The 72,089-nt window shown below is 36.1% G+C and overlaps 1 pseudogene; it reads left to right on the top strand.

The window, feature by feature from the left end:
• The first annotated feature begins 28,341 nt into the window (after nucleotides 1-28,341).
• On the top strand, nucleotides 28,342-47,268 carry LOC149201865 (zinc finger transcription factor YY1-like; annotated as a pseudogene).
• Nucleotides 47,269-72,089: the final 24,821 nt, after the last annotated feature.

The following is a 72,089-nucleotide window of genomic DNA, read 5'->3' as shown; positions in this document are numbered from 1 at the left end:
CTCACCACTTAAAACAAACAAAAAATGGAAGAGATACATTGATGACACCAATGTAAAATGGCCCCATGGAAAATTGGAACTTGATAGTTTATGGAACATCTTAATAGAATTTATGAGGATATTAAATTTACCATGGAACCTGAAGACAATAATACCATTCCCTTTCTAGATGTTCCACTCACAAGGAAAGAAGATGGAAGCATAGGAGATCAATTATATATAATTAAAATACACATGGATATCCACTTCCATGTCGATTCTCACCATCATCCTACAAAAAAATGGGGATCTTAAATACAGTAATCACTAGAGCCTCAAGATTGTCTGATGAAGAGAATTTACAACAAGAAATTGACCACCTTACTAGAGTTTTTCTTGATATTAGCTACAATTACAATGACATTTGTAGGGCTATCAAGATATCTAGGAAGAAATCTCCTTCTCTAGGATGAAAGTTTTGCATTTGAAGATTGTATATTTTTACCAATTTTTTATTACAAGTGAAGGTTTGGATCAATTTAGATAAATATGCTCAAGCGAATGTAATATTGCATTTTTTTACATTATTTCGAATTATATTGATAGATCATTCATATTTGATGACATATAAATACGAGAATATGTTTATTATAATTTTCTAAATAACTATTTATTAGAAAATAATTGTATTTTTGTTTGTGCTTGATGTATTATTGAATGAGTAAACTATTTCCTTATATCCAATAATAAAGTATATTGTGTCAAATTCCAATATTATTAGCTCCTGGCTAAGATAGGTAGATTTAATATTTATTAGAGATAATATGATAATTTAATAGTTTACTTTAGTTTAATTTAGCTTATTTTAAAAATAAAATTATTTATTTGGATTATATTTTACTCAATTCGAACTTTTTTGGGTGGAAATCATGCCCACTTATCGGTGGAAACCACTACACCAAATGAGAGTGGGTCTAATTGGGACCTACCATCTGATGGTCCTCCCTTACATTGTTGGCAGAAGCTTTCTAGCCATCAACAATTTTGACACTAGAAGGAAGGATATTCAAGAAAATCCTCTCAATCCTACCTTATAATGCAACTGATTTATAATTCCTCCTATCTTTATATTGGAGTTGTCTTATGTTTCCTTAGCCTTATTAGAAGTATTTCCAAAAAGATAGTACATTGTTGGTTGAAATTGAATATTAACGAAAATGGTAAAGTGTTTTATTTTGAACATATTTCTAAAGTTTAATGTCATATGAAATTATTTATATATAAACCGTGATATTGATATTTGTAGATTATTTACTCTCACTATGTGTGGAGGAATTAATAGCTAGTTCTAGTTTTTGCTTGTGAAATATATTTACTCATGGAAGCAATTCATGGAGTTATTTATTCTTTCTCGTGAAAGTTGTGATTATGATGAGTTGTGTTTGGACCTGGGAAATCTTCGTAAATATTAAAGTAAGTTTGTTGAAGTCTTTTTCTTTTAGTTTTATGTCAATTTTCTAAATTTGTTTAAATTTTTAGAGAAAATTTGATGGAACGTTTTATTTATATATATTCTCTTCTTCGTATACAAAATAAAATATATAATGATGAACTGAAAATTGATGTTAATGCATTGCTTGATTCAGACTCTAGGTTTAATTATTTTAAACCCAATGATGATATTGATAAATTACATAGGGTAGGATGCTTTAACACATATTATAAAGAACGTGAGGATGTATTAGCAGATGTCAATCTTAGATATGAAGTTGATTTAATTCTTTTGAAATATTTTTTTCTCCTTTGTTGAAAGAAATTTAGTAGAAACAAATTTCAAAGTTTTTAACTCAAATGATATAGATTTATATTAAAATTGATGATGTTCATTAATCAATGAGTCATTAAAATGTTTATGTTTTGAAAACTTTTATTCATTATATTCTAATATATTTTCTGACAATATTAGTATTTATGATTTTGATGACAATATTTCTTGATATATGGATTTTATTTAGATTAAAATGGAAATTCTAAAAATTAGAGATATTATGAGATATATTTTAAACTAGATGAAGATTATGAAGCTGAAAATGATCTTCCTAGTGAAATTAATCATGAATCTCATGCTAGCCTCGAGGGTTAGCTCAATTCGTTGAGTCCCCATCATTAAAAAAAATCTTTTTTATTTATAGCCCACATGTTAAATTCTCTCAACACCTTCAGGGTCAGGCTCTATGGTTGAGCTGGATGGAAGTGATCCCTTTAAGTGCATCTTACTAGTACACATATTATGTTGATGTATCAATCACCAATATCCAAGGCCCATAGACAACATAGAAAAAAAACATGAGTTTCATGCATATTTATTTAATTCTTATTATAATATTAATAATTTTAATATTCTACCTGAGTAGAGGAAAACAAATTCATTTTTGATGGTTATTTTGGTGTTGATTATATAGTGATGATTATGTCAGGCTCTCATGTTATAAATTCTAAATTGGAATTTACAATGTGGGATGGAATATTTCAACTTATAAAGCCAGATGTAATAAGTTCTTATTTGTTTCCTTTCAATCTAAAATTGATTATTTTCCCCTAAAATAATTATCCTCAACCAATCATGATTAAGAACTCATAACGTATTATGATGATGAAATATGTATTCATCCTATGAACCCTTCTCAAATATTAAATGTTTTCCAATTAATTTGATTTATCATGTTCCATTTGATTTTGAATTTGAAGAAATATTTCTTGAATTTTTTATTTTTTTTGCAAACATTGAGCTAAGATAAGTAGAATTGATATTTATTAGGCATAATATGAATATTTTGATTACATATCAAAGTTTTTTTGTACCAGAGACCAGAGAAAAATGGATAAATTAAAAATAAAAAAGGTTCATAGTCAAATAAAATGCTGAACACATTCAATATCCTAAATCACGTGAAGACACATTTATAACAATTTTAAATTTGTTATTGAGCATTAAAAAAAGGTGAGAAAAATGTATAACAATTTTATTGGTCGAAACAATATTGTAGCTATTTTCATATATTAATCCAAATTGTTTTAGTAAAAGGTGATTGAATCATGATTTGGATGACAAAAGCAACTACAAACCGGGAGGAAACCAAACAAAATGAAGAATGAGATTGAATATAATGTACTAAATAATAGTTTAAAAGGAAGTGTTTTATATGAAAAAAGGGGTTGGATTTTATCCCAGAAGGTTAGTACTTCTGAGATTGGACGAGTATATTTGTATCAGGTAGGAAGAGTTTGAAATGGTTTATATTCTTCTTGCATATATATGAAGAGAAAACGAGGGTGTGGGAAGAGTTTTTACTATCAAGAATTCTTTCCAAAAGATAAAATCTTTGCATTTGAATGTTTTATATTTTTATTAGACTTTGAATGCAAGTCAAATATTGGATCATTTTGGAGAAATATGCTTAAGTAAAGGTATGACCATATTTTTGTGTATTATTTTGAATTATACATATAGATTATTCATGTTTTTATGTGAAACTATATTTTATGGTTCAATTAAATTCTTCAATTTGATCATATACAGAAATGAAAATGCATTTATTGCAATTTTCTAAATAACTATTTATTCAAAAAAGTAACTATATTTGTATTTGAGTTTGATGTATTATTGAATGAGTGAACTATTTCCGTGTATTAAATATTAAATTATATATGACCTTATTTATGATTCCAATATTCTTTTCTCTTAGCTGGCATAAGCAAATTAAATATTTATTAGAGATAATATGGATAGTTAAATTGTTTTATTTTAATTTTGAAATAATATTATTTAATTGGATCATATTTCAGTCAATTTCAACCCTTTATGGTTGTAACTATACCTTCATATTGGTGGATATTTCTACACCAAGTGAAAGTGGGTCTAATTGGGTTTTCATTGAGAAATCCTCCCTTGTTGTTGTTGGAAAAATTTTCCTAGTCGTCAATAGGTCAATCATGATAGTTCATGAAGATTATACGTTTAGTTCATTAGACATTTAGATATCTTCGATGCAATTATCAACACTTTTTCCTTTCCATGGCTAACAAACATGACACGTCATATTTTTACTAGTCTAATAAAAATATGATCCTTTGTTTTACTTCCTTTCTCTTTTGTTTTATTAATATTTATCTTTAGATTTCTATTCTATTATATTTTAGACTTTATTTCTATCTTTATTTTTATTTATTTAATTTCACTACCATTAGGGGCATTTTGAGGTCTAAAATGGGTCTCCTAAGGAAATTATAAAATAATAGTGAAAATAATAAAATAAGATTAGATTACATCATCAAATTTTAGAGGGAAAAAAGAAAAAACGACTTATTCAACTTGTATATTCAACTTATCTCCCTATAGGTTTACTCAAATTTTGAGCGGGAATACTCGTTGGATGAAAAATTTACTTCTCATTCAAAGAGTACCCATGTTGCATACTTTTGATGCACTTTTCTATACAAAAAATGAGAAATACATGAAAAAACATGATTCATACATGAAAAACGTGATTGCAATCATGTTTTTTCATGTATTTCTCATTTTTCGTGTAGCAAGGTCCATTGAAAGTATGGAACATGGGTACTCCTTGGATGAGGAATTAAATTTTGCATCAAACGAGTACTCCCGCTCAAAATTTGAGTAAAACCATAGAGAGATAAGTTGAAAATAGATGTTGAAAAGTAGTTTTATTTTTTTATTATTTTTTTACTTTTTTACCCTAAAAATGGTGAATAGTAGACATGGTTGATATCATCAACTTCAATCCTATTAGTTCTTATAAAGTTTATTTTGGTTGTACATTTTTGTTGGGAGGCCCATTTTAGACCTCAAAACTTCTCTAATGATTTTATTTCATTGTATTTTATAATCTTTATTTTATTCATTAATATATATATATATAATCTTTATATTATTCGTTAATAAAAAATTTTGTTTTATCTTTTTTAGTTTATTATTATTATTATTTTATTTTATTTTTATTTTTATTTTTTATTTTCTCTAATTATTTTATACATTTGTCTTGATAATGAATATAATTTATTATTACAAACTTAAGAGTTCATTAATTTTTAATTTTTAATAAACTTTAATTAAACGTTCAAGAAATTTCCATTCTCTTATACCACAAATGTTAATATAAGATTTTTTTATCAAACTCTTTAGTGAAACAACATTCCAATATGATTAACAAATGGAAACTAGAGTAAAAGTTTTAATTTATTTAACTCACTTCTGGATTAAAGTTTGAATTGATGTTTGTCTATATTATATTATTTATAATATTGAATTATAAAATTTAATAAAAAAAATTTATGTATTTTTACATATTTTACCCTAATTAAATTTTTATTAAAATAATAGTTTGTAGAGTTTAATTTGTATATCATAATATTAATCAAAACAGGGAATTTGGCGAGTAAATATAAACAAGAAAAAAAAAATGAAGTTCACTAATTCCTCAAACTATTAACAACAAACTACATCAAAACTAGAATACGAAAAAGTAAACACCTTTTAATATACTCCGAAATTTTAATAAATTTGTTTTAGAGAAAACAGAATCACTTTAAGCATCCACTTGAATTCAAAAATTCCTTCTCAACGCAAAAAGTTAGAATGTGTGGTATATTTTTGAGTAAGACAATATACATTGACTTAGCAAAACTTTAAAGACTTATTGTCTTTTCAAAATTCAACTAATATTCTCCAATGGGGTGATGAACGATGGGACAATCGGTCACCATGGGATATTAAATCCCCTGTCACGTAGCGATTGAATGAAGTGTATAGAGGAAGCTAGTTTGGGCATGATGCAGGGGAAGTTTTGCAAATAAATAGAGGTCATTTTGATAGTTTGGATCGTAATTGGATGTAATAATTGGTCTCTAGAAATGAGAGGAGCGCTGCTAGTGGAAATTTCTATTCTTGGAGCACAAGGTGGCTGCTTGTTTCAGCCACACCCTAACTTCCATTATGTAAGGGCATCAGTGAATTCTAATATAAAAGGTAGTTGGTTCAAGTTGGTAAACAAATTGGTGTTGGGTTGTATCGTTTGGGACCTTGGCCCGTATCGGTTAGTTGGGATGTGAGCGAAATTATGGAGAGGAGAAGTGGGTTATACCTTGTTTGGAAATGACACTTGAGCGTTGGTCACTAAGACTTCTTCTCCTCTCTAGGCTCGGGTATTACTTTCTTTCTTTTTGTGTTTCCATTTCACATTTCCAGGTTGTGTCTATGTTGTGGGATATTGTGTATGGTTTGGGTTGGCGTGGAATGTTTTTAAGGTCAATAACCTCCCATTTGTGGCTCGGGGCCTTGTGTGATTTTTCTCTTTGTTTTTGGTTGCTTGTAGGGAGGGTGTGTTTTTAGTATTTGGAGGGTTTGAGTCATCAATCCTAGGGTTGGACCACATAACCGTGATATGGAGGGGGTGTTTAGAAATTTGGGCTGGTGGTTCAGCAGGTGGCGTGTAGGCTCTGGACTGAGGTGGCGTATGCCTAGTTTAGTTGGGTGGTCAGACAATGGCTGACCTATTTTCGTGCGCATTATGAGAATCTGGTTGTCTTTAGGTGTAGTTGTCTTGGTAGTCGATGTGGAGAACTGGGTCTATTGGAAGCATTATTCACATAACTATGGTGTTCTGAGGTCAGTTTTGTGGAGTGTCTTGTGCGAAGTAACTGGGAATAATGTCATGCAACACTAGTGGGGAAGAGTTAGGAGGTGATCTAGCCCACGAGGCTAGGCAGTAGTTCAACATGAGTAGCAACAAGACTATGGAGAAGTGGTGGAATAGTGGCACACTCTTTCATTGAGGTGACTGGTTTTTCCTCTGCCTTTTGACTCCTTGGAGCTACATACTAACAAGATTAAAACACTAGTGGAGCAGCTGGCTCGAGATTGCCACAACGATAGAAATGAGGTCGTAGCTTTCATGAATGACCTCCGACACAATCAACAACATATATTAGATTTATTGTCTTCCCTTCATTGTGGAAAAAAAGGTTTCAAGACAGGTTGGAACACCTTGAAGGAAGAATGTCACACACAAAAGCGCATTTCCATGAGGCATTTTTCCAGCAACATGGCAACGGTCCAAACGACCAGGTTATAGGGAATGTTGTGGATTGAGAATGACATTTAGTTGTATTTTTATACTTGGGTACTTTTGGTCACTATGGGCAGTTTGTGTGTGGTATTACAATTTTCTATTGTTTTTGTCTGTATTTTTTTATCTTTACCACCTGGCCAACAAGTCTGGTAAGAATGCGGTCAATGGAATTTTGAATATAAGTGCTTTAGGATGTAACTATTTTATGAATTAATAGAACTTTTGGATTCACACAAAAAATAAAACTAAAAATCAACTAATATTTCTTAATTAGGTTACTCTCATTGAGTACATAGAAAATAATACTTTACTATAATTAATTTAAATTTTATTAAGTGTAATAATTTAAATAAAAACAACACATTTTAAGATACTAAGGTCATTTATCATAATTTGTATGGAAAATTTTTGAAATTGTATTAGGAAGAGATTTTTTCAATGTCATAATAAAAATTGGATTTTTTTATTTTTCTTAAAGAAAATGAAGTTTTTTTTTTTCTTTTTAGATAGGAGGTATTGGAGCATTTTATATTAATTGAAAAAGTTAAATTAGAGGTTCATAGGGTGAGTATAAACAGGCTATGAAACATATGAGTTTGACTAAAATGATACAGAGACTATCTATGTAACTATGATGGGAGACTATCTTTACTGGAGGGACGTTCGAAAAATAACTATTTTCTATATCCTCAAAAACATGTCATATGTATAGGGAATCTAGGAGGGATCTTTATATTTTGAAGAGGAAGAGTAATGTCCATTGCTATATGTTGTGCCAAAAAGTATCAAGACAATTTGTGGTTGAATTCCATCTTACTTCTTCAGAGGAAGTTATAGATCACGACTGCACTCTTGATGGTGTATCTAAAGTGATGACTTGAAATCAACAATTGTAGATCTTAGCTCATAGTTTCCAAACCATAGGTTTTAGCATATCCATATATTCTACTCTTTTTGTTGCCACAAAATCTCCAATAGTATCATTGTGTCAATTTGACCATTGGGTCTGTGCTTACTTTTTCCATTCATGCATGATTGCAAAGCATTCTTAAGGGAAATAATCACTAAATAATGTCGTTGAAAGGTAAGCATTTTCTCACAAAATTCTTGGAAGTCCATAATTTTGAGTTGCTTCAAATAGAGTAGAAGTGGAAAAATAGACGCCATAATGATTTTGAAATCAAGCTACTAAAGGTTTCAAGAGAAGAGGTCCTTAAAGGTGTAAGTCACCTAGATCAAGAGAGAGAATACCATTGCTATGCATGAAGAGAAAGGGTAGCCAACAACAAGAGACTAAGTTACAAAAGCAATAAGGTTTGAAACAATTATCAAGAGTCAAGGGACCGTCGATTTAGACTATCCACGGAAAATTAAACAATTCCAACTTGAAGCATGGAGCCATCACATTCCATTTAATAAAGTCAGTGGGGAAATTTACAATAATGAAAGATCATGAGGAGCTTACTTTAATGAATGATCATAAGAGTCGTATTGACCATATACTAATTGCATGCAATAATTGTTAGAAAAAATTTCACAGGGGCAGATGAAAGGAGTCTCACTCAGAATTCGGTTGCGATAAGGTAAGTCTTATGAGAATTCAGTTGCGTCCAGGTAAGTCTTATGTTGCGGCATGGAAATTGCAACTACAAAGAGGCCTAATAAAACACAGAACTCATTCACGGAAAAACAGAGTAAAACATAAAGGTTGCGTTAAATCTGCGTGTGAAATATTAATACCATAACGCAACAAGCCACACTTTATATTATATGTTAAAATATAAGGAAATAAATTCACGTGATAAATGGAGGTTGCAGCGCCAAGTGAAAAACACTAAAAACTTACTGCAATTTACGCATTACTGGGGTTGCAAAGTAAACTTCCGTAAAACTGGTTTTCATGCACCCACCAATATTTCCTCCACGATTTTCTCCTCACTACCTCACAGAGTCTTGCTCTCTAACTTGCCCCAACTTACAAAATTACTTTTACATCCATATTTATCTCAACATACAAATTTGACATTAATACATGTTAGAGCAAATAATTAATACGCAACATGGGCAATTTTACATAGTAAATGGTTTTCTAAACTTGTAGGTGTTGTGGAGTGTGGGAAACAATCACAGAGTGAATGCTTGCCCATGCTTATTTACTAAACTTCATTAAATGCCTTAACTTCTCTGTTGTGTTGCGGAATGGTCAGCATTGTACTTCTGCTCTAACTTCAGTCCTTTCACCTACAAACAAAATCGCAACCGTGCAGTGGTTGACTGGGCAAGAATGGTGTTTATCAATGTGTTTAAGGCGGTGGTTGGGATTATTGTTTCCAACACACCCCTTAATAACAACTACCACCATTGAGAATTCCCAAACATCCTCTAAGATAAACAAAACTTTCACGTGCCAATGGCTTTGTGAAAATATCAGCAAATTGTTCCTGTGACCTGCAGTGCTGCAACACAATCTCATCATTGTTAATCAACTCTCTGATAAAAAGATATTTAGAATCAATATGCTTGGTCCTCTTGTAAAAAACAGAATTCTTTGACAATGTAATTGTTGAGGTGTTGTCGCAAAAAATATTTTTCATTCCCTCTTGGTTTTGGTGAAGATCCCTTAACATCCTTCTCATCAAAACTACCTGACACGATGTTGTTGTTGCGACAACATATTCAACTTTTGTTGTTGACAATGAAACTATTCGCTTCTTCTTCGAGTTCCATGAAATGGATCCAAAACCCAAATGAAAAACATATCCTGAAGTGCTCTTCCTGTCATTGACACTTCTTGCAGAATCACTGTCAGTGTAACCAACCAGCCTGAAATCACTTGTTGCATTGTACAAAATACCATACTTTTTTGTCCCATTGACATACCTTAGAATCCTTTTCGATGCTTTCCAATGTGTTTCCTTGGGTGTCTCCATGGACCTCGACACCAAGGTCACTACATATATTATATCCGGCCTAGTGGCAGTCAAATACATCAAGGTGCCTATCATACTTTTGTATAATGTCGGATTGACATTGGTGCTGCAGTGTTCTTTGCTCAACTTCAACCCCATTTTAAACCTCTCCAAAATGTCTTCCACATTCTTTGCTTGAGAGGTAAAAATTCCATTTTCTGTTTGCTTCACTTCTATGCCCAAAAAATATCTTAACATCCCCAAGTCAGTCATTTCAAATTCGATCTTCATGAATTCTTTGAAATAAATGATGCATAAATCATCACCGCTTGTAAAAATCAAATCATCTACATATAAGATGACAATAATAATCTTACCATTGCTCTGTTTCATGTAGAGAGTAGGCTCACCGTCACATTTTTTGAAACCATTGTCCAACAAGTAGGCATCTATCCTATTGTACCATGCACGTGGTGCTTACTTTAGTCCATAAATAGATTTCCTCAGTCGATACACTTTGTCTTCTTTTCCTTTTACCCCATAACCAAGTGGTTGCACAAAATACACTTCCTCTTTCAGCACTCCATTCAAGTACATTGATTTTGCGTCGATTTGATACACTTTCCCTTTATGTTGCATGACAATCACCACAACTGTATGCACTGTCTCCATCCTCGCGACTTGCGCAAACGTCTCTGGATAATATCTTCCATGCTGCTGCTTGCATCCTTTGAAAACTAGCCTTGCTTTGTGCCTTTTAATCTTTCCCTCAATGTTGTTTTTGGTTTTATAGACCCACTTCACTCCAATGACTTGTTTTCCTTGTGGCAAGTCTGCTAAGTCCAATGTGTCATTCTTTTCTATTGCTTCTATTTCTTCCTCCATTGCCGCAACCCATTTTTCTTCTTTGACTACATCCTCAAAATGGATTGGGTCATCTACATGACAAAACAAAGAAAATATGGGATTTAGACCATTGTTACTATCAGGTTTACCTTGCTCATAAATTTCATTTAAATTTCTGAATTTTGGTCTTCTTATGCTTCTTGAAGATGGGCTTAACATGTCACTTGGTGCTGCGCTTTGCGGCATGCTTGGAGAAGACTCTCTTGACCGTGTGACATTGCCCTAATATTTGTTGATGGTGTTGATTGCTGCTTGCTTTGTTGCACTTGAATAGGAGTAGAGGGCCCATATTGTTACTATTATGCCCCATAGAAGCCCACTATTGTTATTATTGTGCCCTTACATTATTATTCTTGTGGCGGCTCTGATTATATTATGACACCTTAGACTCCTATATATAGAAAGGAGGTCTTTTCATTTGTATCATCAAGGAATCATTCATTTGTGTAATGTAAAGGAGGTTGCCCCCTCGAAGAGGCTGAATTCTAAGGTGTTGATCTATCTTTTTTATCTTTTTGTGAGTTGGTTTCATTAAACACTTTCGTGCTTACTATTGTAGAGCAGTTGATAAAGTAACTAAACTATGGACTCTGTCTCCCGGTTATGTGATTAAGCCTCGAGTTTAAATTTCCCTTAATATGCATCCCCTTAGACTTTAGATCTATCTCAGGGTAATAAGTTGCAAGAAAGATTTCAATGTGGCTCGATTACAATTGGGTGGGGAGTTGAAGTTTGTCCTTCATTTTCCAGTCATCATTAAACACACAGGTCGATAAATTTACATTTCTTATGTGTATTTCCTTATGGAGTGTGATGAATCTTGCTACAGTGTGAATGGTGTAATACCTTATGTGTTTGTAAATGTAAATGAACGTCTGATTTTTTACGCTCACTATGTCTTCATGATTAGAACAATGTCATGTATGCCCATGAATTTTAAGGTGTGCCTAAAATATGTTATTCTTTATCATGTGCATGGTGAATGTGCAATTATGTGTACATATTCAATCAGTTGATTTCAAAATTTATGGGTATACTTAGTTTAACCAATCCTTACGCTATTTATTCTATCAAAACTAAGAATTTAGGTATAGGAATTGGGCCATGAGTCTCCTTGAAACTATAGGAGGGTGGGTGCACAACAGTTGTAGTTCTACTTTATGAACCTAGCATAGGTTTCTTTTTAGTCCATAGATGCGATGTTTTCAAAGTCAAGAGGAAGTGGGAGAACATGACTTTGTTGACATGTTAGTAGGTCCAACACCCAGCGGGCACTGGTGAAACCACACCCTAGTGGAACCATGTTGTGTATATAGACTCCAACCATAATCCATCGACCCCTGTGATAAAATCTGAGGTAAGGGTAGGGTCTATACACTTGGCCAAATGTTGTTTTATTTTAAGTGAGAATCCTAGAGGCTAAGAGTGTGGCCCAAGCAGAACTGGGAGTGTTGGGAACATTTTTAGCTGCCCATCACTGAGATATTTGTTGTTAGGTCCCTATAATACTAGTGATGCCTCCACTAATATTGTACTTGTATCCCTTATTAATATTGTTGTGCCCCTATTGTCCCCATATTGTTATTACTGTGCCCCATAGAATCCCTCTATTGTTATTTTTGTGCCTTTATATTATTATTGTTAGGTTGGCTTGGTTATATTATTACCCCTTAGACTCCTATATATAGCAAGGAGGTTTTTTCATTTGAATCATCTAAGAATTGTTCATTTGTGTAATGTAAAGGAAGTTTCCCCCTCGAATAGGCTAAATTCTAAGACGTTTAACTATCTTTTCTATCTTTTTGTGAGCTGGTTTCATAAGATTTGGTATCAGAGCTTTGGATTCTAGGGTTTCGCTGCTCCAAATAGGTCATCGTGGAATTTTCGCTATAAATTTTTTCTGCAACGTTTCAGAAGCGAAACAAAAAACCCATTTGAGAAGAAATCGCACTGAACCTTGGGTCCGAATTTCAAAACTTTTCACACTAAATTTGCAGAGATATGATTTGAGAAATTTTTCCTTTTTGGAGACTCCTGAATTACATCCCAAACAGGTGACATTGGGAAAATCGTCATAACTTTTGTTTCGAGCATTAGATTGAAATTTTGTAAGAATTTACAGAAAGAGGATAGACTGTAGTTTCCTATATATATTTTTCAGATGCTAAGGTCAAAACAGTGACACGTGGCACTTCATACAAGTTCGCTCTTCTGGAAAGGTCTATAATATGGTCATCTTGGGAGATTGTGCATAACTCTACCTTGGAGAATCTAAATTCGATCAGACTGGTGGCATTGTAAAGAGGACACAAAGGGATACTACATTTCGCAATTTCAGAACTGGATGATCCGAAATTACAGAGATACATCAGAGTCAATATCAAGCTCCTACAAAGTGAAAAAAGGTGTGTAGTTTTTCTTTAAATTTTTGCATAAGCTTGGCTTGAAAATTTAGTTTGAAGGAATACAAAGGGCATAGTAAAGCATTATTATCGGTAATTGATTCCCCAAGGAAAGAAAATGCAAACACCTAGTAAGCAACCTAAAAGCTCTAGCATGACTCATGAAAAAGAGGAAGAAATGCAACATGATATATCAAAATTACAAGACCAAGTGCAACATGTGTCACTTGCACAAAAAGTAACTGAATCTAAGATGGATGGTTTAAAGAAAGATGTAGAAGCTAAGATGGATGGTTTAAATAAAGGTGTAGAAGCTAAGATGGATTGTTTAAAGAAAGGCGTACAGAAGTTAATATGGATGGCATGGAAGCTAAGATGAATGGCATGGATGCTAAAATGGATGACATGGATGATAAGATGGAAGAATTGAAGATAAATTTGAATAAGTTGCTATAAGAAATGGTAACTAATGGTGAAAGGGTAGTAAAGGAAACTCATAATGAGAACAAAAGAAATGTCAATCATGATTTCATATACTCTAATGTTGGATTGAAGGCCCACCATATTCCAAAAATCAATATGAAGAAGTTTGATGGCAAGGATCCCGCAACATGGATACTACAGATGGAGCAATTTTTTGATCTCAATAATGTGCAAAACACACAAAAGGTATGTATTGCAACTTTCTATTTGGAACCAAATCAGTTTGTATGATATCAATGGCTTTGCTCTCGTAAACAAATTATCACTTGGGCAATTTTTACAGAAGAAATGACAACACATTATGAGGATACAAAAAGCAACACTTTTTTAAGCCAATTGATAAGTCTCAAACAAAAGGGTTCAATAATGGAGCACATTGAGGAGTTCCAAAAATTGAACATAAGGATAGAAAATATTCTAGAGGAGCATAGGATTTATGTGTTTATAGGGACTTTAAAGGATAGTATCCAACATGATGTTCGCCTTTGGGAACCTGATTCATTAGAGAAGGCATTCAAGTTAGCAAGAAAAATGGAAAGCAAAATTATGGCAACCAGGAAGCATACCACTAACAACTATAAAGATGGAAGTGTTGTTGCCCATAGCCTTCCACAACCTATAAGGTTGACACCACAACAATTGGAAGAAAAAAGAGCAAAAGGGCTTTGTTACAGTTGTGATAGCAAATACACTAAAGGTCATAAGTGTGCTGAGAATAAATTATTCTACATAGATTGTGAAGAGGAAGAAGAAAAGGAACAAGAAAGATCAAAAGAATAGGATATACTCCAGGAACAAAGCCTAGATAAAGAAGAAATGAATCCGACCATATCTTGTAATGCATTGGCTGGAATTACCACTCCTCAAACCATCAAGATAGAAGGACAAATCAAGAAGAAAAAGGTAATAGTGTTGATTGAATCAGGAAGTACCCACAATTTTATTCATTATAAGATAGCAAAAGAATTGAATTGCTTCCTATATCCAACACTAGAGTGTCAAGTGATGGTTGCAAATAGAGGAACGATAAATTACTCTGGAAAGTGCCATAATATCAAGCTATCCATGGGAGAATATGTATTGAATAGCCCAATTCTTTCCGTTCCAATGGGAGGTGCTAATGTTGTACTAGGAATCCAATGGCTACAATCCTTGGGTACAATAGCTTTTAACTTTCAAGATCTTTTCATGAAATTTTATGCAGAAGGAAATGATGTTAAATTAAGGGGTATTTAAGGGAAACCGGGAAAGATAATAAGCTCTAACGGTATGACAAAGCTTCTAAAAAAGGAACAACGAGGTGTAATTGCACAATTATGTTCGCTAGATGTTTCCACACCGAAATCATCTATTTCTCCAGATCTAAAAAAAGTCTTGAACAATCATCCCAAGGTATTTGAGACTCCCAAAGGTCTCCCACCTATTCATGATCATGATCATGCTATTCATTTGATGCCAGGAATTGTTCTTCCAAACATCAGGATGTACAGATATCCCTATGCCCAAAAGAGTGAAATTGAATGTATGGTTGCAGAAATGCTTGAGGTTGGTATAATTCAACCTAGCTAAAGTTCTTTCTCTGCTCCAGTAGTATTGGTGCACAAGAAGGATGGATCATGGTGCATGTGTCTGGATTATAGGGAGCTCAACAAGCTCACTATTAAAGATAAGTTTCTCATTCCTGTCATTGATGAATTATTGGATGAATTACATGGATCAATTTACTTCACCAAGTTAGATCTTTGCTCAGGATATCATCAAATCAGAATGAAGACTCAAGGCATTCTGAAAACAGAATTTAGAACTCATGAGGGTCACTATGAGTTTTTGGTCATGCCTTTTGGCCTTACCAATGCACCTTCTACATTTCAAGGTTTGATGAATTCCATTTTCAAACCCTTAGAAAATTTGTGTTAGTATTTTTTGATGATATATTAATCTACAACAAGCCTTAGAAGGATCATGTTGAACACATTGACAGAGTGCTAGAACTATTGGAGGAGAAACAATTATATGCAAAAGGATCCAAATGTTTCTTTGGAGTAGAAGAGGTGGAATATTTGGGTCATATTGTATCTCATGAAGGAGTTAAGGTAGACCCTAGCAAAATTAAAGCCATTAAAGAATGGGAAATCCCCACATCCATAAAGCATTTGCAAGATTTTCTCAGGTTGACAGGGTATTATCGCAAGTTTGTTAAGAATTATGGGAAAATAGCAGCACCTCTAACAACATTGTTGAAGAAAGATGCATTTCCATGGACTCCAGAAGCAACAAAGGCCTTCGAATATCTTAAAGAGGAAATGTTCCAAGCATCGGTCTTAGCTACACCAGACTTCACAAAAACCTTTATTGTGGAATGTGATGCTTCCAAAAATGGAATTGGTGTTGTTTTAATGCAAGATGAAAGACCCATTGCTTTCGAAAGTTGTCCAATCAAGGAAACGTATTTACACAAAGCTATTTATGAGAAGGAAATGTTGGCAATACTACATGAACTTAAGAAATGTCGACCCTACCTAATGGGAAGACACTTCAAGGTAAAAACAGATCATGATAACCTTAAATATGTTTTTGAACAAAGATTATCCTTTGAAGAACAACAAAAATGGGTCACAAAGATGTTGGGTTACAACTTTGAAATCATATACAAAAAAGGGAAGCAAAATGTTGTGGCAGATGCACTCTCAAGAAAGGATGAGGATGTGGAAGCATTGTTGTGCACCATTTCTATTATCCAACCAGATTGGATAAACAAAGCAAGGGAGGAATGGATGAATGATGAAGAAGTTTGGGAACTTATTCAAAAGTTACAACAAGATTCCAGTACAGCTAATACATTTAGCTGGAAAAATGATTCGTTGTGGTACAAAGATCGCTTATACCTCTGTAAGAATTGCCAACTCAAACAAAAGATTCTTCTGGAATTGCACGCTTCTCCCTTAGGAGGGAATTCAAGATTTTTAAAAACTTACCATAGGGTTAAGAAGGAACTTTTTTGGGATGGCCTTAAATCAGATATTCAAAAGTTTGTGGCGGAATGTTTGGTATGCCAACAAAATAAAGCTAAAACAATTAAAACACCAGGTCTATTACAACTTTTATCCATTACAAGCCAACATTAGGAGGAGGTTTCAATGGATTTTATCACATGTTTACCCAAGTTTGAGAGAAAGAGTGTCATCATGGTGGTAGTTGACAGACTTACCAAGTATGCACACTTTTGTGCATTATCACATCCATTTAAAGCCAATATAGTTTCTATGACATTTATGGAAACAATTCAAAAGCTACATGGAAACCCAAAGATTATTGTATGTGACAGAGATCCCATTTTTACAGGAAATTTTTGGACATAATAATTTTCTTGTCTTGGTACTCAGTTAGCTCATAGCTCATCTTATCATCCTCAATCTAATGGGCAAACAGAGATAGTAAACAAATGTTTGGAAGGATATCTTCGTTGCTTTGTATCTGATAAAGAGACACAATGGGTCAAATGGTTGCCTCTGGCTGAATGGTGGTATAAAACTTCCTTCCATACTACAACAAAAATGACCCCATTTATGGCACTTTATGGATATCAGCCACCATCCATCACATTATATTTAAGAGAAAATTCTAAGGTTCAAGTAGTGAAACATCACATCGAACATCAACAACAAGTTCTCCAACTCTTAAATGATAACCTCATGTTGGCGCAGAATAGAATGAAACAACAGGAAGATCAACATCGTAGTGAAAGAAGTTTTGATGTAGGTGACTGGGTATTCCTACGGCTACAACCATATAAACAAATGTCCCTCAAGAAAGCTAATAAGGATAATAAATTGTCACCAAAGTATTATGGTTCGTACAAGGTGTTGCAAAAGATTGGTACTATGGCACACAAATCAGAGCTTCCTATAGCTTCTCGAGTTCACCTAGTTTTCCATGTTTCATTTTTAAAGAAGGTTATAGGCGACAAGCTCCCAGTTCAAACAATATTGCCAGAACTTGATGAGGAAGGAAAAATTATATTGGAACCAGAAGCAGTCATAAAAACATGAACTCGACAACTACGAAATCGATCCATTTTAGAGTATCTCATTAAGTTGAAGAACTTATCCTTTGAAGATTCCACATGGGAGGATGAGAATTTTATACAGAAGCATCCAGAACTACTCAATCGTTGAGGAAAACACTATTTTGAAGGAGTGGGGCATGTTAGGTCCCTATAATACTAGTGATGCCCCCATTAATATTGTAGTTGTATCTCTTATTAATATTGTTCTGCCCCTATTGTCCCCATATTGTTATTACTGTGCCCCATAGAATCCCTCTATTGTTATTTTTGTGTCGTTATATTATTATTGTTAGGTCGGCTTGGTTATATTGTGACCCCTTAGACTCCTATATATAGAAAGGAGGTTTTGTCATTTGAATCATCCAAGAATTGTTCATTTGTGTAATGTAAAGGAGGTTGCCTCCTCGAAGAGGCTGAATTCTAAGACGTTCAACTATCTTTTCTATCTTTTTGTGAGTTGGTTTCATAACATTTGTATCCTACAACACCTTAAGAGTGTAAAAATTAATATAGATTTGCTACTACTGATGTATTCGAACTGAAAACAAGAGATTAAAAATTTCATCTACTATTTTGCGAAATGGAAATCGCAATTTAGAAACACATGAAATGACATGAAACCATTAAAAAAAACACAAGAACAAAATTATTTATAGGGAAACCCAACAGGGAAAAACCCTTCCACTAATTTTCATTAATCATATGAGAATGAGAAACTATTACAACATATTGCTTCAATCCTAAAGCACACCCTGCACTATAAACATATTATCCTATTGATTGTCCTTCTCTGGCCAACCCCTAGTCAATTCAAGGCCCCATCTTTCTCTTATTTCCTTGCACGACTCCTGAGGAAATTAGCTCCTAAATAATAGGGGAATTCACTATTCCCTTGTGCAAATCCCAAGTAATTGATCACCTGCCTCAATGCTTAGCATGTACACTCAACTAGTGTACATTTTCATCCACTTTAGTTTGGAAATTCAAATTCCATGCATGTCTGGGTTATTTTTCGTTGATTGACTAGTTTAACTGAGAAATCATTGAGTTAACAACAATTCTACTATTCAACTGACCTTCAACTGACTCAACTAGTTGCTTGAGCTTAGTTAACTGAGTCAAATTGAAAATAACTGAATTAGATTGCTAAATTTTAGCAACATTGTATGCACAACTCTACTTCTAACCTATAACTAGAATTTACTGAGTAAACAAGTAGACAAGGCCATGTCACATAAGTTAACTTCCATCCAATTCATAATGTTGATTTAGAAAACCAAATTACTAAATTTGACTAAGGAACAAGTCAATTTTAGCCTTTCTTGCTACATTTTCTAACACTCCCTCTTAGCAAGAAAGGGATTTTGAACCAACCATATCCTGCACCTGTGGAATTTGAATTTTCCTCTTGACAATGCCTTTTTCAATATATCTACATCCTACTTCTCACTTGGAATGTACTGTAACATCATAATTCTCATCTGCACACAATTCCACAAGTGATGGTACTCAATATCAATGTGCTTGGACCTATCATGAAATACTGGATTCTCAAAGAGTTTGGTACAACTCTGATTATCACAATAAATCATTGTCAAATCCATTTGTTGACTGAAAATACCCACAAGTATTTTCCTCATCCATATGGCCTCACATGCTTCTTGACTTGTATCCATGTGTTCAACCTCTGTTGAGTTGAGTGCCACATACCTCTATTTCCTACTATACCAGGAAATGGCTGCAGACCCAATGCTAAAGATATCACTCGAAGTACTTTTCTTGTCTGATGGACTCCCTGCCTAATCTGCATTAGTGAAGCCTTAGAGCTTCACTCCCTTTGTCCTCCTCTACCATACCCCATTCTTAGTTGTACCTCTGAGGTACCTCAACACATGATTTGTCACCTTCCAATAAAGCTTGGTGGGCTTAACCATGGCTTGACTCAACTAATTAGCTGCATAATGTATGTTAGGCCTTGTGTTCACCAAATACATCACAGATCCCACAAGCTGTTTCTAGATGGTAGCATCTGCTAGCTCTCCTAAAGAAGCACTCTCCTTCCTCGAGTTTGTAGCTAGAGGTGTGTCCATAGGATTGTAGTTCTCCATGTAAAATGTCTAAAGTATTCGGAGGCGTACTTTCCTTGAATCACAAACATCTCACCATCACCTTGCCATACTTCCAACCCAAGGAAGTAATGTATCAATCCCATGTCCTTCATCTTTGAATCACTACTCATCTCCTCTAAGTATCAAGTCATCAACATACAATACCAAGATAAGAAACTTGACATATATCACAATGTGATAGAGGTTGGCATTTGCTTCACTTTTGGTGAATCCCAATCAACTGATATATGTATAAATTCGAGTGTACCATGCTCAGGGTGCTTGTTTGACACCATACAGGGCTCTTTTGAGTCTACACATGTCTCTTAGTCATATGTCTCAAATCCCTCTGGCTGCTCTATGTAAATTTCTTCCTCAATAACACCATCGAGAAAGGTGGTATTCACATCCATCTGGTGGATCTTCCACCCCATATGTGTAGCTAATGCTAGAATGGTTATGATCGAGGAATGTCTTTCCATTGGTGCAAATGTTTCCTCATAGTCCACTCCCTCTACCTCAGAGAAGCCTTTGGCCACAAATCTAGCCTTGTACTTCTCGATGCTCCCATGAGTTGCATGCTTCACTTTGTAGATATATATGGAACCAACTATTGACTTGTTCTCTAGCCTCAACACCACCTCCCATACAATGTTCTTCATGATGGATTCATACTCCTCCACCATGGCATCAACCCACACTGGTTGAGAAATTGCTTCCTCAAATGAAGAAGGCTCTGATTCAATGAGCTCTGTAATGAGAGCCATATACTCAATGTACCTATCTAGTGACATCCTCTTCCTATGCTAAGATTAAGGAGCTCCCACATGCTCCCGTGCATCTTGTACCAATCTGTCAGCTTCTCTGGTTCTCTTCCTCCCCTCAACGGAAGATTCTAGTTTTGTGGGTGCCTCCACTAGGCCTCTTGTCTACTCCTCTAAATGTGGCTGCTCCAAAACCTCCTAAATCTCTGCATGAGGCTCCTCCTTAGGAACTATAATCTCCTCCTATGATGGGATACCCAACTCTCACTCTAGATAGGGTCTCATAACCTTCTCCTCATTACTACCACGTTCGATGATGAAAAATACACCCTATATTTATGTGGTGTCTCTATGTATCATACAAAGACTCCCATCTTAGTTGCAGGCTCAAGTTTTTTCTTGTTATCCTTAGAGACATGGCAATACACAGTAGCTCCAAAAATTTTGAAATGAGATACAACTGGCTCCCTCCCATAGAAATCTTTGGGTGTGATCATGCCAAGTATTCTATGAGGACTCTGGTTCTACAAATAGACTGCTTTGTTGCATGCTTATGCCCATAGGTGTAATGGCAACCCCTGATCATGCAACATGGCTCTTTCTACTCCTGCTAGTCTTTTTTTCTTTCTTTAAACTACCCCATTTTGTTGTAGGTTATGGGGTGGTATCAATTCTCTTCTAATACCATATTTGGCACAAAAGTACTTAAAGGTGCTAGATACATATTCTCCTCCATTATCACTTCTCAGGGCTTTCAATTTCTGACCAGTATCCTTTTAAACCAATGCTTTGAATTCAACAAATTTTGAGAAAAATTCATCCTTCTTCTACATGAAGAAGATCCAACATTTTCTTGAAAAGTCATCAACAAAAATAACATAATGTTTTTGTTTTGTTGTAGAGGTTGTAGAAAATGGTCCACATACATTAGAGTGGACTCACTCCAAGATTACTCCAGCTATGTTATCTCGACCCTAGAAGGTGGATTTGACATACTTCCCCAATGTGCATCCCTTGCAGACATCATGTTGGTCAAGGGTGCATTTCGGGAGATCGGTGGTAATCTACTACATGATTTTTAAGACCCTATTGTGTAAGTCTCCCATGTGTCTGTGCCAGATTTTTCCAACATCCCAAGTCTACACTTCTCCTACCTTTCTACTTAGTGCAACGCAAGCTTCCACCTCAAGTTTGTATAGGTTGTTCACACAAAATCCAATTTGTTTCAATTTCCCAGTAGTTATATGTCTCAGAAAGGATTCCTCCTCACTGAACAACATCATAGCCATGATCCTCCAATACAGCTATAGATATCAACTTCTTCTTCATCCAAGTACATACATGACATCTTTCAAATGAATATGGGAGCCTGACTCCCTCTTAAAGGTTACAGTATTGTACCACCCATAATCCCCAATTTTTATGTGCATTTGGATATCCTTCTCCTCTTAGCTACTAAAGAATTCTTTACATCATGTCATATGGAACCAGGCACCTGAAGTCTAATTCGAATTTTGAGGCAAGTGCTTCACCTCCTACTCCTCTTGAAGGCTTCTTGTTATACTTCTTGTGCGAACACTTTGTTGCATAGTGCCCAAATTCATGGCAACAGAAACATTTTATCTTGCTCAAGTCCTTATTGCCATTGTTCTGGCTAGTCTATGGTTTTCTTTGGGCCTTCTTTCCCTTTCCCTTATTTCCCTTTCCAACCAAGACAAAATTCTCTTCCTCCTCAGATTTGGATGTTACTCCATCTCTAGTGTTCCGTTGAATTTCTTCTTGCACTAAATTAGATTGAAGTCTCTCCCAATTTGGTAATTTGTCCCTTCCATTTACAGAGTCCCAATAGTTGTGCTAGGATTTTAGAAGCCCTAGGAGGGCTAAGATCATTACTTCTGGAGAGGGAATATTTTCTCCAACTCCTCCAAGCTCATCTCGACACTAAGTGAACCCAAAGAGTAATGTGAAATGGTTTCTCCTTTCTGCAATAAGATATTTCTAAGCTTTCCCCTCGATGCTAATCCTATTGGTGTGTTAGGATTCAAAGTAACTTTTCCTTCCCCTAATATTACTTTTTAACTTGAGGAGGTGGAGGATTTTGACAATGACATATTATGTTCTTCTAAGCAATGTGAGTAGGCCTTTTACTTAGATGTTCTAGGTAAAAAAAAATGTTCATATGTTGTTAGATACAATCCAAGAGGAAGGTCTGTAAAGTATAAATAATTGTGGTTGGATTTGCAGCCATATTTTAGAGTGTCATATTTGGAGGAATCAACTTTATGCGTCATTTTTCCTACTTCTCCCACCTTGAAAATTTCAAGAGAAAAGTTTTAGTATTCATCTTGAGGCGTTAAATGACCACATTTTTTGGTCTCAACCTTATTATGACCTTGATTCCATAATTCACATACCTATTGATAGAAAAAATTCCCAACAATAGTTTGTGACTCTCTATGGTATGAAGTCCCAACTGGACCTCACAAAATTTGGTATGAGAGGACAATTCAAATTTTGGCTCATCTCCCATGCTTAGTTGTGTGTAAGTACTGTGAGATCTGTCTGATCATTACAATGATGGGTGCACCTATGGGGTTAGTAGTTATATTGAATGCACTAATGTAATAATTCTAACCTATTTACAGGGGGAAATTGATGAGAAAATTTGAGGTGATGAGTAGAAAACTACATATATCCACATTTAAGGATTGTTTATTATAAACCTGGAAGGCATTGCACACTTAGCTTATCAAAACAAGACATAGAATAGTCATTGACCAAAGCAATAAGTACCCAATGTAGAAGGCAACCAAATCGAAACCAAGTACAAGGAATGATACCTCCCAAGGATCAAATGTGTAATTCTTCTTCTCCAACAAGTCCTTATTAAGTACCTTTTGAATCTGAAATCCATTGCAGGCGGGTGTCAAATTTATTAGCTAGTAATTGAGGAGAACGTTAAAAGTATCTAGCCTATCCATTGGTTCTCGTAGTTTATTCTTTACCTCTTTAAACATGACAATTTCCTACTCAAGTATAAAGGATAGCTCATATGTCTTTTATTTCTTATTTTGCTATTATGGCTGCTCTACCTATTCTCTCATTTGGACATTTTCAGTAACAAGTTGATGAACTAGTTGTTGCATTGAGTCCAATTAGTCCTCACTTTTTCTTAGGAAAGATCGCTATAGTTTATCCATAATTAAACTTATGAAATTAGTTTAGTCAACTTCATTTTCTTTCTTTTTTCATAGCATGGTAATCTCCTTCCTCATTCTCTTCCACCTCATGGAAGTTTCTCTAGAGACAACATGAAATAGTTGAAATACCTAAATGCAATACATCTTTTGGATCATATGCTAGTTGAGTCGGTTTAAGTTATTTTGTTAAGGTAAAATGGTCCTTCATTTTCATTGATTTATAATTGTGTATTTTCTTACGTGTTCTTATGTTATCTTTTCAAAATATACATAGTTCAATTTATTTTTTTAGTTTCTAAGTTTAAAAACATAACAAATACATATCATCATACAATAAAAAACATGGGAAGTATACATTTTACTCATTTTTCATCGGATACAATGTATTGCCTTTGGGTAACAAATATCATATTGGGAAAAATATCATTTGGATGTAGAACTTTATACGGGGAAGAAACACTCTCCTTTGAAGGGTATTGGTCATTGCATTAATTCAAATACATAAATTTTCAATCTACTTAAAGCAAAATATGATCTCTAAAAAATGTTTCTTATACCCATAAGACATAGATTAAGTTCAAATAAAAAATGAAGTCATAAATGAAGGAAAATGGGCAGTAATTAGAAATGGAAAGCTATTACTAGGGATAGAGACCATAATGATACTAATGATTTGGAATTTAGGACATTATCAACCCATTTTAAGAAGTGGAAAATATTTATGTGGCATAAAATTTGATTGCTAAGTTTTCTAATTATGGAGCAAGCATTTTATGTTTCTTCAAAACATGAACTACATATTATGACCTAGTGATATAGGCTTATATGTCATTCGGAAAGGTAGATCTAACCTGTAATGTCAACCTTTTTAAAAGATAAGAGGGCATGTTTCCTCTTGTTGATATAAAAACCAAAACCTAAAATTTGTGCTACGTAGGCCAATGACAAGCTAAGAATTACAAAGAAATATTATGAAAGAATAAGATAAAAAGAGATTGGTAAGGGAAATTTTTATTTTTTAGATATAGTTCAACATTATTATTTGAGGGAACAATATTCAAAGGGCTTCCATGAGGATAATATTTGCAAATATGATGATACACTTACATGATTATCTAATTTATTTGTAATGTTATTTCCAGTTCTTCTGATGTGGGTTGGGATGATCATCAAAATTGAAGGAAGGAGATTTTCTATTCATATTAGTAGGATTTCATGTATCAAAATAGAAGACATTCTTATAGTTTAGGTGCATTCTACGATTCATTTGATTATGTTTATAACAAGTTGAGAATCTCCCATCCCATATGTTTGGTTTGGCCTTGAGTCTAGGAAATCAATAGTACATCTTGTAAGGCTTTCAATTTTACTACGTTATTAATATTATATATCACAAAACATATATAAATGTAGATATGGGATCGCAAATTATCCATGAATATACGCCCATATCTCACCTTGCTTGGGTTACCTTTTCAAGCACCGTAAAAAAATGAGTTGTCGAAAATTAAGGGGAGGAGGGATCTAAGAGGAGGGAATGTAAATTGTAGTAGAGAAGAGAAGGGGGAAGTAATAATTCCTAGAATAGATAACTAACTATGAAGCAACAAGACCTCCTCACATAAGGCTTCTAGTCTTTATGTATTGAGTTATGCATGACAATTGATTCCTTTACATTGTTTTGAACTATGATCCAATGAAAGTTGTGGAGGAAGAGATTCTTGAATATGTGATAATTCCTCTCTTTCCAAATATCTATAAGAGGACACTTAGAAGGGTGTTGCAAATGAGGCTCAAGTTAGAATTGTTAAAAACCTCCAATTGTTAAGAATACAAGGGAGACTAGATAAATCACCATTTTATCTCTTCATGCTAGCTTGTATATTTCTCAATAGATGATTGGAATAGGGAGAAATCTTGTAGAAGTGCTCCACATTTCAGCTTCATGAAGGCACAAAGAATAGCAAGAGATGTCCCAATTATTTCATTTTTGAATGTTAGTCCAAGTTAAGTTTTTCCATTTAACTAGGGGCCATCGGAAGATGGAAATTTTAAGTGATGGATTTCTTTGATAGATGCTACTCAAAATGGAATATTTTAGAAATTCTCTGAATCATAGTTCCAAGATATAGGCCTCATGGATGGAAGGGAATCCACCTCATTGGTAACCCCATTCTAGTTATCAACTAAGTTGGATATCAGGATGATTATTTACTATATCTTCCATCAAAAGTTTGACCAAGCCTCTTGAACCGTGACTTTATTCCATCCTTCACAACCATGCATGGAAATGAAACAACTACAACTCGAACTTCCGTCATTGGATGTTAAAGAAAATGTTTTCATTGAATTGTTCCTGTAGTTCTAAGGTCAATGTTCATAAAATTTATAATTGTAAACACAATTGCGCCTATGTCATCTCTACTTCGTATAATAATAAAAAATAGCTCCCTTCTTGGTCTTCAAATGGAGCACAATAGTAACTAGAAACTAGAATACCAACTAGTAACCATAAGGGAATTAATAAGATTTTATATCGAGAGCTCTGTGAAATCATTTGCAAGAGCATTTGCCAATTGAACTAATCGTTATTGCTACTATATCTTAACTAAACCTTTGACACTTTATTATTAAAAACAATTAAATAAAAAACATGTATAATTAATTGTTGATATAGTCCAATTTCTCAAATAACTTAACAATCGCAATATCAATTAGTTAACAAGGGAAAATTTTATCAATGGCATGAGGACAAATATTATTGAAGTAGCTTATTTATGTGGTGTGCATGGGAATTGTTTTATACCTCAATGAATTTTGTTTTTCCATTTATTCCAATAGGCTCCTTTCTTAGAGAAACATATGAAGCACTAACATTTATTAATGACTTCTAAATATAAAAATCTCCAAAGTGGAATGATATTTGTTTATATTGGAATTGTAGTCCACTAATTTTACCTATTAAGATTATTAAAGGCACTTCACTAAGTTTAATATATCAATTCAAATTACACAAGTGACACCATATAAAGAGAAAAAAATTAAATTCAGGTTGGTTATTATCATATTTGAATTGAAATTATACATTTGTTTTTTGGTTAAGTCGGGGGAAAGAAATCTATTTTCACTACGGAAAAGGGGCAAAAAAGAAGTTATTTTTTTTTGCAAAGAAATTCCAAATACATTATCACATTAGTTTAGTGGTTGTCATTTATTAATATAAGTATGCAATTGAGGAATGGAAATGGCATCCAAACGAGAGACCATGAAATTAACAAACCTTGAACTTTGTGTGATATCTCTACCTTATACCCTAATTTTCTTAGGAGTTTCTCCTAAAATATGGTAAAGCATGTATCCCAACATAGACTAAATTAAATTAACACCCAATCTTGCACTAGTGTAGATATTATATATTGTACCAAATGGAGGTAGTCCATAATCATGGCCCTCCATATCAACATTTTCTTCAATAAATATCTTAGGCCTGAAGGTCAATGGACTCTTCCATATAGTTAGGTATTTAAAAACAGATTGCATATTTACATGTATATTAGATATTTTAGACATATTATAACAATCGATTGTCAATATTTTATGCTTTTCTATGCGAAATCATTAGAGAAATGGGTGAACATGCAAAGAGCCTTTTTTGTGATATATTAATGAACTCTATATGATGGAAATCAATGTCACTCAGCACTTTATCTAATTTTTCTTCTGCTAAAAATATAAACACGCCATTCCATAAGTGAAGATATTAATAAGATCCCCTAAAAACACTATTAGTAAAAATGATCCCAAATAATAAGCACCACACCCTTTAAATCATACATTTATTAAATAAATAAATTAAATTTTTATGATTTTAAATCTGAATCATTATAAATCATTATTATTTAAATTTATTTTAATATAATATATATTTTAAGATTGTTTAAAAAAAATTGCAATTTATTAATAAAAACAAAACTACAAATGAAATTAATCTATTTATCATTTTTTATTTTATTTTGTAGTAAGTTTTAATTGAGTTTATGTTATGTTTATGTAATATACCCTTAAGAATTTTTCTTTTCCAATTATGTTATTGCTGTAATAAGCACCCTTATGTCATACCTTACCTTTAATAAATTACGTAATTTGTGATCTCAACTAATCGTTTAAGTTTCTCCTTTTGTAATTACGTTTTGTGATCTCAACTAATCATTTAAGTTTCTCCTTTTGTAAGTAAGGTTTATAGCGCCTCCTTTACTCATATATTCATCTCTCGTAAAATGCCTAGTTCACATTTATTTTGGGCATAAGTTCTATGATCATAGTCATATTATGAGCGAGCGAGAGAGATATTGTCAGGGTTTTAGACGTGAGGGGAGGTGGAGCGAAGAGGACAAGAGGTGATGAGTTCGAATCTCAGAATTCCATTTGAGAACAGCAAGGCAATGGAGGCACTAGAGCAGCAACATCCCTATCCCAATCCGCAGGAACACGAGGAGCAGGCCGGCCAAAACAAACCGAAGTCCATGAAATTTGTGGGTGTGAAATGGATCAAAGAATGGGTGCCTCAAGAGACTGTTCTCAATAATGGGAAGTGTTATTTTTTGAAATGGGTAACAGAGGATACCTTGAAAACCCTGAAAGAGAAACAGCAAGAGAAGGAACCGGAGCCCAAAACACTTCCTCCAAGGGTTTTTCTTTGCAGCTATGAAGGTTGTGGGAAGACTTTTACAGATGCTGGAGCTCTAAGGAAGCATTCACATGTGCACAGAGAGAAGCAACATGTTTGTCATTATGAAGGATGTGGCAGGAAATTTTTAGATAGCTCCAAGCTGAAGAAGCATTTTCTCATCCATACGGGAGAAAATCATTTTACATGTCCACATGAAGGTTGTGGTAAGGCATTTTCTTTGGATTTTAACTTGCGTGCACATATGCGAACACATTCACAGGAGAACTATCATATTTGTCCATTCGAAGAATGTGGAAAAAGATATGCACATGAATACAAGTTAAAATCTCACATAAATTATGTTAGTGTCAGTCTTTACAGCCTTCCTCCAGTGATCAAACGTGCTCTTACAAAGTGATTTTAAGATGTCAAGGTCATATTTTGTCATTTCAGTGAGTTTTCAAGCAAAATTTGGTCACTAGGCATTAGGTCTAGGGTTTGATTTCACTCCTTCCAAAGTCGTCCAAATGACAGTCTATGTCACTATTCAGCTGATTCTACCATCACTCAAAGGGTTTCCATAATCATGTCAGGTTCCAATGGGTCATTTTACCCCTTTTTCATGCTTCAGTAGCGCCTAGCTATGGTCATTTCCCTTTCCTAGGGTTTTGAGGGCAATTTTTCTTGGACGGTCAAATCATCGGCAAAACTTGTATCCTAATGTTCACACACCTTCCCTTATCCTTAAAGTACCTCATCAAACACTTCCCATCACTAAGATCCCCCAAATTCCTCATTTTCGCACAAACCCTAGTTTCTTGTTACAACCTGGCAATTTTCTAGGTTGGGTCTGTGTTTTGCCTCTTTGGACCCCTTCCGCTCACTCAACCTTTAAAATTCCACTTTCCCCTGCTTCCTAACATCCCTCCCTACTTCCCAAAATTTCCTCAAGAATTTAGAAGCTCCCTATCCCCTTCATTTCGCTTCATTTCGACAAATCCCTTGTTCCACACATCGGGATAGGTTCTACTCCAATGATGTTTCTGAGCAATAAAAGATGAATTTTTGAGAACTGAGAGAGGTTTTTGTCCAAAACATTCCAAGGAAGAAAAAAATATTTCACTTTTTACACAGGTGTCATGGTTTTGGAGAAATGTCAAAAATACAATCGCCTTGGGAAAATTGATGCACCTCTGAAGTGACCTTGGGAAAATCAAATTTTCTCCTATCTCAGTTGGCGAAATGACTTTTTTGATGAGACAAATGATAACTAGACACAAATATCTTTCCAATGAGCTTTCATGAGCTCAATTTTGAGTTGAGGAAGGCATTCAGAAGTTCACTGTAACATCACTCTTCCTTTAGGCAGCCTCATTTGGCACATTTTGACCAATCTTGGGAGATGTGATTTTTGGCAGCGAAAATGAACTCCAAATTAAAAAATTCTAGTTGGGTTGGAAATTAGACTCAGATACCTTTCCAACGAGCTATCCTGCACCCAAGTTGAACACCAGGAAGGCCTCCAAAAGTCTTCCGGTAAAAGTGCGACGCACAGGTGGAGGAGCGCGGTGCACATAGAGAGCGTGACGCACTGGGAGGAATTGCCCAGTGTTAATTTGAACGGGCGCGATGCACATGGAGAGCGAGGCACACTGGTTTTTGCGCACAACACACTGGTACAAAACACCCAGAACATGCCAAATAACTTCCAAATTTTGGTGAAGCCTATCAAATTGAGAGTTAAGCCTTGTGACATCACCTACTCATCAAGTTTTTTCAAGGATGTGCTGTTTGTGAAGAGGTTGAATCTCACCCAAAACGCATAATGTCACCCATGAGAAAAATCAATAAGAATATGAAGGCTAAGGTTGTAAATTTGCGTTGATATTGCTAAGGCCCCAATCCACTCACTTATTCCCCTCACCTATCATTTGTTCCCCATCCTTCCTTGTCATTTTTCCTAAACCCCTACCCTAAGTCACCACCAAACCCTCTCCCTTTTACTCCATTGTTTGGTTAATGCAAAATCACCATAGGGCCAGCTTATTGGGCAAGAAAATATTTGGGAGAGGTATGCATGGTCAAAAAGTCGAAGAGTTAAAGATTTGGGGAAACATTTGAGTGTTTTCATAGTGTGCGGCGCACACACCAAAGAGCGCGGTGCGACGCACTCATGGTGCGCGACGCACACAGGACCCGCCCACTATGTAAACATAAAACTGGCACGGCACATACCCGGCGCGTGGTGCACAGAGATTGAACAGAAAATCTCTACCTCTGCCCTATAAAAACTCGAATTCCTTGCTCCAAATAAATTTGTAAAGCTGTGAAACACTTTGGATAGTGTTGGTGCGGTTGGATAAGGAGAGTGTAGTGCATCAATGAAAGCAAGATCGCCACTGAGGACCATGGATGGAACTGTTGTTGTATAGTGTCTTTTGAGGCTGTGAATGTTTGTAAAGTTATAAAACTTGATATAGGCAGTAGTTCTGACTGTGGCATTTTGAAGCTATGGTAGAACATTTGGCTTCCATCTTTGGTACTGAAAAGATAGAGTAAATTTCCCATTCTACTTTAAAATTGGGGCTTGCAGGCATGGAAACCATTATTCCCGAGTGCACACAAGGCCTAGCATTAGCCCTACTCTTCTTCTATCTAACATGTATCAGAGGCCAGATATCATTACACCAGGGGTTGATCTTCAGGGTCATGCTCTGGATCCTCGAAGGGTCCAGGAACATTTTGAGGATTTCTATGAAGACTTATCTCAGGAGCTTGAAGGCGAAATTGGGCAAGGTGACAAAGAGACAAAAGAGGTGAAAAGAGAAAGATCGGCTTCGAATCTTGGATGAGGCTTCCTTGGCTCAGTATGGCACCACATAGAGGAGCTCCAACCCAAATTTCAAAAACAATTGGGTCAATTTTGTGTTTTTGGAAACTTTTGTGCAAAAAACAGGGTTTTTCTCCCTGTGTGTCGCGTAAGGCGTGCGACGCTAAAATTTTAAAGCTCCAAATGAGGAACGGCTTCCATATTTAGATCCAACATCGAAAAATAAGTCTACTGGTGTTCGGGAAAGAAATTTTGACAAGTTTTGGGTCTCCTAAAGGTCAAAAAAACACCCAAAAATGGCCTCTCTGCCACTTTTTGGACACACAGAAAGTAGTCTTGGGAGAATGAATTTTTGGAGGGTCAAATGAGCTTCAAATTTAGAAATTCCTATTGGGTTGGAAAGTAGACAGGCCAAGATTTCCAGCAAACCCACTGGGGCACATTTTGGACACCTGAAAGTGCCCCAAAAGAGGCCCCAAAGTAGCGCAACGCACAGAGGAGATTTTTCCCAGTTTGCTCTCGTTTCACTAAATTTCGGGTCGCGACTTCTCCAAGTGGGGCCGGTCATCCACTCTTCGGTTTTTTGGCACCAAAGGCAGCTTTTAAAGATTTTTCTCTCTAAGTGGGCATCTATCCAAGTGGCGAAAGAATGCAAAGGGTCACCCCGCCCAAATGTCATGCTTGAGAGCGTTGTACCTGTAGCTGATGGTTGGCTCTCCATCTCCATTTCGGAATGATTTGAGTAACTTCCCAACCCCTGGGCATTCCATCTCTTCTATACACTTTCTATATATTGTAAGAAAGTTATTTGCAAGGGGTTGGCTGGCTTGTAACTTCTGGGAGACTGTGGGAAAGAAACTTTGCTTCTGCACTGTGTATTTTTTACAGAGAGTCAATGAAAGGCAGTGGCTCTGTTTCATGAGATTCTTGTGGTTGTGAGTGTAGCAAATGTGTTCTTATGTTCCATATGTATCTTGTTATGTTTCATAATTCATTTCATGTTTCATTTCAGTGAAATTTTCTAAGTGAGATTAGGTAGAATTCAATTTATATTGCTCTCCCTATGGGAAAATTCCATGTGCAGTGTTATTCTTCTGTTGAAAAGGATTCATGCGTCCATGACCTTTTCACTATCTTCGGCGATCTTCCATTCCGCTTCACTGTAAGTTAAAATTGCTGCGCTTCTCGCCTACCTTGCTTCACGGAATAATCTATGCCTTCATTCTCATTTCTCTATTCTTTGCTAAGCGCCAGTCCCATATACATCTCAGAAGTTCAGTCACTTTCAAAAATCTTTTCCAAAATCCTTTTTCACTTACTAGCCTAAGGTAAACATCGTGTTGTAAGTCATCTCAGATAATTTTGTATATCCATTTATTGAGTGTCACTCAGAGAGAGCCCTCTTCTGCTCTTGTAGGGCTAGCTACGAGACTGAGCGTGGTTTGTGGTTACCCTAATTTTTTCCTTCCTTCAGCCTAGGGCAGATTTAGACGATAACATAGTGGCGACCATACTGGGGAGGAAAATGGTTTGCTTGAAGATTGTTTTTCCCCAGTACATCTATCAAGCTCAGATCTGATGGTTGATGGTGAACAACGATCAGACATAAGAAGACGGCTGAAATCATTCACCTGGCGACTCCATTCACTGAAGAATCCAACAATCGATGCTTCATGGTGACTCCACTGGAGGTCTAACTTCTTCTCTGCGAAAATGGAAGGATCTTACACAAAGTTCGGGTATCCAAAGTGGAATGGTATTCAGGTTCTACTCCGCTTTCTTGTAAATTACTTCTTCGTTGTTCTTGAAGCTGCCCTAAAAGTTTTTCAGAAACTGTTGTATGATAAAGGTGATCAAAATATTCACTCGATCTATTCAAAAAGTGTAAATAGTGAGTTTCCCTTGGATCCTGGCCTCCTTACTTTTCCTACATCTTATGATGATTCTCTGCAAAGTGATGAGCCTAAAGAAAACAAAACTGATCCCATAGCTCTTGTACATATCCCTACAGCTGTTATAATCCCAGATAGGTATAAACCTCTTGTTTTACCTTCTGTTCTTCATGTTTTCCCCAAAAATTATGATCTATACTTGCCAAGATTTGACAGTGGATGTAAGAATGTCAATGCTAAGAAACATGTGCAGAATGTTGAGAATTTTCTAGACCTTTTTGAAATTGATGAAGAAGATATTAGTATAAGGCTTTTTGCTCTTTCCTTGCAAGGCAAAGTCAAGAGTTGGTTCAAAGCCCTGCCAGATGTAAGCATCACAGATTCACAGCAGTTCATCAAAGTTTTTCTTGACAGGTGGAGGATCGGACAGAACCTTTTCCTTATCGTAGAAGAGTATAATCAGCTGAAAAGACTGCCAGGGGAGACAGTACAACAATTTTCAGCCAGATTTAATCAATTTTATTATTCAATGCTGGTTGATATAAGACCCCTCCTGGATCTGCTCTCTTGCACTACCCGGGTGCCCTTGATTCGGAAATGGAGTTTCAGCTGAGAGAAAAGAATGTCGCAACACTTGAAGAGATGCATAACAATGCAGTAAATGTAGAGGCTCATTTTCTGATCAGAAGGGCAAGGTTGAAAGAAGAAGAGATGAAAAACATGGATCTAGAGAAAACTACACCTTCAGAGGAAAAGCTTGACATTTTGGTGAGTGCAGTAGAAGAGACGGTGAGAAAAATGACTGCAAAAGATGAAAATGGCATTCATGAACAAGTGGCTGATCCAAATCATTTTGTTTCTTATCTCAGTAGTCATAAGGATTGTTTTGTAGATCATATTAGAGAAGAAAGAATTGTTGATATGACATGTATGCTTGATGACATGTTTTATACTGATGATTTTCCTCAGTTTGATCAGTATGATGATGATGATTATGCTCTCCAAACAAAAGCTAATCTTGTAGACAAATCATCAACCAGTTTATGGGATGAGGAAGTTCGCTTATAGCAGCTCGAGTACAATGATCAACTGAGGCATATCAGCTATGGAAACGATGAGGAAAGTGCAGTAGATTTTGAAGTAAGTGAAGGATCTTTGCTTTTGTGCTTTGATTCATGTCAATTCATCAGAGATAATTTTCATGCAATCAGACATCAGGTATTGACAAATATTCATTTGGATCCTCTTGAGGGAGATGAAAACTTTGTTCCATACTTCTTATATTCAGAGTTCCAGCCCCCAAATTCCATTAATAGTTAGGTTGCACATGAAGACGTAGAAGCTGGCATATATGATCAAACGATACAAGAAGATTCCTTACTTCTCTGTTTTGAATCATTTCAGTTTTTGCGGGGTAAATTGTATAGTAAATCTTCAAATGAAAAGCTTGTAGGAAATCAACAATCTCTCAGTTTTAATGTTGAAGATGAGACAGATGACAAAATTTTTGAGCAGGTCGTTAATAAGAAATCTTCCCTTGAAATGATTGATGAAATCATTTTGGATACAGAACCAGATTTGCAGCCACCAAACACAATTCAAGGTTAGATTACAGATGAAGGTGAGGCAGCCGAAATACACGATTTAATGATGCAAGAGGATTATGTACCCTTATGTTACGAAGCATTTCGGTTTATAAGGCAGCATCTTCGTAATATCTCTAAAGAAAAGGATGAAAGTCCGGTGAACTTCTTTATAGATCAGCAGGTTGAAGAATTCCATATGGCTGGAAATGATGAAAGAAGAAGTTTTGTTTCAGATCTGGTGGAAATAAAAGATGATATGCAAGAAAATGATGTTCCAATCTCAGAAAATGATGATGATAAACCCGATCGAGAAACAGATTATGATCGAGAAACATACCTAACTGCCCTCATCTCATCAAAACACAGCCTTCCTAACGAGGTAATTTAGTCAATTCATGAACAGCAAGAGGATATCTTTGTTCAAGTAGGTGAAAAAGTTTCTCTGGATGAATTTATGATAGAGGACAGAAAGGTCATGCTTGAGTTTCATGAAACATTTGAAGTTTCTTTTCTTATGATTAATGAATGTAACGAGAATCTGGTTATCATATCATATGAGGATAACCTACATGATGTTCAGACTACCGAAGATCTGACCATTCAGGATGCCATTTCAGATTCTTCTTCCTATGTTTCATGTTTTGAAGTGTTCTTTGAAGAGGAAATCTATTCATCCAATTGTTCAGAATTTTTTGAGGACCAGGAACATACTCTTATTGAAGTACAGTGTGAAGAAAGATCAGTATCAAAGGAGAAAGACACCTTTCTCTTTCAGCAGGAGGTCAATCTTCATGTTTTTCATGATCCAATGGCAAATCTGTTGCAGTTAGCCATGAAGGTGATTATTGCAGTATTCGGTGATGAAGGAGATCAGGGTCAATTAGTTTTTTGGATGCCCAGTTACAAGTATCTATTGTTGACTAGAAGATCTATTCAGGAGAATCAATCAAGGAGGCATCTACTTGATTGGTTACATTGGAAGACACATTACACATGGTTGTACATATTGCATTAGTACGCAGGTTGTTGTCATCTTGATTTGAAACCCTCGAATCTTGATGGACTGTTGCCATTGAACAAGCTTTGTAAATACTTTTTTTAGTTAAGTCAGTCATGAGTCATTTCCTTTTGCATAGAGTCAAGTTTTTCAGTCATTTCAGTTTCCATTGAGTCAATTTGAGTCAAGTTTCAGTCAATAAATTGATTCATGTTGGTTTGTCGGAATAATGGACCCCATAGCCCAATGGACGAAGGCATTGTCTGCTCACCCAAAGATCTGTAGTTCTTGGCACCTCCAAGGAGATGCCATCCCTATAGGAGCCAATTTTAGTGTCAGTCTTTGCAGCCTTCCTCCAGTGATCAAACATGCTCTTACAAAGTGATTTTAAGATGTCAAGGTCAAATTTTGTCATTTTAGTGAATTTTCAAGCAAAATTTGGTCACTAGGCATTAGGTCTAGGGTTTGATTTCACTAGATACAAAGAGATTAACAGTGAGCTATCATGAGCTCAATTTTGAGTTGAGGAACGCATTCAAAAGTTGACTGTAACAGCACTCTGCCTTTAGGCAGCCTCATTTGGCACATTTTTACCAGTCTTGGGAGATTTGATTTTTGACAAGGCAAATGAACTCCAAATTGAAAAATTCCAATTGTGTTGGAAAGTAGACTCAAAGACCTTTCCAACGATCTATCCTGCACCTAATTGGGACACCCAAAAAAACTCCAAAAGTCTTCCGGAAAAGGCACGACGCACAGGTGGAGGAGCGCGACGCACATAGAGAGCACAGCGCACTGGGAGGAATTGCCCAGTGTTAATTTGAATGGGCGCGACGCACATGGAGAGAGTGGCACATTGGGTTTTGTGCGTGGCATACAGGGAAAAAATCCACATAACGTGCCAAATCACTTCCAAATTTTGATGAAGCCTATCAAATTGAGAGGTAAGCCTTGTGACATCACCTGCTCATCAAGTTTTGTCAAGGATATGGTGTTTGTGAAGAGGTTGAATCTCACCCAAAACGCATAATGTCACCCATGAGAAAAATCAATAAGAATACGAAGGCTGAGGTTGTAAATTTGCGTTGATATTGCCAAGGCCCCACTCCACTCACTTATTCCCCTCACCTATCATTTGTTCCCCATCCTTCCTTGTCATTTTTCCTAAACCCCTGCCCTAAGTCACCACCAAACCCTCTCCCTTTTACTCCATTGTTTGGTTAATGAAAAATCACCATAGGGCCAGCTTATTGGGCAAGCAAAGATTTGGGAGAGGTATGCATGGTCAAAAAGTCGAAGAGTTAAAGATTTGGGGAAACATTTGAGTGTTTTCATAGTGCGCAGCACACACAGGACCCGCCCACTGTGTAAACATAACACTGGCGCGGCGCATACCCGGCGCGCGGCGCACTGGGCTGCCTGCGCGGCGCACAGAGCTGGAACAGAAAATCTCTGCCTCTGCCCTATAAAAACTCGAATTCCTTGCTCCAAATAAATTTGTAAAGCTGTGAAACACTTTGGACAGTGTTGGTGCGGTTGGATAAGGAGAGTGTAGTGCATTTTGTTGAGTTTATCAATGAAAGCAAAATCGCCACTGAGGACCGTGGATGGAACTGCTGCTGTACAGTGTCTTTTGAGGCTGTGAATGTTTGTAAAGTTATAAAACTTGATATAGGCAGCAGTTCTAACTGTGGCATTTTGAAGCTATGGTAGAACATTTGGCTTCCATCTTTGGTACTGAAAAAGATAGAGTAAATTGCCCATTCTACTTTAAAATTGGGGCTTGCAGGCATGGAAACCGTTATTCCCGAGTGCACACAAGGCCTAGCATCAGCCCTACTCTTCTTCTATCTAACATGTATCAGAGGCCAGATATCATTACACCAGGGGTTGATCTTCAGGGTCATGCTCTGGATCATTGAAGCGTCCAAGAACATTTTGAGGATTTCTATGAAGACTTATCTCAGGAGCTTGAAGGCGAAATTGGGCAAGCTGACAAAGAGACAAGAGAGGCGAAAAGAGAAAGATCAGCTTCGAATCTTGGTTGAGGCTTCCTTGGCTCGGCATGGAGCCCCATAGAGGACCTCCAGCCCAAATTTCAAAAAAATTTGGGACAATTTTGTGTTTTTGGAAATTTTTGTGTAAAAAACAGCGTTTTTCTCCCTGTGCGTCGCGCAAGGTGCGCGACGCTAAAATTCTAAAGCTCCAAATGAGGAACGGATTGCATATTTGGATTCAGCATCAAAAAATACGTCTACTGGTGTCTGGGAAAGAAATTTTGACAAGTTTTGGGTCTCCTAAAGGTCAAAAAACACCCGAAAATGGTCTCTTTGCCACTTTTTGGACACATAGAAAGCAGTCTTGGGAGAATAAATTCTAGTTGGGTTGGAAAGTAGACAAGCAAATATTTCCAACAAGCCCACGTGGGCACATTTTGGACACCTGAAAATACCCCAAAACAGGCCCCAAAGTAGCGCGATCCACAGAGAAAAGTGCGCAGCGCACAGAGGAGATTTTGCCCAGTTTGCTCCCGTTTTGCGAAATTTCGGGTTGCAACTTCTCCAAGTGGGCCGGGTAATCCAGTATTCGGTTTTTTGGCACCAAAGGCGGCTTTGAAAGATTTTTCTCTCCAGGTGGGCATCTATCCAAGTGTCGAAAGAATGAAAAGGGTCACCCCAGCCAAATGTCATGCTTGAGAGCACTGTACCTGTAGCTGATGGTTGTCTCTCCATCTCCATTTCAGAATGATTTGAGTAAGTTCCCAACCCCTGGGCATTACATCTCTTCTATACACTTTCTATATATTGTAAGCATGTTATTTGCAAAGGGTTAGCTGGCTTGTAACTTCTGGGAGACCGTGGGAAAGAAACTTTGTTTCTGCACTGTGTATTTTTGACAGAGAGTCAATGAAAGGCAACGGCTCTGTTTCATGAGATTCTTGTGGTTGTGAGTATAGCAAATGTGTTCTTATGTTCCATATGTATCCTGTTATGTTTCATAATTCATTTCATGTTTCATTTCAGTGAAATTTTCTAAGTGAGATTAGGTAGAATTCAATTTATATTGCTCTACCTGTGGGAAACCTTCATGTGCAGTGCTATTATTCTATTGAAAAGGATTCATGCGTCCATGCCCTTTTCACTATCTTCAGCGATCTTTCCATTCCGCATCACCTTAAGTTAAAATTTCTGCGCTTCCCACCTACCTTGCCTCACGAAATAATCTGTGCCTTCATTCTCATTTCTCTGTTCTTTGCTGAGCACCAGTCCCATATACATCTCAGAAGTTCAGTTAGTTTCAAAAATATTTTCCAAAATCCTTTTTCACTTACTAGCGTAAGGTAAACATTGTATTGTAAGTCATCTCAGACCATTTTGCATATCCATTTGCTGAGTGTGACTCGGAGAGAGCCCTCTCCTACCCTCGTAGGGCTAGCTACGAGACTGAGCATGGTTTGTGGTTACCCTAATTTTTTCCTTCCTTCAGCCTAGGGCAGATTTAGGTGATAACATAGTGGCGACCATATTGGGGAGTAAAATGGTTTTCTTGAAGATTGTTTTTCCCCGGTACATCTATCAAGCTCAGATCTGATGGTTGATGGTGAACAACGATCAGACATAAGAAGACGACTGAAATCATTCACCTGGTGACTCCATTCACTGAAGAATCCAACAATCGGTGCTTCATGGTGACTCCACTAGAGGTCTAACTTCTTCTCTGCGAAAATGGAAGGATCTTACACAAAGTTCGGGTATCCAAAGTGGAATGGTATTCAGGTTCTACTCTGCTTTCTTGTAAATTACTTCTTCGTTGTTCTTGAAGCTGCCCTAAAAGTTTTTCAGAACTTGTTGTATGATAAAGGTGATCAAAATATTCACTCGATCTATTCAAAAAGTGTAAATAGTGAGTTTCCCTTGGATCTTGGCCTCCGTACTTTTCCTACATATTATGATGATTCTCTGCAAAGTGATGAGCCTAAAGAAAACAAAACTGATCCCATAGCTCTTGTACATATCCCTACAGCTGTTATAATCCCAGATAGGTATAAACCTCTTGTTTTACCTTCTGTTCTTCATGTTCTCTCCAAAAATTATGATCTATACTTGCCAAGATTTGACGGTTAATGTAAGAATGTCAATGCTGAGCAACATGTGTAGAATGTTGAGACTTTTCTAGACCTTTTTGAAATTGATGAAGGAGATGTCAGTATAAGGCTTTTTGCTCTTTCTTTGCAAGGCAAAGGCAAGAGTTGGTTCAAAGCCCTGTCGGATGCAAGCATCACAGATTTACAACAGTTCATCAAAGTTTTTCTTGATAGGTGGAGGATCGCACAGAACCTTTTCCTTATCGTAGAAGAGTATAATCAGCTGAAAAGACTGCCAGGGGAGACAGTACAACAATTTTCAGCTAGATTTAATCAATTTTATTATTCAATGCCGATTGATATAAGACCCCCTCCTTGATCTGCTCTCTTGCACTACCCGGGTGCCTTTGATCTAGAAATGGAATTTCAGCTGAGAGAAAAGAATGTCACAACACATTAAGAGATGCAGAACAATGCAGTAAATGTAGAGGCTCATTTGCTGATCAGAAGGGCAAGGTTGAAAGAAGAAGAGATGAAAAACATGGATCTAGAGAAAACTACACCTTCAGAGGAAAGGCTTGACATTTTGGTGAGTGCAGTAGACGAGATGGTGAGAAAAATGACTGCAAAAGATAAAAGTGGCATTCATGAACAAGTGGCTGATCCAAAACATTTTGTTTCTTATCTCAGTAGTCATAAGGATTGTTTTGTAGATAATATTGGAGAAGAAAGACCTGTTGATACGACATGTATGCTTGATGACATGTTTTATACTGACGATTTGCATCAGTTTGATCAGTATGATGATGATGATTATGCTCTCCAAACAGAAGCTAATCTTGCAGACAAATCAACAGGCAGTTTATGGGATGAGGAAGTTCGCTTACAGTAGCTCGGGTACAGTGATCAACCGAGGCATATCAGCTACGGAAACGATGAGGAAAGTGCAATAGATTTTGAAGTAAGTGAAGGATCTTTTCCTTTGTGCTTTGATTCATGTCAGTTCATCAGAGATAATTTTCATGCAATCAGACATTAGCTATCAAAAAATATTGATTTGGATCCTCTTGAGGGAGATGAAAACTTTGTTCCAGACTTCTTATATTCAGAGTTCCAGCCCCCAAATGCCATTAATAGTTAAGTTGCACATGAAGACTTAGAAGCTGGCATATATGATCAAACGATACAAGAAGATTCCTTACTTCTCTGTTTTGAATCATTTCAGTTTTTGCAGGGTAAATTGCATAGTAAATCTTCAAATGAAAAGCCTGTAGGAAATCAAAAATCTCTCAGTTTTAATGTTGAAGATGAGACAGATGGCGAAATTTTTGAGGAGGTCGTTAATAAGAAATCTTCCCTTGAAATGATTGATGAAATAATTTTGGATACAGAACCAGATTTGCAACCACCAAACACAATTCAAGGTCAGATTACAGATGAAGGTGAGGTAGCCGAAATACATGATTTAATGATGCAAGAGGATTCTGTACCTTTTTGTTATGAAGCATTTCAGTTTATAAGGCAGAATCTTCATAATATGTCTAAAGAAAAGGATGACAGTCCAGTGAACTGCTTTATAGATCAGCAGGTTGAAGAATTCCATATGGTTGGAAATGATGAAAGAAGAAGTTTTGTTTTAGATCTGGTGGAAATAAAGGATGATATACATGAAAATGATGTTCCAATCTCAGAAAATGATGATGATAAACCAGATTGAGAAACAGATTGTGATGAGGAAAACCATGTTGTTCTGGATCTCATAGAAGAGAATTGCATTGTTGAGGCCGCCTCAAATGAAGAAGAAAGAGTTACAGACGTAACTGCCCTCATCTCATCAGAACACAACCTTCCTAACAAGGTAATTCAGTATATTCATGAACAACAAGAGGATATCTTTGTTCAAGTAAGTGAAAAAGTTTATCTGGATGAATTTATGATAGAGGACAGAAAGGTCATGCTTGAGTTTCACGAAGCATTTGAAGTTTATTTTCTTATGATTAATGAATGTAACGAGAATCTGGCTATCATACCATATGAAGATAACATGCAAGATGTTCAAACTACCGAAGATCCGACCATTCAGGATGCCATTTCAGATTCTTCTTCCTATGTTTCATGTTTTGAAGTGTTTTTTGAAGAGGAAATTTGCTCATCCAATTGTTCAGAATTTTTTGAGGACCAGGAACATACTCTTATTGAAGTACAGTGTGAAGAAAGATCAGTATCAAATAAGAAAGACACCTTGCTCTTTCAGCAGGAGGTCAATCTTCATGTTTTTCATGATCCAATGGCAAATCTGTTGCAGTCAGCCGTGAAGGTGATTATTGCAGCATTCGGTGATGAAGGAGATCAGGGTCAATTAGTTTTTTGGATGCCCAGTTACAAGTATCTATTGTTGACTAGAAGATCTGATCAGGAGAGTCAATCAAGGAGGCATCTACTTGATTGGTTACATTGGAAGACACATTACACATTATTGTACATATTGCATTAGTACGCAGGTGGTTGTCATCTTGATTTGAAACCCTCAAATCTTGATGGACTGCTGCCATTGAACAAGCTTTGTAAATACTTGTTTTAGTTAAGTCAGTCATGAGTCATTTCCTTTTGCATAGAGTCAAGTTTTTTAGTAATTTCAGTTCGCATTGAGTCAAGTTTCAGTCAATAAATTGAGTCATGTTGGCTTGTCGGAATAATGGACCCCATAGCCCAATGGACGAAGGCACTGTCTACTCACCCAAAGATCTGCAGTTCTTGGCACCTCCAAGGAGCTACCATCCCTATTGGAGCCAATGTTAGTTTCAGTCTTTACAACCTTCCTCCAGTGATCAAACATGCCCTTACAAAGTGATTTTAAGATGTCAAGGTCAAATTTTGTCATTTTAGTGAGTTTTCAAGCAAAATTTGGTCATTAGGCATTAGGTCTAGGGTTTGATTTCACTCCTTCCAAAGTCGTCCAAATGATGGTCTATGTCACTATTCAGCTGATTCTACCATCACTCAGAGGGTTTCCATCATCATGTGAGGTTCCAATGGGTCATTTTACCCCTTTTTCATGCTTCAGTAGCGCCTAGCTACGGTCGTTTCCCTCTCCTAGGGTTTTGACGGTAATTTTTCTTGGATGGTCAAATCATCGCCAAAACTTGTATCCTGATGTTCATACACCTTCCCTTATCCTTAAAGTACCTCATCAAACACTTCCCATCACTAAGATCCCCCAAATTCCTCATTTTCGCACAAACCCTAGTTTCTTGCTACAACGTGGCAGTTTTCAAGGTTGGGCCTATGTTTTTCCTTTTTGGACCCCTTCCCCTCACTCAACCTTTGAAATTCCACTTTCCCCTGCTTCCTAACATCCCTCCCTACTACCCAAAATTTCCTCAAGAATTTATAAGCTCCCTATCCCCTTCATTTCGCTTCATTTCGAAAAATCCCTTGTTCCACACATCGGGATAGGTTCTACTCCAATGATGCTTCTGAGAAATAAAAGATGAATTTTTCAAAACTGAGAGATTTTTTGTCCAAAACATGCCAAGGAAGAAAAACCTCTTTCACTTTTTACATAGGTTTCATGGTTTCGGAGAAATGTCAAAAATACAATCGCCTCGGGAAAATAGATGCACCTCCGAAGTGACTTTGGGAAAGTCAAATCTTCTCCTAGCTCAGCTGGCCAAATGACTTTTTTGATGTGCCAAATGATAACTAGACAGAAATATCTTTACAATGAGCTATCATGAGCTCAATTTGGAGTTGAGGAAGGCATTCAGAAGTTGACTGTAACAGCACTCTGCCTTTAGGCAGCCTCATTTGGCACATTTTGACCAGTCTTGGGAGATTTGACCTTTTATATGGAAAATGAACTCTAAATTGAAAAATTCTAGTTGGGTTGGAAGGTAGACTCCAAGAACTTTCCAACGAGCTATCCTGCACACAATTTGGACACCAGGAACGCCTCCAAACGTCTTCTAGAAAAAGCACAATGCACAGGTGGAGGAGGGCGACGCACTGGGAGGAATTGCCTAGTGTTAATTTGAACGGGCGCAACGCACATGGAGAGCGCGGCGCACTGGGTTTTGCGCGCGGCATACAGGGAAAAAATGCCCAGAACATGCCAAATCACTTCCAAATTTTGGTGAAGCCTATCAAATTGAGAGGTAAGCCTTCTGACATCACTTGCTCATCAAGTTTTGTCAAGGATATGGTGTTTGTGAAGAGGTTGAATCTCACCCAAAACGCATAATGTCACCCATGAGAAAAATCAATAAGAATACGAAGGCTGAGGTTGTAAATTTGCGTTGATATTTCCAAGGCCCCACTCCACTCACTTATTCCCCTCACCTATCATTTGTTCCCCATCCTTCCTTGTCATTTTTCCTAAACCCCTACCCTAAGTCACCACCAAACCCTCTCCCTTTTACTCCATTGTTTGGTTAATGCAAAATCACCATAGGGCCAGCTTATTGGGCAAGAAAAGATTTGGGAGAGGTATGCATAGTCAAAAAGTCGAAGAGTTAAAGATTTGGGGAAACATTTGAGTGTTTTCATAGTGCGCAGCGCACCCACCAAAGAGCGCGGCGCACACAGGACCCGCCCACTGTGTAAACATAACACTGGCACGGCGCACAGAGCTGGAACAGAAAATCTCTGCCTCTGTCCTATAAAAACTCTAATTCCTTGCTCCAAATAAATTTGTAAAGCTGTGAAACACTTTGGACAGTGTTGGTGCGGTTGGATAAGGAGAGTGTAGTGCATCAATGAAAGCAAAATCGCCACTGAGGACCGTGGATGGAACTGCTGTTGTACAGTGTCTTTTGAGGCTGTGAATGTTTGTAAAGTTATAAAACTTGATATAGGCAGCAGTTCTGACTGTGGCATTTTGAAGCTATGGTAGAACATTTGGCTTCCATCTTTGGTACTGAAAAAGATAGAGTAAATTGCCCATTCTACTTTAAAATTGGGGCTTGCAGGCATGGAAACCGTTATTCCCGAGTGCACACAAGGCCTAGCATCAGCCCTACTCTTCTTCTATCTAACATGTATCAAAGGCCAGATATCATTACACCAGGGGTTGATCTTCAGGGTCATGCTCTGGATCCTCGAAGGGTCCAGGAACATTTTGAGGATTTCTATGAAGACTTATCTCAAGAGCTTGAAGGCGAAATTGGGCAAGGTGACAAAGAGACAAAAGAGGCGAAAAGAGCAAGATCGGCTTCGAATCTTGGCTGAGGCTTCCTTGGCTCAACATGGCACCCCATAGAGGACCTCCAGCCCAAATTTCAAAAAAAATTGGGACAATTTTGTGTTTTTGGAAATTTTTGTGCAAAAAATAGGGTTTTTCTCCCTCTACGTCTCGCAAGGCACGCAACGGTAAAATTCTAAAGCTCCAAATGAGGAACAGATTGCATATTTGGATTCAACATTGAAAAATACGTCTACTGGTGTTCGGGAAAGAAATTTTGACAAGTTTTGGGTCTCCTAAAGGTCAAAAAACACACAAAAATGGCCTCTCTGCCACTTTTTGGAGACACAGAAAGCAGTCTTGGGAGAATGAAGTTTGGTAGGGGAAAATGAGCTTGAAATTTAGAAACTCCAGTTGGGTTGGAAAGTAGACAGGCCAAGCTTTCCAACAAGCCCACTTGGGCACATTTTGGACACCTTCAATTGCCCCAAAACGTGCCCCAAAGTAGTGCGACGCACAGTTTGCTCCCGTTTCGCGAAATTTTGCATCGCGACTTCTCCATGTGGGCCCGATCATCCACTCTTTGGTTTTTTGGCACCAAAGGTGGCTTTTAAATATTTTTCTCTCCAAGTGAGCATCTATCCAAGTGGCGAAAGAATGCAAAGGGTCACCCCACCCAAATGTCATGCTTGGGAGCGTTGTACCTGTAGCTGATGATTGGCTCTCCATCTCCATTTCGGAATGATTTGAGTAACTTCCCAACCCCTCGGTGTTCCATCTCTTCTGTACACTTTCTATATATTGTAAGCAGGTTATTTGCAAAGGGTTGGTTGGCTTGTAACTTCTGGGAGACTGTGGGAAAGAAACTTTGTTTCTGCACTGTGTATTTTTACAGAGAGTCAATGAAAGGCAACGGCTCTGTTTCATGAGATTGTGGTTGTGAGTGTAGAAAATGTGTTCTTATGTTCCATATGCATCTTGTTATGTTTCATAATTCATTTCATGTTTCATTTCAGTGAAATTTTCTAAGTGAGATTAGGTAGAATTCAATTTATATTGCTCTGCCTGTGGGAAAATTTCATGTGCAATGTTATTCTTTTGTTGAAAAGGATTCATGCATCCATGCCCTTTTCACTATCTTTGGCTATCTTTCCATTCCCCGTCACCTTAAGTTAAAATTTCTGCGCTTCCCGTCTACCTTGCCTCACGGAATAATCTGTGCCTTCATTCTCATTTCTCTGTTCTTTGCTAAGCGCCAGTCCCATATACATCTCAGAAGTTCAGTCACTTTCAAAAATCTTTTCCAAAATCCTTTTTCACTTAGTAGCCTAAGTTAAACATCGTATTGTAAGTCATCTCAGACCATTTTCCATATCCATTTGCTGAGTGTGACTCGGAGAGAGCCCTCTCTTGCTCTCGTAGGGCTAGCTACGAGACTGAGCATGGTTTGTGGTTACCCTAATTTTTGCCTTCCTTCAGCCTAGGGCAGATTTAGGCAATGACAAAGTCTACACATGAGAAGAATTTGGGAAATGCGATGAAGCTCCCCCCTCAGACAGAAAGGAAGTTTCCTCATCCAAAAGCTCCGACTTCACTGTATGGCTCTATCCCTTTGGATCGTTCATTTTCATGTCCTTGCGAGGGTTATTAAAAGTGCTACATACATGAGTATAAGTTATATCTTCATCATAGAAGAGAACATGCAGGTTATGCTATCGAAGAAAATGGAAGATATGGAAGTGATAGTGAAGACAAAATGGACCAAGGAAGTGACCGAGATGGAAATGGTAGGAATACTGGCATAATGACAGGTTTTGGGTGAGGGATACTTTGGGTTAATTCAAAGACATCTTCTGCAACAAATCTTCATAGAAAGTTTTTGAATGCAACAGTTGTTGCTTTAAATATGAAAACCAATTCCAGAGCAATTGTGGAACCAAAAGAGCCTCGGAAGGGACATCCTCGAGAAGATAGTGAAGAGATGGGGCCATGGGATAGAAACAAATGATGATGATGACAATGACGACGATGACGATGAAGAAGAAACAGAGGATGACATGGACTAGGTAATTAATGTAGGTGTAGATAATTGTTATAGGCAAGAATCAAGTCGTGTAAAACAAATTTTCTTTTGCAAGTGAATACACATTTTGAAATGTCATACAAGAAAGATGTGAGAAATAAGTATCTTGAAGGAATAGGTAATAATTAATGTGTCAACTTTTGTTGATCAAGGGGATCATCAAATAGGACAACTATGAAGAGAAGATCATTTATGCATTTTATCAGGTGTGCATGGATTTGACTGTTAAAAGTCGATCAGATTTTCTTATCTGGCATACTTAATAACATTAAATCCTGTACACAAGTTTCCCTCCACATAACAAATACTCTCGAATCCCTTGTGTATACAACTGTCAGGGTTCCTCGAGACCAGTGTGATGCTCGATCAAGGGCTTCCATGAGTTTCTCTGGAATCAACGGCTCACAAAAGATGTAGTAGTTAGAGGAACTACCCTCCTCCTCTATCGACACTACTCCCGAGCCAGTGTGCATTTTCCAATATGGAGGTTTAGCTCTGCAAATCAAGTTAGGGTTTCGGTGCTCAAGGGCTTTCCCCACTGTGCAGATAACCATGTAGGCTGTAATTTCACCAAAATACTCCGTTGTAAGTTTCCCTATTCTCAGATATTGTTCAACCCTCCAAATTTTCCTTTTATGCTATTGTTCATTGTTAATGTATTTACAAGCAGGTTGTAGGTATTTCCGTCGCTCAGACTTATTGGGGAATTTTCTTTTGAGATTCTTCTAATTTTCTTGCTAAAACCCCAGGTGATTTCCTTCCACTCGGGACAAACATTTCTACATTTTCTTTTGTTAAAGTCTGTGGTCAGGTTGAGGGTGCTCGCTCCTTGTCCATGTTGGAGATGTTGATGCAATCTCCACACAGGTAACCCTGCAACCTTACTCAGGTTTGACAGTATATTTGTTTTTCTCATTTCCTATATATTTTTGGGGAATTTTTGTTTGAGATTCTTCTAATTTTCTTGTTAAAACCCTAGGTGATTTCCTCCCACTCTGGACAAACATTTCTACGTTTTCTTTTGTTAAATTTTGTGGTAAAAAGGTTGAGGGTGCTCACTCCTTGTCCATGCTGGAGATGTTGATGCAATCTCCACACAGGTAACCCTCCAACCTTACTCAGGTTTGACAGTATATCTGTTTTTCTCATTTCCTATATATTTTCTGGAAATAATTCTAAGCAGAAGGTTGTGCAGGTGTGCAACCTCGTTAAGACAACAATGGGTTCCTTACAAGTGATTTGTATGCCACTATTTTTTTCGAAAATTATAACCTTACTTGGGCAACGAATCTAAATATTCTCCTTTGATTTCGAAGACACCTCTCGAGGGAAAGTTGGGGTTTATTTTCCTCTTGGCACCACGAGACAATGTCTATTTGGCTTATGGTTCGACTCCCAAGATTTCCAGGTGCAATCATCTTGCCCTGACTGGGGTTTCTCTTATTGGAAACTCGCAACATCCAGCTAGCTTGAGCTTAGCTTTATCACTTCCGTCAGCTACATTTACCCATTTGTTGCATGGGAAACTACATTTCAAGGAACCTAGAACTCCAGGTGTCCTCTGTTGTAGTAGAACATAAAATAAAACTGTAACCCATAACCACATCTTTATTTAATGTATTGAATGAAATTATGGTTTTTTTTCTTGCAATACTTGTCCTTCATAACAATGAAATTATGGTTTGGAGGTCTTATACATGCTTCTTATTACCTACTGATATCTGAAATAAGGTGACATTCTGTTTTAAAGTTAGCATTAGTCAAATTTCTTTGGATTTTGTGATATTTGGGTTTCATATCTAATTTTATAGATAATTCTTTGGTTGACCTTGCAGAACAGGCTTATATTTTACCCAAGATTTTCGACATGTCCCTTGAAATTTTAATTTGGGCCCCATGATCTGTTTTATGCCAGTGAGTCGAAGGCTTTAGATTGCTTTGCCACATATTCATTCATGATTAAACACTATACCACTAGTTCTAAGAATCTTGTGGTTACTATCACCACAATAAATGTATATTGTATTTTAGAGGAGACAAGAATTGTATATTTCCCATTGGGACACTCCAAAAAAAGTTTGATGCACCCTATTTTTCTAACACCTCTAGTCTACTTTATGACCTTAATTTCCATTCCATGTTCATCCATGTGGATGCACTTTATGATGTACTAGGACAACCTAATGTCCTTGTCAACTCCCTCTCATCTTCCTTATCATGTTTTCTATTTCTTGTTTATCCAACAAGAAATTGGGAGATGAATGCCATCAAGGTAGAAAATCAAGGGGTTTTCAAGTCATTTATTTAGGGTTCCCGCTAGCATAGTCCCACCATATGATCCACCCAATCCCTAAATTGGGGTCTAGTTCTATTTCAATTAATTATTAGATGATCATGGTGGGCCATAATTCCAAGTTAAATGTTATGACTCTTCATAAGATATTATTGGAAATACTTGAGGAGACACCTCTTTGGCTAAAGGGTTAAGGATTTTGACTACAATATCGAACCATTAGCCATATCCTCAACATATCGAACCAACAACAAAGAAGACAACTGAGGTGAAGCATGGACATCCTCTCTTGCCCACGTTGTTCAGGATATATATCCATCTATGAATGCCTCTACACTCCACCAAGATGGATACACGTTGCCTCACTGTCCAACAAGATGGATACACGTTGTCCCTGCACTATGCCTCTGATTGCCAAAATTGCAAAATTGGGATTTTCCATGTCTGAAAATGCAAAATTGGGAATTATAGCACTCAAGGGTAGCATTGTCTGTTGGATTATTTTAGACTTGCACCCAAATTACGCACAAACATCTTAAGGTAATCCTCATGAATAGAAAAATTTAATAGTAATCCTCATTAATTAATAAGGTTACCTTAACTATTGATAAAGACACTAAATGATTAAACAACCACACACATTATATCACTATAGATAAGGGTATTTTAAAACATTTTTTTAAGGCCAAATTGATATTTTGTCTTAAAATTCTAAATTATTATTTTAATTGTTCTAATTTAAAAGCTAGAACTACTTTAATTGTCGTAAGATAGAAATTAAGACAATTCGTTCGATTAACTTATAAATTAAGATAATTCGTTCAAAGAGTAGCGGCAAAATTATGAAAAAGAATAGGGAAGTAAACATAATGAGGGTTGGAGATAGGTAATTGTTACAAACAGGTCAAACGAGGAGTGGGAGGTTGACTAGTCGACTCTTCTGACAAAAGAATTTTTGCATTGTTTACCCCCTTGAATTACACGGTCAGGTCCAACCTCACCTCCTATTGCAGGGGTTTTTATAGGCCCAGCCTCACCTCCTCTTGCAGGGGTTTTGATAGGGCTAGCCTCACCTCCATTTTCAAGGGTTTTTACTCTCTTCGTCATGCATATGGACTCTACCAATGCATCTAACAAATTACGAAACGTAAGCTTCTACGGAGCTGGTGCCAGGAACAAGATCATAAACTTGGAGGCATAGGAACTCCAGGGGATGAATGCAATGAATGTGGAGATGTGTTGTTACCTCATGGATGCATAACGTTTCATGCTAGCGACCCTCCTCTAGCAGTTCGAGAGCCTACAGCTAGGGCCAGATTTATGCGAGAAAATTGCGAGTGATGTGATAAGATGTTGTGGCCCTCTATTGCCCAAGGCTTAAGAAACTCTGGATGTTAGGGTTGGGGGACATGGATGGGGTTGTTATCAGGGCACTTGTCAAGCATTGTAGCAATATTTTAGAGCTTAGATCCTTTGATTGGATGAATGTTGATGAGACAACGCTAGAAAATGCAACATCTCTTCAAATTTTGTCTGTGATAGGTTCTCAAAACATCAAGTGGACAATGGATTCGCAACTCTGGGTTAGTCTTCCAAAATTGGTCACGGTGGATGTATTGCACAGGGATATAACCCTAGATGTGACTTTCAGGTCGTTTCTTTTGGAGAGCTTAAAGGTTCTGTGCGCATTGAATTATGGAGAGCAGTCAGTGCACTTGCGATGTTTGTGGTGATTGATGATGAGACTGTAATTGTTGATCATGTTAGGGCAAAAGTTGCAATGCATGAAGGCAGTATTGGGTTCCATTGGATCTTGTAAGGTCACATTGAGAGGGGTACAACCAGAAGAAACAAAGATACATTGTTGTTTACATGACTTTCTCAATATTACTTGTTCATAAGTGATCCTCTTAAACCAAAATTCCCAATTTATAGGTCAGTAGGTCTCTTTTTGCCTTGCAGTACATTGCCCTTTGCATAAATTTCTCAATCTTACTTGTTCATAAGTGATCCTGTGAAACCAACATTCCCAATTTATAGGTCAGTCGGTCTTGTTTTGCCTTGCATTCTGCACAACTTTCTCAATTTAATTTTCCATGGATGATTCTGTGAAATCAATCATCGCTATTAGCTGCACTTGTTAGTTGTGTGCAGTTGGAGAGTCAGTTTGCTTCAACACTTCTCCAATTACATGTTGAAAGGCTCAATCAGGCTGTCCACAAGTGAATTTTATGTGTTCTTCTATGGGCCATAGCAAATTTATTAGTCAATGTAGATGTTGCTAAAGCGATCAATGCATATGTTGCCAAAGTGGTTGCTATGAAAGGGGCATTAGAATTTTCATAGTCTTTTGTTAGGTCCCCTAATAGATGGGTTGTTGAGGAGGCTATGGGGGACTGTCAAACCTGTCTATAGGAGAAGAGCACAAGGTGTTGACTATTCTCTTTGTTTATATTTTCATCTAAAAACTAAAAATTAAAAAGTGAATCTTTATTTTCCCCTTTATCAATCACCATGCCTTCATTGTGCATGTTGGTGGTGTTGCCTACTCATTGTATGCATTGGAAGTGAAATGTAAATTATAGTTGTCATTATTGATTGGCAAAACTATGATGTTTGACTAAATACTACATTTTTCTATCATCAAAATAATAACAAGTTTTCTTCCTCCTTTCCAAATAACCCATGAAGCTCATGTTTTTTTTCTTTCGCTCAGGGTGCTATTGCAAAGACAAGTGGCATAAGGAAATTGGTGGATCTTGTATTCAAATGGCCTTCTGGTAGGAAAAGGGTTATGGTGAGCTACAAACTTTGATTTCCAGAACTTGACACATAAAACTCTGAAACTAACAATGATTTGTATCTTTAAGAGTTCTCTTTTATGATAATAGAGCTGTGGTAAATCATTATAGCAGATAGATAAATATTTTCTTTTATCTCTACTTCACACAAAAAGTGTGCAATTAAACCTCATAGTCTCGAATGATGTCTTGATGGAAGATGTATTTTCTCTACTTTTGTTTGAGAAACAAATATTACTTACTTTGTATAAGATTCAATCTCTAAATAGATTTTGAAGAGAACACTCTTTGCAGAATGTGCCTATCATTACTCCTTTCAGGTTTTGAATCATTAAGGATTGGAGTAGTAAAAAATAGGAGCACGGAAAAAAAGAGGAAGAAAAACCTAGGTAATGCAAGGAGAGAGTTAGCAGCTGGGGAATCGGTCGCACAAGGGTGGCAACCTAGTCTTACTGAGACAACATAAGGAGGGATACAACAAAGCATATATATATATATATATATATATATATATATATATATATATATATTATATATATATATATATATATATATATATATATATATATATATATATATCTATATATATATATATGTATATATGTATATATGTATATATATGTATATGTATATATATACATATACATATACATACATATATATATATATATATCTATCTATATATATATATATATATATATATATATATATATATATATATATATATATATATATATATATATACAGATATATATATATATATATATATATATATATATATATATATATATATATATATATATATATAGATACTGCCACAGGTTAGTGTCGGAATATATATATATATATATATATATATATATATATATGTATGTATATATATATATATTCCGACACTAACCTGTGGCAGTATATATATATATATACTACCATAGGTTAGTGTCAGAAACCTATAGAAAATTTAGGGCAATAAACTCTCTCTGTTATTGTTGTCTTTGCATGTTGCTGTAGGCAAGGATTTTAGCAAAAGGTTTGTAACTAGTTCCCTTGCTGTTGCATATCTTGTTCCATTTTCACATCGAATTTCCTTGCTATGGTACTAGATCCCTTGCGGTCATGCTATTTTCATAACGAATTTCCTTACTGCTGTACCGAATCCTTTCTTATTGCATATCTGTTACTATTTGCATAACCGATTGTGTGGGGTTAATTAACCCTATGCTACAATCTTTTACTGTTTTCATATCGGATTGTGTGGGGGTAGATAACTCCTGGCCTCAACAAATAGGATGCACCAAGAAAATTTCCATGCACAGGTATGTGCAAGGCTTCACAACATAGAAAGAATCATTCCAAACCATCCATGTCAAAACAGAAAGAGCTATGCCCACAAAAGCATAGCCCCCATAGGTAACGAGCTCTAAAATTTGAAGTGCATATAATGAAAAATTTAATAGCCAACCGAGGACTGAATACTCAATGCTTCAGGACTGAACTTCCCAAGTGGACCTGTCGTGAGGTCACAGAGGACTACATAAGTTCCAAAAATGCCAGAAAGGGAATATATAAGTTCAGAGAATTTATATTGTAGATATCATAGATAGGTGTCTAGTGTGTGAGGACACCTGGGATCTACTCAGCTAACTTGTCCAGTGCTTCTATCCCTTGCTCATATTATGTGCCACTTACCCCAATTTTTTCCCCATATGCACTTAATTTATCATTAACAAACCTCATAAAGTGCATGGTTCAATGGATTGGTGTTGTGTTCTATGGTGGTCTTTGTATGTCAGGCTGTGTACCGAGGTCTTTCTGTAGCATAGATTGTAAAGAAACATGGAATTCTTAAACGGGTTGTTGTAAAGGAACATGGAATTCTTAAATGGGCTGAATTAAAGGGATAGACTGAACTGTAAACTAGTACTGGTCTCGTGGTGGGGATAGAAAACCCAAGTAAACTTAGGGTGCAGACAATATCTTTGGAATCCCTGTTTCCTAGAGGGTGGAGACATTGATCTTTGGAATCCCTGTTTCTTAGAGGGTGGAGACACTGATCTTTGGAATCCCAGTTGCCCAAAGGGTCAAGACATTGATCTCTGGAGCCCCTTTCTGATTAAAGGGTGTAGACATTTATCTCTGGAGTCCCTTACTGATTAATTTCTTGGGAGAATACATCTCTGGAGTCCCTCAAAAACAATTGGGTGGAGGTGATTGCCTTTGGAATCCCGTTTAAGGTCTAAAAAGCTGTACAGGCTGGAGGCAGTATAAACCTTTGGAATGCCTGGTTTGGTCCCAAGCTCGGGGGTGGCAGCTACATTATTCACAGACTGTCAAAGGATGGGAGGAGAACTAGGGACATTATGCTCATGGAATCAAACACCTTAAGATCAAGGTCATGTTAAGACAAGTACTCTGCTATTGGGGGGTGGTTAAATTTGTATACTGGTAACTTGACAGAATTTAACTTCTATTTTGGGTGATCTGGTAATGCTTATATTATGTGTTTATTATGGGCTCTTTATAAATTGACTTCTATGCTTACAATTTGAAATTATTTGCATATAGACAAGTAAGATAGCAAGTGAATCTTGCAGCCTTAAAATTTTAAAGCCATCCACTTGTGTCACATGGTCTCTATGTATAATCTGTGGATGAATTCCTATTGTAATAAGAATTTCACATGGGATGCTACTACCTCCCCTGTACCCATAGTCTCAACGTATGCTAGTCACTTACTGCTATGAAACTGGCTAATGAAAAAATGCTACTCTTCCCTTATACTATATCTAGAACTGCCAATTTGGGTTGCACTCAATTCCTGTAGCAGTTGCAAAACAGTTCACCATGGTTGACTGCATTTTGCTTGAGTTTCTCCTTGTATAGTGACAGAGCTTAAGAAAATGCCTTTGTACTGGTTAACGATCTCTAGAGTCACTTTGGGGATCAAATTTGGAGTGTATAGTATGCGGTGTAAACATGCTATAGTTGTATGGGTGGACCATATTGTCCTCATTGTCATAGGAATTCCAACATGGGTAAAGTTACTTGATAAGCCTATATATGGTGGAGGCCATTACCTTCATTACTTTAGCATCCTTGGACATAAGTTATACATTGTTTGTAGATGATGAAAATTTGCTGACATGGAGTGTGACCCCCTCTTGTTGAGTTAGTGCAGCAAGTAATGCAAACAATGAGGACTTGAGTCCAAGAAAGACCTATCAGGTTTCTCCACTGCATGATTTTGAAATCTATTAACCATTGCACTCACCACAAAATTGCTTATGAAGACCTTATACTCTCATGAAGACCAAATCTGGTCACACTATATTTGTAATGATTTAGGTGATGTCTTTCTTCATTGATTAAAATGCTAGTGTTGTTAAACTTAGTTGAATACTAAACTCTTGGATCCTGTTGGTCTGAAAATGGATGGTGAGGATCGGAAAAATTTCTTGGCAGATTCCTGTGGTTACATGAAGGCAATCAGTAACAAAGTCCTCACGGTGCTAAGATATGTAGTGAACCTAGACAAGATGATTCTATAGCCCACAGGTTGCGCTTATGCAAACGATACTACTGAGAAATGGTATACATACATTCAGGAGTTGAGATATGCTTGTCATTTTCTCTTGGATGCCCTTCATTTTGTTTTATCACTGTACAAGGTATTGTCAGAGATGGAAAAGGCCTCAGAATATTTCTCTACTGCATGGAAATCTAAACTAAAACTTGAGGTTGAATATTGGATAAGTATTGTTGAGGCATGTGAATTCCTGATGCTCTTGGTCTCTTGCGGAATTTCAAAGGAATTTAAGGATGATGACCTTTGTGAGCTAGTCTTTCACATTTTCTGTCACCCGGAGTTTTTCGAGCTCTACCATGCACTTCAAATTAGTCACAAGATACATTTTATGTCACCCGAAGTTTTTTGAGCTCTGCCATGCACTTCAAATCAGTCATAAGATACTAGGTTGGTGGGCATTTTCTTTTTTTGTTGCAGTCGACCTTTAGGTTTAGTTTAGTTTTTGTATTTAGGAAAGTTTTTCTTAAGGTTCCATTGTTCGTTCTTACTGTATAAAATTATGAAATTCACTATTTTGTGGGATTTCATGTGTTTTTCCCATTTTTCTTTCTGTACTATTTTGTTTGAGTCATTATTTTTTCTAAAAGGAATATTATGCTTTGTTTACATTGAGGCTTCTATGTTTCTAGCATATTTTTAGATCTTGCACCTTCTTAGATGTGGTAATTTTGTTTGCTGGCCAAATTGACACAGCTATGTCTTTAGGGGGTTGAGTCAACTTGAGACCTCGGTGACATGTTAAAGTTCATTGGTTTGACCACATGACTAAAATCCACTTGAGACATTGTAACCTAGTATAACACACTAATATACATGACCTATAGAATAACCTGGGATTTTGACAAATCCCCATGGATCTTTCCATTTGATATGTTCCACTGGGAAGATATGGTAATTCTCTAGTTTGAGGTGGAACAATGTGCTCGAAGAAATGAAAATGATGGCTACCAGTGAGACAGATAGTTGCTTCCCATAATAGGCATAGCATATTAGCATGTTGCAGCGTTGTGTGTCATGGCACAGTGCTTGCATGATATGTTATGGAGATGGAGTGGTGAGGCACGTGGCTCTCATGTGAGGGCCCACATGGTCCATTGAGGTCATCTACTTTAAACATTTTGATTTGATATCTGATTTTTACTTTCATGAATAGATACAAGCTTTGGTTTCTTTACAACTTAGTTTCGAGCTGGTTGTTGTTCACCCTTAACTAGGCTTTGATATGCATGCCCCACAATAATTTTATAGAACTAGTAGCCATCTAGTGCCTTATAAGTAATGGAAGATCTACTTCAAATGTTGCCTAGTTGCTACAACTGTCTAATATCTCCATCATCCCTGTGGACAACACTATTGTAGGGTGACATCTTGGTTATACATTTCAGACAACACCCCAATGCTTCTCAATAAAATACCCTGTCTACTCGTCACACTAGGATACACTTCATTTTAGGATCATCACTTATACCAGGTGATGTTCCAACCATGGGATTAATTATCTTAGTTATCTTCTTCGATATGAAATCCAACTTCCCATAAGTGTCTTTCAAACCATAGCCTTGTCTCTAATTTAGGATAAAGCCCATAGACTTTCATATCTATCATCAGAGCTGGTAGAGGCTGATCATAGTAATAGAAATCCAAACATTTCATCGATCTCCTCTATCCACAAATTGTGGGATAATTTTGAGGAACATATTTCTTATGGTACCCTCATGCAAACCAGGGGGTAACATCTTGCTCCTATTGGGCACACACGTCCTTCTTGGGATCACTTGAGAATCCCAAACTCTCAAGATAAAGCTGCCAAAGTGAAGTCCATAATCCAAAGTAACCAATTCATCATCTCCAGACTACAATATCCATTTCTGGTGTGTTTGATCATTGTTGAAAATAGAGACACATTAAAATCCAAATAAAAATATGTTGGGATCCCCATCACCTCTGGACTAAATGGTCCATTTTCAACAACTCTCGTATTCCCAACAATTTCATCGTATGTAACAACATCTTGAGAATTTCCATTTCTTCCATAGAGAAGAGAGATGGAAACCAAGATTTCAGGGTCTCTTTGAGCAATTTCAGTGGACTATCTAATTAAACAGTCTTCTCCTCACTAAAATTTCCAATAATATTTGTTGCCAAGCCATCTATGATATATGATAATTAAACAAAAACAAATTCATCCCATTCACCCTCTCCTTTTACCTTACTGTTTGTTATGAGAAAACCTTTCTCGCACTTTCCAGAACAAGAAAAATCCTATCATTACATGTTGTATAGTGCTTTGTACTTCTGCAGTTTCCCTGATTGAAGAAATTACATGTTGGTTGAACAAATTGTCAAAGAAAAATGCTACTATTCTACAACATGAGTAGCATCAACATGGTGAAGAATGTGAAGTAAATTGTCCACTTCTTGCCTCTCTACTGCTCCAAATATGACCAAAATTGGGGCTTGGAGCTGCCTTTTTATATCTGCTTTGGCCCACTATCAATCACAGAACTAGGGCTGAATAAATAGCCCTCTTCACCGCCCTTTTACTCCTCCAAAAGTCAATTCTTAGGGCATAAAATGTACAACCCTCTTGTTGTGACAAATCTGCCACTTGTCCACACCACTTCGGGAAACCCAAACAACCACTAAAAATCCAACCATTGTAGTTAGCATACTTTAGAACTTTCCAAAAATAGACCTATAAACCCTAGCGAAACATCAACATGAAAGAAATACAACATACCTCTCTTGGACGCCATCATCTGCCCTCAAATACTTGGCCCTGTGCATAATATCTTCTAAGTTTTTCGAACTTGTCTAGGGCTTTATGTAATAGCTACATTACTGCCCCAACTTGGTCTAATAGTCCTCAAGGACCTATGCAAATCCTCCTCCAAGAGTGCCAACCGTTAGGGTCTGTTAGGCCCCTATACCACTAGTGTAACCCCTGATTGTTATTAGTACAACCCACTTATTATATTGATGTACCCATGTAGTGCCCATATTGTTACTATTGTGCCCCATAGAAGCCCATTATTGTTATTATTGTGCCCTTACATTATTATTGTTATGTCGACTCTGATTATGTTATGACCCCTTAGACTCCTATATATAGAAAGGAGGTCTTTTCATTTGTATCATCCAAGAATTGTTCATTTATGTAATGTAAAGGAGGTTACCCCCTCAAAGAGGCTGAATTCTAAGGCATTGATCTATATTTTCTATCTTTTCTTGAGCTGGTTTCATAACATTTGGTATAAGAGCTTTGGATTCTAGGGTTTCGCTGCTCCAAACAGGTCATCGTGGCATTTTCACTATAACTTTTTCTCTGTGATGTTTCAGAAGTCGCAAAAAAAACCCATTTGAGAAGAAATCGCGCTGAACCTTGGGTCTGAATTTCAAAGCGTTTTGCACGACATTTTCGGAGATATGATCTGAGGAAGTTGGTCTTTCTGCAGACTCCTAAATTACATTCAAAACAGGTGACCTGGGGAAAATCGTCATAACTTTCTTTCTAAGCATCGGATTGAAATTTCGTAAGAAGGTACAGAAATAGGACCTCTCTCTATCAATTTTTTGTTTGAAAGTTATGTTAATGATGGATGAATGGAGTGAGTGGTGTCTAGGATCCAACCAAATTAGCTTTTAATTGCTTTTAGATACCTTTCTGGTAGTCATTCTAGTTTTCTCTGGGACTGACACAGGCATATCAGAGTGGTTTTTTTGTTTGTGGTGTGTGTCAAAACGGTATAAGGTTGGGGTTTGAGGTTTTGAGGCCTTATACTGCAAGTTCTAGAAGATTGGGCACTATATAGATATTTTGAGGTAACCAAGATTACTACAAAACTAAAGATTTTACGGTGTATAGAGAGCCGAATTTTTTCATATAGAATTTAGGGATTGAGGTGAGTGGACTGCAATATTGTGCGGTAGTCTCATAAGGTGAAGAAAAAATAAAACACATATAATGAGGGATTTTGGCATCTGTTATCTCAGGGTACAATAATGTAATATTTCCCTTTTGGAAAAACCAATTCTCTGCCCCTGAATTTGTTGTGGTTCACTGTGTTTGTCTTTAATGAGTTTTGTTAAATAGTTTAGGAGCATATGGTTGTAGGTTCATTTTCTTCATTTTTAAAATGCTTTACTATAGCACTCGCAAGGCACTCCCACACTCTACCAAATAGCAAGATAAGATTCAGATTTAAACTTCAACAATGAGTACACATTCAATGGTTACCATTCCATGCAAATTAAGCATTTTACACAGTGGAAAAGTTACACAGTGGTGAGTTTATGAACCAACACAACAACTCAAATGTGTTGTAGGTGTTTCTTTAGTAATTCATTTCCAAACAAACCAATACCATGCATAAATGGGAAATAAAAAATTTCAACATGCTAATTTGATGTGTATTGATCTGGAGTTGCATTATAGACTGATATCATAATTGAGTAAAAACAGAGCTTGCATTTCTCTTTATAACCATGCATAAATTGGAAATAAAGAATATCAACATGCTAATCTAATGTGTATTGATCTGAAGCTGCATTATAGATTGATATCATATTTGAGTAAAAACAGAGCTTTCATTTAACTCAGCCATATAGACACAATAAATGAGATAAAGGGAACCTAAAATACACGGTGAAATTCCAAGGTAGCAAGCAGTCTTGTTCTTTATGCAAACCCCTATGTGAAAAGTGGAAGAATTCCTTCAATCTTCTGTCACTTCCCTGTGTAAATATTAGTCCACCTTTGAGATAGTTCCTACAATCCTATAGGAATGAATACGATGTGCAAAACTCAGTTTCAATCCATGAAATGATGGCATACACAATCAGCAGTAGTGGTACAAATAGCAAGGTGCTTGGCTTCCAATATTCACTAAAATATCCCCTTGGAATCTTGGTTATGCTCCTTGTTTTTGCACAGGTCACACATCCAACTAAATGGATGCCTCCAACAAGGTAACAAGGTCACTAGAGGCCCCACACACTTGTGAAACTCTTGCCTCTTGCCTCAAGATAATCTCTAACAAATTTCTGATCTGGTCATGACTGTAAATGTGTGATAGTGAGGCCTTTCTTGAGGCAAATGCAACCCTTGAAATTGCCCAAATAATTCCTCCACAACTTCAGATTTTTGGCACAGGAAATGGTTCTCTTAAGGAAGAATTATAACTGTTGATGTGAGATGTTGAGGTGAACTAAGCTGGGAACTTTGAATCGTGGAAATCCATTGCCAATGGGGCTTTGCACTAGTAAGTGTAGGTGTCTTTATGGTCACCTATTTGAGAAAACATTGCATCATAGATCTATCTTTGTATGTGTTTATTGGTCACTTGACACCCCAATTGCTAAGATGATTTAGAAAAAGGTGGTGATCAATGTCATAGATTTGAGATGATCAATCTCATAATACCAAACACTTATGGGTTGGATACCAAAACAAAGTAGCAAGGAACCTCGACAATATTTATATAGACAAAGAAATCTCTTTTGATTGTCATGGAAGACAATTCATTGAAAATGAAGTGTTACACCATGTTTATATATCGAGGGCATCAACCACATACAAAAAAATCCAAATCATGTGGAAATTTAATAAAAATTCCATGTATGCCTATTAAGTTAAGAAGATCAACTTATGGATTTGTACGAACAAGCTTTACCATAGGACTAGTCTTTTTGATATCATTGACGTGTGGATTGCAAATATAACCTAAGGAAACATATTTTACTTTACAATGTCAATAAATGCTTTAGACATCCTCATCCTGTAGGATATCCTTTGTAGCTTATTATTACTTTCTTTTCTCCCCTGGCCTTTCCTAAATCATAATTATGACTTCACGAATGAATCAAAATTTGATTCTAGTTGGAATGCCCTTCGAACTATGGAAAATGGGATCCACAAAAGGTGGAGAGAGAAAATAAAATAAATATCTTGGCATTAAGATTGCAACAATATATTTTTCACGCATAGATGACGTTAAATCACTGAAACATTGTGGCATAAACATTTATGGTTCTCACTGATAAAGTAATTGAATGTTGTCACTCCAATAATCTTTTTAATCTTGAAATAAGATATTTTATTTTTACCTAGATTTTACTTCCACCTCAATACAAAATTTTGAAGTTCTACATTTGAGAATTCTATTAAAAATGCTGATGTGAACATCACATACAAGTTAGATCCCACCCAATGGGCCATTTAGGAAAGGGGTGGTGGTGCTTGTTGGTTTTTTAGAAGAGCCACTTGAGTATATGACCTTGTCTTCAACAATATTTACCACTTCTCCAGAACCTGATATTGGTCGTCCATTAGGTTTCCATCACTCTCATATTGAAGGTGAAGGTAGAAGTCACCAAGACAAATGCCCATAGTTGAGCACCTCCTTGCCTAGAGACTTATATAATAGGAAACCAATCAATGATATACCTCTTTTTACTTTGGTTCATTGGGGTGAACATGTTTGCTTCTAGGGTTATTTCTTTATGAAGTTATTTACATTATCGAAATATCTAAATGCAATTTTTTTTAACAAAGTGTATAATGTTTAATACATGTAATTAAACATATAATTTTCAGACATTGCTCTTTTTATTATTTTCATTTCTAAAGACTGCTCTTGTTAGAATTTCCATTTTCCAATTTGCATACAAGGAATTAACTTTTGTCAACTCTATTTCCAAATTTCCACATGAGGATGGTTTATCTTTAGATGGTGACAAATGGCATTGGGTGGTTGGAATTATGGTTTCAGTTACTTTTGTGAAGTTGTTCCTCATAATGTATTGTCGAAGTTTTACTAATGATATTGTGAAGGCATATGCTCAAGATCATTTCTTTGATGTGATCACCAACACAATTGGTCTAATTGTGCTATTCTTGCAAGTACTTTGTACTGGTGGATAGATCCTGCTGGAGCAATTGTGGTAAGCAGTTCTTTGACCTTTTGCTTTACAATTCATAGTTTGCAACTTTTCACATGTTATGCTTATCTATTTTGTTGAGTGTGCGCCACAGTTTCTTAGCACTAGCTACTGAAGAGTAGTTTGTCTTCCATTATGTCATCCTCTCCTTTTTATAATCAATGTCCACTTGTTTAATAAGAAATGTGCTGTTTTTATTTTCATTATCATGATAAATTTTCATTTAGTAACAACATATATGATATTTTTAGCACATGTTCTCGGTCATCCATACTCTTCACTCTCATAAGCAATGGCTGGTGTGGAACTCCCAATCCATAGAGGACCCCGAATAATTGTGGAGCTAGGATGGAGCCACGAATCTATCCAGCTTAAAATTAAAAGGAAAAACATATTCCAGGTCTATTAACTTTTAAGTAGGGAGAAATGATTGCAAAGGTGCAAGAGAATATATCCATTCTGTTTGTTTTATGTTTGGAAATAAGGACATTTTGTTATAGAATTTTATATGGGTGCATATACACAATAATAGACACATACATGTGTGGAGAAGGAGATGAAGAAAAAGAAGTCTTAACATGGAATGATAAGTTAAAAATATGGTTTGCATGATTATAGTTTTTATAAAGATTATAGATCATATGTCAGTTTTTTTTTTTTAATCAATGGCTATAAATGTAGTTTTCAGGATTGCCATATCTCTTCACATAATTCTTTAAAGTGTGCTAGCTCAATGGAATAGCATCTGCCTTACAAGTAGAAGGTTGGTGGTTCAATTCCACTGTGCATTAACATGAATTAATCAACGATTTTGTAGTTTATTTTTAATTAAATGTTTTTTTATATCAATTTATTTCAATGGTGAGATATTTCTAGATTCATTGTTTTATATTGTTTCTAGAGAGATAAAAGTGATCTTAAAATAAAAAAATTATTGTCTCTAGAGAGACAATAGATAGTATTTAAAAAATATTGTCTCTAATACGAGCGTTGTCTCTAGAGAGACAAAAATGAAATTGTCTCAAGAGAGACAAAAATGAAATTGTCTCCTAAGAGACAATAATGCATGTGTTATATATTGTCTTTATAGAGACAATTTTTTAAGACAATAATTTTTGAGACACCCACTTAAAGACAATACACAAGTTTTTTTTGTCTCAAGTTAAGACAATTTACTCAAAAATTGTCTCAAAACCCCGCTTTATGTAGCAGTGTGACTAATATCCTCATTGTTATTCGATATTGTAAAAGCATATTTATATTTGATTTATAATTTAATGTTTATTGGATCATGTTAAGATATCAAATTGAAAAAATTACATTATTTTAAAAGAATATTTTTATTTGATTTATAATTTAATGTTTATTGGATCACGCTTAGATATCAAATTGAAAAAACTACATTTCAGTTTAAAATTTTAATTTCCTTTGCACTTTTTAATATTGAAAAAGTTAAAATAAGTTATATTTTTCATATGAAATGAAAAATAATTTCAAATTCTATATATACCTCATTCATCATGTTGTGTATGTTTTAAAAGAAAATATTTAGGAAAAAATTCTTTAAATACAGCTGAATGAATACATATAGATGATGATGGTCCACCATTATTACAATCTAAATAGAAATTATATGGAGGAAATTTAATAAGACTATTTACTTATACTTTATGTGAATAATTTGGAGAGAATTTAATTGAACCATTTACTTATAATGTATATGAATCATATATAGGAAATCTAACAAGACTATATATTTTTTCTTCTCATGGACACTATTTTTTAAATACAATGAAATTGTTTTACATTAAAACTATTTTTCTTTCTTACAAGGTAATTGTCCCTATGGGTTCAAAAAATTGTAGTGAGTTTTTAAAGAAAATCAAAATATAGTATAATTTTATGAATATCATTGTAATCTCCTATTAAAAAAAATAATAACAAAAACATTTCAAACTTCCAATAACACAATTTCCATAAAAGAAATATAACTTTTTAAAAATCATAAGAATTACATGTCTAATCATTTACCCATTTACCCATCTCCAAAAGAAAACATACATAACATTATCCTTTCGTTAACAAAATGAATATTACTTATTACTTAGCTTTGAATTTCTCATAATAAGGAACAATATAGGTATTCGATCAATTTTTATCCCTAGTGCCTATTGCTGTGTCTTCATATTAAGTAGGCATAAAGAAGACATGAAGGTAATATTCATTTATGAAAGCAGGAATATAAAGTAATGAATGCAAGCAAACTATGTAGGTCACATGAGATTCACTCAATGAACCTCTGACATATCATGTGCATTCATGGCATACTAAACGATACCACTAATTTCACTACAAATTGAAAAATACCTCTAAAAATCACATTATTCAACCTCCTACCAATAGGAACCTAATACACCTTCCCAATTTAAAAAACTCCTACCTTCAATAGATATTGTAGGTACCCATTTTTCATTAAAATTTTGTATACCACTCTATATTTGTTCACTAACTTTGAGTACCATTTTTTATACCTTCCAATATAAAAACCTTTTACCCCCTACATATTCCCCAATATATCATGTTGATTTTTTCTCAATATATATCCCTCAATATGAACTTCTGTGGTATGGTATTGCTCCACCATGTATTGCTCCACAACTGCAGTCCCCGTGATATAGGCAACATATACAAGTGGAATAGTAAGCAAGAAGATGTAAGGTGGAATCATGGAGGATTGGGAGATACCATTTGGAAATCCAAACCCAAATAGGATGGGGAGCTTAGTCCAATTGGAACATAACAATATAATCTTATTTTATAAAAAAATGATACATTTTTTTTGAATTATCATGATATAGAAAAAAATTATTAACATTATTTGTTTTTTAAATGTTATGGTATACAGAAAAATTATTAACAAATAGAAAATATTATGAAAAGTTTCATTACCTTTCAATTGAAAAAAATAAAAATACTTTCAATTTTAATTTTGAAAAAATATTTTTTTATTTTTATTTTCCCTTCTCTAATAATTTTTTATTTTTATTTTCCCTTCTCTAGAATAAGTTAAAAAACTCTTAATGAGTTGTCCACTAGGTCTTGGATAGAAGGTGATCTGTTAAGACTCTCCTTGATGGGTGATCCATTAAGACACTCCTTGATGTGAAGTCACTGGTTCAATAGCAAATATCTTTTTGTGATGTGTCATGTGCTTGTGTAAAAAAAATTGTGTGAAATTGCTATGTAAATAAATTTTTGGACAATGAAAAAAGAAAAACTAGCACCACGCTTTGACAAATCAACTAATGTGACAAAAAAACCAATGTCACGTATTTTAACAAATAATTTTTAATGTCAAAACCATATAAAAATTTATCTAGCATCGTGATGTGACAAATATTATTCGACATGGAAATGTGACATCCATTTTCATGATGCGAAAAACATTGGCATGATGTGACATTACATTGCGATGTATCCATTGATTCAATTTGAAAAACATTACTGTAATGTGACATTACAAAACTAACAAGTAATTTATTGAACAATGTGACATTATCACAATCTATGCAATATTGCAATGAGACAAACATTGTCCCAATGTGACAATGCATAACTAACGACAGATATGGTTGTGTAAAAAAAATGTGATACACCTATGTAAATAAAATGTTTAGAAATTATGATGAAAAAACTAACATCACATTGTGACAAATGAACTTATGTGACAAAGAAACCAATTGTACATTGTAACAGACATGTTTTGACATTTGAATGGTACAAAAATTTATACAAGATTGCAATGTGGCAAACATTCTCCAACTTTGCAATGCCACAAACATTATCACAACGTGACATTATGTTGCAATTTATTTGATGTCATAATGTTACAAAAAATGTTGCATTGTTACAAACATTGTTGCAATGTACCATAAATTCCCAATGTCACTGCAGTCAATAATGGTCACAGTGGTCAACTATTGTCACATGTTTGACCATAGTCAACACAGTTAGGCATAGCCATCACATTCAACATATTCAACCATAATCAGAACATCAAATATATAAAATATGATCAACCATAACCAACCATAGTAAACTTACTCAAACTTAGTCAATGATGTAGTATTGTCTTCCGGAGTCATCACATTCATGTTTGTAGGAATCGACGTTTCGAACCAACCTTTGTGGTTCATCATCAGGAATAGATTCATAAGTGAATAAGTCAAAACTCATTAGGTTTAAATAAGGTTAGGGTTGGTATGGAGATGGATGTAAGTTGATAAGTTTAATTTAGTTATGCTTATAATTTGTTTATTTTAATTTTTATTGTTAACTTAATGATTATTTGTTTAACTTAATAATTATTTTAGTTGTTAGTTTTTAATTCCTAAATTAATACTTAGTATTTCTTCATTTTTAAGATTAAAGTTTAGGATTAGAATTTTTTTTAGTGATTATATACTAATTAATACTTATTTCTATTATTAATTAATTTTTTTAATAGTTAAGTATATTGTAAGTGTGATAATTGTTAACTTGATAATTATTTTAGTTGTTAGTTTTTTTTTTGCTGAATTAAGAGTCAGACCTTCTATTCAAATTAAAAATACAACCATATTACAAAATGTACAAAAGAGAAGAGAAGTGGGCCACCTATAGCCTAGGAAACCAAGCCTAAGGCCCACTCATCGGGCCTAGGGCCCACAAAAACATGACAACCACAACAAATAATCGGAAGCCTTGACCATTCGATCTTTCCTCTGAGATCTAACGGTCATTAACAATATCGGGTTGTTAACAATCACTCCTTTTAACTCTTGAATCAAACCTGATGAGCCTATAGAAACCCCTCTATAAACATTTCGGGTCCAATTTGGCTGATAACCCTCGCGCATGTAATCCACATGAAATCTGCCAGATGCATGTGATTCCCACCTGTCTGCGTAACTTGATTGCTGTTTAACATTGCCTTCAGACCCAAATCCAGATAAAGCTACTATTAAAGTCGATTTCAAGTCTGATTGCCTTGATAACCGTCATGTTATTTGCAACGCAGATTTGCTGGATTGCTACTATTTGTCCTACCTGCTCATACTTTGACTAATCTCCCTGCATAGCCACTGGAAAGGCTTTCTGTAACATGATTCAAATTTTGGTAAATACCTGAGTTGTTAATTGACACCCACCTGAGAACTTTGGGATTGTAGGCTTCTGGGCACCTATTCCAGCCTAAGGAACAACCATTCTTTTCGTTTCTATCCCTGAACTGTTGATTCATGTGGACTAACATTCTACTATTTCCTAAAGACTACATCCTGCTAGTATCCCTTGCTCTGATAAAGCTCCCGGTCCACGTCTGCCTGTCTGAGACACTCTTCCCTTAATTTACCCTGGGGGATCTCTCTCCATTTATATTTATTGTTGCTTTTAGCAAAATGAACACCTTCATTAGATTAGTTGTCCGCTAATTTGTTGGTAGTTTGGCGCACATGAGTGAAACTCAAGGTTCTCATATTCTACAAGTGGAAATGAATCCTTTGATAGACTTGCAGAAGCCTCCAATGTCTCGAAAGTTTTTCTGGAGTTGAGCCATAGCAAATTCTCTTGACCAAATTGATAATCAATTCGGATCGACTTCAATTATAATGTTATGAAGATTTGAGCCCCTCGGGATTTCTAGGCACTGCTCCATGGTGATGAGCTCTGCCATATTGTTTGTGGCTTTCCCAAAATCACTATGAAAGATGATTTTTATACGACCCTTTTCATCCCTTATCACTCCTCCATAACCCGCCATGCCTGGGTTTCCTTTTGAGGCCCCATCAATATTAAATTTCAGAAAACCTTGGGGGGGTGGGGTTGCCAGAAATCCATATCAGCAATTATATGATTTGCCTTTTTGTTTTTTCCTTCTTGTGTGAGCCCCTGCATTCCCAACTACGTTAGTATCTTCACATCAGTATTTTACAGTAATGAAATGAAGTATTATTTCCGCTGCATCTCAGTATTTATGGTTATCTCATCTCTGTATTTATGGTTATCTCTGTAATCTATTGCGTTCCTGTCTAAATCCGGATCAGTTATCCTAAAATATGTTCCATAATGCACTGGGAAGAACCTTTCCTCTTTTTGAATACTCTGTTGTTGTGTTCTTTCCAAACATCCCAAATTAGAAAGCTTGGAGCTAAAGCCCATGCTTTGTTGACTATTTCATTATCTGAGAAATTTTTCCTCCACTTCTTTAAGGTGCTGGTAATACTCCCCATGTCTCTATCTATTTGTCTGAATATTGAGGAAATCCAATTCCACAATGTGGAAGTGAATGGGTAGAGGTTTAGAAGGTGATCCATAGTTTCTTCATGAGCTTCACATAGCTGGCATTTAGATGGACCAAGTACCCCTCTTTTCCTCAGGTTTTCCCAGGTTAGAATTTTTTTATGTTGAACTAACCACATGAACAATTTGATCTTCATCCAGCTTTGATTCTGCCATAGTTCCTTCCATACCCCATTAGGATTTGGAAAGTCAAGCCCAATTTCTATGTGCTTAGCCTCTTTGAGGTTAAATTTCCTTCATTGCTATTACCCCATCTCCACTAGTCTGAATCTGTTGATGTTAGTATCTTTCTCAATTCTATGATAGCTGATAGAGCTTCTGCCCATGCCTTCAGAAGGGAGTCATCACTGTATTCCAAGTTCTTCCATATCCTCCATTTTCCTTCACTTTTTTCCTGGTCCTAGAATTCATTTACTCTGAGTAACCTTTTGTTATCAGTATCGTTCTTGAGATTTGCAAATTCTTCTCTTAACAATTTGGGTTCCTGTTGCCACTTATCCTCCCAAAATCATGCAAGATTTCCATCTCTAATTTCCTAGAAACTATGTTTCTGAACAATGTCTCTGTTCTCCCAGGCTTTGTTCCAAATGTGGGAGCTTTTTTTGATCCCAAACATTCTAATGTGATCCTTGTTTTGCCAATTGTTTGCATATTTTTGTTTCCAAATTTGGGCCCAAGGGGACACTAAATCTTTTAGCCATCTCCACCAAAATTTTGCCCCCAAAACATTGTTTAGCACTTCAGGATCATCTAGTCCAAAACCTCCATGTGACTTAGGTTTATAGATCTTTTCCCAGGCTGCCAAGGCCCATTTTTTTTCTCTTCCCCTTTGCCGCAAATAAAATCTCTTTGGATATTTATGCATAGTTGCATGACTCCTTTAGGAGCTGGAAGGACTGAAATCATAAAGATAGGGACCATTTGTAAGACAGTTCTTGTTAGAACAAGTCGTCCTGATAGGTTCAAAGACCTACTTGTCCATTTCCGTATTTTGTCCTATAGCTTATTAATCACAGGATCCCAAACCATTTTTCTCAAGGGTTTGTCAGTTAGCGGAACTCCTAGGGATTTGGTGGGTAACATATCTCTTTGAAAGCCTAGAATTCTGGATATATTTCTCTGAATAGCAATGTCAGTATTGAAAAGGAAAATATTTGTTTTGGAAAGGCTTACCTCTGTGTCCGTAGCCATTGCAAAGTCTTTAAGGATTTGTTTGTAGGCTAGAGCTTCCCTGACTGTAGGTGTTCCCTGTAGCATGGTATCATCAACGTATTGTTGATGGGTCAAAGCATCTCTGTTCATGGTGAGTTTGAGACCCTGGATTTTACCTTCTACTTTGGCAGACTTGATATCTTTGCCAAGCCCTTCCATCATGAGAATAAAGAGAAAGGGTGAGAGAGGATCTCCTTGTCTGAGACCTCTCGTCGAATTAAAGGGCTTGGATGGTGATCCATTTACCAGGATTGAAAAACTAGAGGTAGTTACAAGTGCCATCACCCATCTTACCCAATTATGGTCAAATCCATATGCTATAAGAACTCTCCTTATGTAAGCCCAACTTATCTTATCATAAGCCTTTTCTAGGTCAAGTTGCATAATCATTCTCGCCTGCCTATTACTTATAAGTGAGTGAACCACCTTGTGTGCTTGAATGATATTGTTTAGAATTTGTTTGCCTTCCACAAACCCAGTTTGTTCCTCAGATATGAGGGTTGGGAGAAGGGGTTTAAGCCTGTTGGCAATAATTTTGGAAATTATTTTATACACCACATTACATAATGCTATTGGTCTGAATTTTTCTGGTTTCATATCATTATCTTGTTTTGGAATTAAAGATATGAAAGAGGTATTGAGCGCATTCAACACAATTGTATTTTTTTCTCGAGTCCTCCACCACATCGAGGATATCCTGCTTAATAATTTTCCAACATGATTTAAAGAAGTCAACATTAAAACCATCCGAACCTGGTGCCTTCCCATTTTGCATTTCTTTGATGACTTCGTTGACCTCCTCTTCATTCACAAGCCTGTTTAGATTGTAATTGTCTTCTCTTGTCACAAGCTTAGGAATGTGCCTTGTAAAGTCCCTGATGAATTGTGGTATGTCCAAGAGAGGTTCCTCTGCTATTCCTTGGAAATGTTTAACCAAATTAGCTTCTATTTCTTTATGGGTATCGAGTTGATTCCCTTGAGAGTCTTTGATTTTTGAGATCCTGTTATGAGACCTGTGATCCATGGTAGATTTGTGAAAAAACCTTGTGTTCCTTTCTCCTTATTTTAACCATTGTACCCTTGGTTTTTGTTTCCAGAATATCTCCTCTTGTTTGCATAATTCTTCCCATTCCTGTTGATGGTAGTTAGCTTGTTCCTTTCTTTCCCCGTTGAAGCCATCTGTAATGAGGATTTGGTTAATTTCATGTAGCTTTTGTTCTGCCACTTTTTTTGTTTCAAAAATGTTGCCAAACTCATTCTTATTCCAATCTTTCAGCTTGTTTTTGATATGTTTCAATATTTTATGCAGGAGGAACATTTTAGTACCCTGAACTTGCATATCCTCTATCCACCATTTTTCAATATTGCTGATAAAGTCCAGATGGGTGAGCCAAATGTTTTCAAACTTGAAAGGTCTGTTTCTTGGAGTTCCTATAAAGGATGCTTCAAGTTGAATAGGCCAATGATCTGAGCCACCAAAAGGGAGTATCATTGCTGACAGGTCAAGGCCTGTTAGGATAAGGTCCTCCAAGATAATAAATCTATCTAACTTTGAGGCTACCTGAGACTCTCCTCCCCTTTTGTTATTCTAGGTAAATATGCCATTACTTGTCTCTATGTCTACTAGCCTCATA

This window comes from Pinus tabuliformis, chromosome 2_1 (assembly GCF_031772625.1).
Source record: "Pinus tabuliformis cultivar Carrire ecotype Pingquan chromosome 2_1, CPIR1, whole genome shotgun sequence".
In the NCBI taxonomy this organism is placed as follows: Eukaryota; Viridiplantae; Streptophyta; class Pinopsida; order Pinales; family Pinaceae; genus Pinus; species Pinus tabuliformis.
Note: the sequence above shows the minus strand (reverse complement) of the source record. Positions and strands in the feature narration are given on the sequence as shown.